A 72,089-nucleotide genomic window follows, 5' to 3' on the forward strand; every position below is an offset into this window, starting at 1 on the left:
GAAGCTGTGCCATTAAGAAATGTAAGTAACAGCACTGAGACAACCCCTCAGTTGTCTTGAGCATGGTGTTATTAACACCAAGGTTGTGGGTTCAATCCCTGTTATGGACTGTTTAATTAAGAGTTGGACTTGAGGATTTTTGTGGGTCATTTCCCACACAGAAAAATACTGTGAATCACAGTTTCAAAGATTCCAATGGTTCTCTCAGCCAAACTGTATCTCAAATCAGGAAAACAGGTTGAAATATTGTAAGGTTGTGTCAAAGCTCTTTAAGGGCTAAGTATTTTATGTGGTAACTATAGATTTCAGCTCTTGAAGCAAGTCCAAAGCATGCTTTACAGGGCTCTTTGACTCTCTTTAACCTATTTTAGATTTTTTCATTGAAGGAGAGGCCAGCAGCCAAAGTATAGGTTCCTTGCCTTTAACCCTCCTGAAGAATGTGTGAGAAGGAATACCCGTGGTATCTTATTTCTGGTTTACTTCAGCATGAAGGATATGGATAGATCTGGATCACATATTATTTTTATAGTCCTGACTAAACAACAAACCACTTTTCTGTGTAACTAACATGAAATTTGATCTCTTGCTTCTGTGTGGAGGGTTTAAGAATAAAATGGAGGTGAATTTGTTAATTCACTAATATGTAATTCTGTTAATACTTACTCAGAGAATTAAGGCTAAATATTGTTGTTATTCCGAACACATAAAAACCCATAAGTAATGGTACTAAATTTTCCAGATACTGGGAGATTCTTTCAAGTAAAGCTGTCTATATTGTGAGCAAAAACCACTGTCCATTTGTGCTTAGAGCAACTGATTCTTATTCGTGTTGATCACCAATCCTTCATTTTCACCCTGCTCAGCAGTTCAGCATGCATATTAATGCATAGTCTTAAAACTGAGCTGTAGGCAAAAGTAATGTTTTTCACGCACTCACTGTTTTAATGTCTAGCTTTCAGAAGACTAAGACATATTACTACATACAGATATTGGTAAAAGTCCCAATAAATTCTGTGGTATATAAATAGACTTCCAATTTAAAATTGTACTCAGATCTAATTTCATTTCTGAAAACTGTACATTATTATCTGAATTAATTTCCAAATGTGATTCTATCTTTCTGCATATCTCACATCCTTAGAGCAAATTGTGTCTCCTGCTGAAAAACAAAGAAGAGGAGCAGAAACCTAACATTTACGGCTGTAGTGCAGTAAATTTTTAAAACACTTAGGAAGAAAATGCTAAATTTCAGATTTCTTGTGCATGTTTATTTCAACCTGCACATGCCTGACTATTATAATGTGCTGTCCAATTATGTAACTCTACTGTATATTTTCCACCTGAGTACTATATCAGTCAGAATAAAATTCTCCTCCTTTTTTACTTTTTAGTAAAGCATTATTGTTGCATGTAGCCTCAAGTTTTTCTTACGTTTTTACCTCACCACTTGATAAATTCTGTCTGAGTACAGATTTTTTTTTTTCTTTTGTCACATAATCTGACACTAACTTCTTCACATTTACCATGTTTCTAAGATTCTATGATACTAATCAGTTCATTTTCACATCAGTCCACTAAAATGAGATATTTTTATTGCTTTCTTTCAGACGCAGGAATGAGGCATAGAAAGTTAAAGGCTGAAGTATCTGTTGGTTTTGGGTACCTAATATAAACCAGAAAGGATTCTGTAATATTTAATATCAAGTAGCTACTGGCCAGACCACTTTTAATATTTCCTGGAAGTACAGCTCTGAGTGCCTAACACTGCTGTAGGTCTTGACATTCCAGCTCAGATGTGCTGTGGTGGAACAAAGCATGGGCTAATGAAGCAGGTATTTTCTGTTAGCTTTTCTCCCCACATCTGAAGGGAATAACTGCAGGAGTTTGTATCCAGTAATGTAAGACATCAGTCCAATTGTTTTGAACATGCAGGCAATCAACTCCATATTAGTTGGTACGAAAGGCAGAGCTGATGTGGCAGCCTCATTTGCCAGCCAGTTTGGAGTTGGAAAGACTACCCTTAATGAACTCACCCACATAGGAGATGGAAACATAAAGGGTAACAAGCTGTTGGAGGCAAGTGACTGCAGCAGCTACATTTTGGAAGGCCCTAATGGCTTCTGGTCTACTCAAATGGGACTGAATTCTGCAAGTGGTCATGCACCTGACATGTAATTGGTATGTAACAAGCATGTTTTGTAACCACATTACTTAGCTGTCTAAGTGCTTGCTTCATACTTGGATATGGATAAAAATAAATACAGAGGTGAAATCAATGTGTGACATTTGAGACCAGAAAATTAAAATTATTATCACAGTATGTAAAGTGGCTTCAAAGACTAAAGAACTTGAAGTACTGAGGAAAAAAGTCACAATTCTACATAATCAGAGTGTATAACTGCAGCAGTAGAATAACTAAAACACACTTTTCCAGATTGCAGAATAGTTCGGTGTCTTTTTATGGTATCAACAGGATACATTTTTAACTCTGGGAACAATAGGAACAGGAAACTGTATTTGATTTCTCAAAATAGCAGAGGCCTCTTGCACTATTTAAGTACTTAAACTTAGGATGCTGGTTTCCTATGGTTCTAGACTAGACCTTAGATTACAGAATTACAAGTTGTTTGTATATTGGTCCCAAATCTCTATTGCCCTGCAGTCTGTGCATATTAGCCCTCCCACAATTATAGTTGATAGAACTCATTACTATTGTTTGCTCACTGATGGCTAACTGCTCTCTATGGCTTGCTATATAAAGGAAGAATAAAGCATGATTTGGCATCTGATTTGGCCCTGACTCTTGTTCCTGAGCAGAAAAGGGGCCTGCCTCCAAACTACACAGAATGAGGTGGGAGAACTAAATGAAAAACATCATTAAACAATATCAAAGTAGGGAGGAACTAGAAAGCATCCCTTCCTCCACTAGGTCATGTTCTTAATCCCAAAATGTTGTACATTAAAAAAAGGAAAAACCATTGCCAAAAAAAATCTAACATTGCACCAGTAGAAAAAAAATGCCATAGGCTGGGAACTACTGGTATGTGATTTAATAGTCTGTCATTGTTCTTAATCCTGTTATTGTTTTCTTTGCTATTTGTTTCCACTGCAAAATTCCAGCAGTGGTAGAAAATGAATAGTGGTGAGACAGCTTGGAGTCTATCTGAAACTGTCGAGTGGTTCTTTCTGTCCTGGATTTTTGCTAGAATAAGATTTAATCCTGCAGCCTTTACTTTGCTGATATCCTCAGTGACTGCTCTGGGAATGGCAATGAGAGTAGGGAGTTGACAAACTGGACAGATAACCACGAATTATTCAACATCCAGCTGCCTTTAGGTGCTATCACTCAGTACAGTTTGCTGAATGACAGCTCGCTTGTACACTAATAACCAAATTTCCTTGTGTTAAGAACATTTTGTCTTTCATTCTACTTCAACCTTCTTTATCCATCCATCAGTCATTCTCTTCGTAAAAGTGAGTATGTTTTGAATTGATAACAAAATGTCAACAATGCTAAGTCCTTTCACTGCATGTCGAAGCCCCCTCTGTGGTTTTGCTTATGATTAACTCTTCTGAATTATTTTCCTGTGGCTTTGTTCATCCCTGCACAAAGGGATGAACATTCCCTCTTCACTTTATCAACCACGGAGCCCCTAATCTGCTTTAACTGGCCCCAAAGAAAGCTACAACCTAGACGGAATAGCTAAGTAAACACTTATGCCCAGTAAATCCATGAATTATTTTTTTAAAACTTCTCTCCAAGAATAAGTAATCACATTCAAGTGCAGTTGTTCTAATTCCTAATTACTAATCTTTGACTACAGAACTGCCCCATTAGCCTACACAGACTTAATTTACCTCCTTGGTACAGCAAAGATTAATATGGAAGAAAGAGCTTTTACTGTGGAAATAAAATGGTTTCTATAATATCTGAGTTAAATCTGCCTTTATAAATATTATTGTTCTCTCATGATCTCACTACAAACATTTTATTTCTTGCAGAGCATGCTATGTAAACATAAACTTTAGCAAAATAAAGTTTAATGAAGGATCTTCTGACCTTCAGTAGAACAACAGACAAGCAACAGATTTTCACAGCAGTTCTGATCCGTGTTATAAAAATAGCTGTATTGACAAATATGTGTTGGGAGGAGAGTATTGTAGTAATGGGAAAAAAAGTGCTACCTTACTAACTAACCAGGTTTCTGGTCATGTTAAATAAATGTTTACATGTACAGAAATCTTTGCTTAGAGGGTATGGCAAAGACTGAGTGAGATTCTGACAGTATTTTATAGGATACAAAGGCTTTTTTAAGAAGAAAAACAAATCTCCATTTTTTTTCCAACATATGTGGCATGGGGTCTTTGCAAATAGACAAGTGTACATAGCAGGCCAGAAAACATTTTAGCTTTTTCAAATTCTAACAAAAGGTCAAATAAGAGAGAGGAGAAAAAAAAAAATCTAAATTTCAGATCTAAACACTCCTTTAAAGCATTCTTGACTCACATACATGGAATAATCTACCTATCTGTGTCCTGTAAATCAAGGTTCACAGTAAATTAATTGGTAATCTTAAAAAGAAGTCTGGCCAAGTTCTGTCTTCTGAGATTAAGGAAAGAAAATGTCATTTTGGAAATAGTGTGGATGATAGTGTTAAGATTAAGGATGTAAATTCTGCACTGATATACACTTAAGTGCAAGTCCAGTAAAGATAAGGGATCATGTAGTTTATATATCAGAATTTGTTCTTCATACTTGACTGAAAACTATCTACAGAAAAGGATTTCTACCAGCAGATTTTACCACATCTACAGCCTTCCTGGCATTGCCAAAGTCAGGAAATTAGGGCAATATGAGACTATTGTTCTAATTCCAACACTAAAGGAAATAACAGTTCTGACATAGGAGCCAGATTTTTGTTGGCTTTTACCATGTGGAGAGGCAAGGTGAGACAGTATTTTTGCCAATGAATTATTTGCTTTGCTTCTAAGACCAGAATTTCATATTATCCACTAAGTCACCATATCAAGACAATAGCATTGAGACACCATCAATTCCCTATCAATCACTCTAAATTTGAGATTTTGGAGTAAGCCTTCCACTCCCATTACTTACCAGGTCAGTCTCCATCTGCTCCTTGTCAGCTAAAGATGCTTGACACAGTAGTTAATTCCCAGGGTACATTGATACCAAACAGCATATTTATGTCATTCCAGAAAGGAATTGTTCACTAGCCACAGCAAATTCTTCCTGTAAACCCTTCACAAATCCCAGCAGTTTCTTTTTAAAGACTTTCTGGATCAGAAGCCAGTCACCTTCCAGACCAACATATCCTCAGCCGAGTTCAACTCAACTCTCAATGAGTTCTCAGCTGAGTTTACAGGGATTTTTTGAACACAGAACTTCTTAAATCCTAAAATTCATTTAGTAAGTCCAATTTTATTCTGGTACGCAATTACTTTGACAAATATATCCAGAGGATTAGTATACCACATATCTTCACTTTGTTCTTAGGAACAAACATAACAAACCAAACATAACAAACCAAAAGGAAATAAAGGGTGTTTTGTGCTAATTACATGTTTGATGTGTAATGTAGGACCTAGACAGTACATAATTTTAAAGAGCATAAATCTTATTATTTCCAGATCTTCATAGGTGAGATTTTCAGTACTTGTATTATTTTTACTGAAGTGGTCCACATGAAAACATGCACATCTAAAGATATCCCTGTGGATAGGGGTTTCACATCTTAAATGTGCATATCAGCACTAGCTATGAAATTTTAACAGGTCCAAAATAAATACACGAGTCTTACTGTGCATCATTGCCTTGAGTTATTCCAATCAGGTCTCAAGTAAAGCCCTCAGCTGAGGAAGAAGAGGAGAAAACATGAAAATTGGTATTCTTCTTGGAACACTAGTTGATTTTTAACTGGTGAAAACTAAGAATTTTTTTCTACAACAAGAGTGCTTTGGATCCTGACTTTCAATAGCAAAATAGAGCTTTTGACTCCCTAAGGCACATTATTCTCTTTTAATTGTTCATTTCCTCTCTACTGTTTTGTCTGCAAGAATTGAACAGATTACTATCAATCTAAACAGTTTGCTTTCTATAGGAATTTCTCAAGAATTTGTGAGGCAGAGATGCATTTGCCTCCAGCATACGAGTATTTAAAAACAAGCCATGTGAATAACAAAGCAAATTTGTGCAAAAAGTTGCATGACATCACTTTAAAGAAACTTTTATAGTAATGTGAAATTTTAAAATCATTGTTATACATGTTGTATTTCATTCCTTCACTGTTCTATAAACTTGTTGCTCCAACAGCAGCTGCTGTGGTCATGTCAACCTTCATCTGCTTCCTTCTCATCCTTCGTCTGCTTTTCTAGTATCTCAACATGTCAAGAAAAACAAATCTTGTAACAGGGGTTGCAATGTGTCAAAATGATAGTGTATTCCATGATTACTTTCTATTTCTTAGAATATTTCCTAACAAATGAGCAAACACTTGATTCTTAGTTCAAAAGCTGGGATTAGTTTTCCACTTCTTAAGAGGCCCATAAGATACAAGAGACCATCAGTGCCCTGGAGAGATTTTCCAAGAGGTTGAGCAGATCCAGCCTTTTCCAGGTTTTGAAGGACACGACCCACAAACAGAAGTCTCCCTTTAGTAAAGCTGGCTATGTAACAACACAGTCTTTACTACTTGCAAGAATTTTTATAACACAGCATGAAGTCTTGCTACAGAAAGAGTTATGTTGTGATTCACTGACCAATATAAACACCATGTGATTGGAATGAGACATTATTAAAAAAAAATCCCCTCAATATTTATTGAAAACAGAACACTCAGTATCTGCTGATTAGGCACTTGCAGGACTTGTGGTTACATTGCTGATTTCTTCAGCGTTTACACAGATCCAGATCTAACAATCACCTAAAAAGACAGCTCATAGCTTTAAGGAGCAATGGATTCAAAGCAATGGAAGTAAGAGATAGTAATTTTCTCACTCTAAACAAATATATTAAATACCATGTGGAAAATAGCTCTGAACCATGGAGTTTTCTTACGTATCACCCCATGTTACATTGTCACATACATTTTATTTTATTATCTAGCTCTTTGGTATCACCACAAAGCTTGTATTTCCCTAATGGGCATAACAGAGCACTGGTAAAACCCAGGGAGTCCTACTTTTTCTTTCATTTCATATGTATTGCAAAGTCTGAAGTGACAATATCTCTTTGGAATGACATGTGAAGTAGATCATGAGTGGCATCCCTGGGTGCTTTGGTAAAAGTAACTGCAGTGCTTCATCTAGATTCATTTGGATAATTACATGGCCCTGATGTGAATTTAGCCTCTTAGCTTCTTCTTTAAGAGTTCTTGTTCAATTCAGCCTGCCAGCCTTTTCACATATTTCCCCTTTCAGCAGTTAGTGAATTTCAGTGGTACCTGAAATACAGATTTCTCTTTGGGGAATCAAGCACACAGAGGATTGTGACAAGGCAATCTAACTTTAAAGTTGTGTCAAGCAGGATGAACCTGTATTTATTTAAGAAATGCATCAAAAATGTGTTACTCTCATAATTTTTTGCACCTTAGATTTTTGCAATTTAAAATACAGCTTTACTGGGATGCCTACTTTATGTATTTAATAGCATCACAGAAACATAGAAAGGTTTGGATTGAAAGAAACACTAAAAATCATCTAGTTCTAAGGTCCCTGCCATGGGCAGGGATTCCACCCACTAGATCAGATTGCTCAAACCCCCATTCAATCTGCCTTGAACGCTTCCAGGGATGAAGCATCCACAACTGCTCCAGACAACCTGTTCCAGCATTTCACAACCCGCACAGTGATGAATTTCTTTTGAATCTCTAATCAAAACTTACTCTCTCTCAGCTTAAAGCCATTCTCTCTTGTCCTACCACTACATGCCCTTGTCAAAAATCCCTCACCAGCTCTCTTGTAAGCCCTCTTTACATACTGGAAGGCCACAATAAGGTGTCCCTGGAGGCTTCTCCTCTCCAGGATGAAAAACTCCAACTCCCCAGCTGTCTCAGCCTACCTCTACAGGACAGGTTCTCTAGCCCTGTGATCATCTTGCTGTCTCTCCTCTGGACCCACTCCAACAGCTCTACACCCTGTTCATGCTGAGGACCTCAGAGCTGGATGCAGCACTGCAGGCAGAGGGGCACAATCCCCTCCCTCGACCTGCAGGCCACGCTGCTTTGGATGCAGCCCAGGACGAGAATCAAATACTTTTTCCGCCACCCCATTCCAAAATACTGAAAAAGTAGCTTAGATGAGCTTGAAAGAGTTTACTGCTTCTATCTGGCGTTCTCCGCCGCAGAGGTGCGGCCGAGCAGGTGGCGGTGCCGGTGCCAGCGCTGTCCCCGCAATGTCCCCGCGCTGTCGCCGCTGCCCGGGCTCGCCGGGAGAGGTCGCTGTGCCTCGCGGATCGGGCGCCGCGCGCTCCCGGCCCGCCGTGCCCGCGCATCCCGGCGCCGCGCTGGAAAACCGGGAGAGATGGACAGCAGGAAAACGGGCGGGCAGCGAGCGACGGCGTGGGCTGCCGAGCTGCTGCTTCGGAAGAACAGCTCTGCAGTGCATCCCCAGAGCAGCCGGCGGGCTCCTACCCGCTGGGCAGCACGGAGAGAGGCCCTCGCAGGCACAGTAAAATCGGGAAACAGAAACCTGAGGCACCGAGCTGATCATTTAGGACATCGTTCCTGCTCCTGTCGGATCAGATCTGAAGGTTTAAAAAGACCACGGTAATCAATTGTTATTATAACGTATTGCTAGAGTGAACGCTGCTATAGGTATTTGAAGAGTACGGTACCATAAGCACCAGAAGTGCCTCAGTGTTGCAACACTGCACCCATATTTAAATTTGAAAGCCGAAAATGAAGGGTGGTTGCGTGTTCCACTTGGCATGTTCCCCATGTTGGTAGCAAAGAGATAAGAAGCATTGCGCTCATTCATGAGCCCACAGGTGACAAACTGAGAAGGGACTGAACAGAGGAGAGGGCAAGATGGGAAAGCAGAAACAGGCTCCATGACTTCATTATCAAAATCTTTCTCATTTCTTGTCTGCAGAGTAGAAAGGGATCCTAAAACCTTCTGCAGCATTTTGCATACAACATGAATTTAAAGGGTATTCAAAGCATCTTTCGTGCTAATTAAACCAGACAGTTTCAAGTATGCTTAACACAGACATTTGAAAGACTAACACAGCTGTTTCTGGGAATAGATACATTTGTCCCACAGTGACTTGCAGTGACATGGTGATTTCTGTTTTCATTTGAAGTGTAACTATGGGTAAGTGTATCTTTTTCCAGAGACAATGGGAATAAAGAAAACGAAATTCAAAAGTGATATTCCTGTACAGTACATTTATTAATGAAATGCAAAATTGAAGTAAAATAAGTCAGGTTATCATCACAGAATTAATTAGGGACAGCAATAGCTTTCAGCAATCTGTAAAAGCATAATACCACAACTGGCCAGGCTACTGCTTCACCTCAGGGTTAAAGTTTCCACATCAAGTGAATGATTTGCTAGCAAAAGAGAAAACAGCTGCTGAACAGATAACAGGCAATGCTCCAGGTTGGGTTTATCACTATTTTAGTCAGTCATACATTCAGAATTACATTTTAAAATTATTTCTTGAGAACAGTTTAACAGGAGAAACACCGATAGTTAAAGAAGCCTAGCTCTCCTTACTCACAATACTCAATTAAACAGTTGGCCATTAATGTCAGTTATCTTGAACTTTTGAAAATTTCCTTACCTTCCAATGCAGCCTTTCTAAGTTTAAAATAAAAAGGCAGCCTTAAAGCTTTAATTACACATACATCTGGTAATCCTGCCCTGCTATTAGGCAATAAAGAAGTCAATATCTGGTGAGTATTGAAGTTTAAGTGCCTCTTTCTTCATTACTCCATTAGCAACCAAAGATCCCATATTAACTATGGTAATGGAGCATGTAAGGAGAAGAGAAAGACAGAACTCTGAACAATAGCCAAACAAGAAGGAGTTGAAGTATTTTACTTGATTATTTCTACCACTAGGGCAACTCTTACTGCACTAACAAATCAAATAAAAACATCTTCACCATCAGCTGCCATTACACATTCTGCTTTACATTACCAAGCTCAGCTAGAGTGATTTTCTAGCAAACGTACTAAAATTTAGAAATTATTTTCCCCTCTTTATTGCACTTTTCTCTTAGTTCTTGTTAAAGAAACTATTGACCTTTGTAGGCATTATCTGCCCTGCAATTATAAAGTAGGAAGAAAATTACAAGCCAGAGGTTGTAGAAGCTCCTTCTCTGGAGATATTTGAAACCCACCTGCATGTGATCCTGTGCAACCTGTTCTAGGTGGATCTGATTTAGCAGGGAGATTGGTCTGGATGATCTCCAGAGGTCATTTCCATTCCCAAACATTTTGTGATTCCATAATTACACCTCAGAGAGCCTTAGAGGCCATAGTCCTGCTTTGCAGACACATGCAATAAATGAAATCACAGGTTCAAGATGTTAAGCAACAGAGATGAAGATTACTGGGATGACGTGATAGCATTAAGGATTAAGAACTGTCTTTACTATGCTGCTGAGGGAAAATAACTCTACCCTCTTCTGCAAGCCCTGAAACATGAGCTTTCATTTTAGCTCTCCCTGCACTCTTGTGTCTGACTCCCTGACATGCTGGAGATGTCTCTGCTGTGTTTGCAGGTCACTAAGATTGCAGATTCAGCCCTTCAGGCTCCCTGTTTCTGAGCAGAGATGGTTCCCTCCTCCCACCAATAACATGGTGTCCCGGGGTGACCATGCCCAAATTTCACATATGCACAGCTTCTGCAAAAATGTCCAATGCACTTGCTAACTTTACAGTTTAATTAACCTGAAATCTGCTCCATTCCTGCTACCAAGGTAATTAAACCTCTTCCTTCACTAGCTCCATGTTTCAATTAGAAGAAATAGAGAGTTTGTACTTATTGCCACATATCCCTTGGAAAAACAAAAGTATTGAACTTCCATTTAAATAAAAAAATCTTTCATGGTATTTGTGTAATCACTGTTCATAATTATAAACAGCACAATATTGCAATAAGAAGAAGTGCATTAAAGTTTTGCTTTTATCACTCCTGCATGAAAGCCGTGCATGTGTTGAAGCCACTCAAGGCTGCAGCACTATAAATAGTGCTCTATTGTTAGTGGATAAAAGATGAAACAAGTCTCACAGCACTGGAACACAGGACACTATATTAAATGTTAAGCTCTGCCTGTTCTAAAAGTGAAAGACGACATCAACTGATAGACTGGTCTGTGGGTAAGACACACGGCTGGGAAGAGCTCAGTCTGACTCTGCAGCTTCCCGGCACAGCAGGAGCAGCAGCTGATCTTTCTGCCTCAGCAATGGCAGAAGCTGTCATAAGACACTGGGTGGAAACTCCTGTGCGCTACCAGGAGCAGTTTGTTGACCAAGAGCTGGAAGCACACAAACTGAACCACCTTTTATATGCTTTGCCGGGCCCTGCCACCACTGCACCAAGCAACCAAAGGTGTGCCACGGAGAGCACGGCTGGGGAGAGTGGCCAGGAGGAGGAAAACACACACTTTCGGGTCCTGCTGGATGTTGTGCAGTTCCGCCCCGAAGATGTCATTATCCAGACTTTCGAAGGATGGCTCCTGATTAAAGCTCAGCATGGACCCAGGATGGATGAACATGGTTTCATATCCAGGAGCTTCATCAGACAATACAAATTACCTGATGGAGTGGAGAACAAAGACTTGTCTGCACTTTTCTGCCACGATGGCATTTTGGCTGTTGAAATGAAGAACTCAGTGGAAAAGAACTAGAACCATGTCTGTAGTTATCGGTGAGATAAAATTATTCTTAATGTAACAAAATAATATCAGTCATACAATGCTGTTTGGTGTAGTAAGCATGTAGCTGTATTTATTAAAGGTAATTATTTGTATATATTTTTCTGTATGCTGAGTTTACTGTTTCATGTGAAATGTTATGCTGCTTGCCTCCAGCTACATGTAGGTTGAAAACCCAGGCTGTTTGAACAGTAGCAAACTTGGGCTAGTCTCAGCAGGAGAAAAAAAAAACACCTATTTGATTACATATTGAAAATAGAGTATAGTTTTGAGTTAAGTAGCAGGAACTGTATTTCTAAGGAATAAGCATTTGTCATACATAGTCATAAACACTGAAGAAGGAATGGATAAGTTGTGATATTATGGAAATTTATGTACCAAAAAATCTCTTTTCTAATTTTTGAGATTAAATTCTTCTCTCTGGAAAAGCACATGAAGTGAAAGAGAACATCAAGAAAAAAATCACTATTTCCACAGTTCAAGGTTTTATACCACAAACTCTCAAGAGATTACTTTTTAGAAGTGTGTTGCATGTTACAAACTACACGAAAAAAAGAATTTATTTGCTTGACTTTATTTGCTTGGAAACACAGGAAATAGAAATTACACTTCCTGACAAAGTAATTTGAAAGAAAACCTGGAAAGACACTTCAGTGAATTGTTTTTGTTTAACATAACAATGGAAGAAAAAAATTTTGCTTACAAAAGCACCAAATTCTTCTTTGTGAAACCTCATTTGTGCCCTTGCACAAATGCCTTTTTTTTCTTACACATTTTAGGTAGCCTTGTTATTTAATCAGATGAGTACTTAATTATCCATGTTGCTTGACAATTTAGGCTGAAATCCCACAACTCTGTCTTCAAGAGCCTGATTTTTCTGCCAATGTTAATCCCCCTCTCCCCATAGGAACACGGGCTCTACATGAATCTAATTTTAAAGGCAGGGGTTCCTTACTGCAGACACAGCTTTAGTTTCTGTCCCAGTGTCTCACATTTCATGAGAGTGATGAAGATGAAAAAATATCCACCTTCTATATCTAGTATGCAGTCTTCTCAGTATTAAGAAGAAATAATGCTATGGGTTTGAAAATACTCACACATTTGAGGGTAACTGCATCTGAAAGTCAAACTGCCCCCTTTTATGTGTACTGGAGACTGGTGTGCTATGAATAGAAAAGGAATGTGGAATGGAAAGTGCCAAGTTAAATACAGATGCTTTATCACAGCCATCTGCTGTTTGGACAAATCAAAAACATATTCAAATGAAACTGAATAAAAATACAATTTTAAGAATACAAGAAAACAAGAACAGAACCTGGGCTCTCACTGGCTGAAGTCAGAGAATTTATTTAGTTTCAAATGAAAATCCTAAGCTTGTATGTCTGGACACATCCATTTATGACAAAGACTTACATTAGTCTTGTTTTTTAGACTTCAAGATATTTGAAGCAACAGATTTTACAGAAGTGGGTAGTATAATCCTTGTATTTTACCTATTAATTGTGCTAAAACTCACAAGAAATTTGTAGAAGAAAGGCAGAATAAAGTCTTAATTGTAAATTTCCATCACATGCCATTATATTTTTAATATACCAGAAGACAAGAGTGTAATGTTTTCTAACAAACCCAACCAAATATAAAACACATGTCCCTGCATTTCTACTTAACTCCACACATTTCCCTCATAGTGCCTGTGTTCAATTTGCATATTTGTTTAAGATCAAATAGCAAATCAGATCTAGATTTCTACATCTAGGAGCTTCATCAGACAGCAATCTTGTAGAAGATGTAGCATGGATTTAAAAAACTGAATCCTAGATATAGGTCTGGATTTAAACTCTACAGGCCAGCTTTATAAAACCTTTACAAGCTTAAACCCATGGTTTCTACTCCACCTTATGGCACTATCCCAATATGGATATTGGGATAGTGTTCAGGATCAGAAGTAAGCCATCTGCTTTGGTAATTTTTGTTTAGAGAGAGTTTTGTAAATTTTATCACTTAAACTTGCAAGTTATTATGAAAACTATTCTAGTTATGATTGCAGTGATGATATTCATAGCCCTATAGACAAGGAAGATGTTCTAAAAAAAGCATAACTGATTTAATTATTTCAAATTAGATCATGGTTAAACTACTGGAAACTTGGCAAGGAATTAAACCATACAGCCAAAATCATATCATCTGTTCTATATATGTTAATACCATGGTTACACACAGGCCTGCTTATGTACACAGGCCTGCCTCACAAAACTAGATGGAAATTTTTTACATCTGACTGTTCTGTATTGCAGGTCTCTCTGCATCACTCTGTGCCCAAGTTTACACTTGCTCACAATGTCATCAGTCAGAAGTCACTGGAACACCTTGACCCAGACATGGCACGGTTGGACCCAGCCAAATTTTACCTCCTCTTGTAGACAGATCTTTACAAAAGCCTATATCCATGCTCCTTGGTAAATGGGAACTTCCCCTGACCTGTCACCTGAGTGTTCATGTAACAAGGACCACACTGGAGTATGGACCTGCCACTGAATCCCTGCATTTTAGCACCAAGAAGAGCATACAAAAATGTTTCCCTCCTTTTTTTTAGTGGTGATTTATCAAAAGATTTGGATGGATGATTTTTATGTGTTTACCAGAACAACCTCAAAGTGCTTGGCAGACAGTTTCTGAATAATCTGGAAAGACCTGTTCTCACATATTTTATATGATATTTTACTTTTATAATGTGATTAGAACTGAATGTGAATGTCACATAGAAAGGTGCTAATATTGCTCATGGGCAGCAGACTGATATATTAATCAAGAGGAAAGGATTTCAGAACAGCTACAGCTTAAGACAGGTTTAAGACAAGCTGATGTGGTTAACTTATGAACCGTGAAATTGGCTGTCCATAAAATTTTGGCACAGAATAAGTGATAAGCCTCTGCAAGCCTTGCAGACCAAGTGTTACCAAGCCTTCTCAGATTACCTTTGTAATTGATCAAACTGCTTCTCCAAATGGATAAAGATGATTTCATGCATGAATCTAAGCACTGTGAAAAATGCCTTCATAGAGAAGAACATGTATCAATATGGCATCAGTCTCCAAAAACAAGATATAAAAAAAAGAAAATTTCCTTAAGATTCTTGTAGGCAGAAAGCACAAAAATGCCTTTCGTTGCCTTGCTGCCTTTTTATAGCTTCTGCTGCATCAAATGAGCTCTCACCCATTTGAGAGCTCTCTACAGAGTCCAATACTGGTAATACATGTGAACCAAGGCTGACATTGTACCCACCAGTCACTCAAAAATGACTTAGCTGCAGCATTGGAAAAGAGAAAAGGAAATCTCTGGGGTATCATGGTGGCAACATTCCCGCCCAGAGGGGAAGGTCTCACATTCCTAACTTCATAGCAAGGAATCAAAATGTTCCTTTCTAATCTGAGTAACAGTACAAGACTGATTTTTAAAGTGAGTAGGAATATTTCTGAAAATATTAGGTACACCTTTTGTTGTTTGAAAGAGATGTAGGCCTCTATCTTGCCGACAATCAGAGACAGTGGCTGGCCCCTCTAATCCAGAGGACAGCAGCTCAATAGCCGTACACTGTGAACACAGAAATTAAGTCTAAAGAGTTACACCTGTACACTACATTGGAGTAGTGAGCTGGCCCCACTTGTGCTAACTCTGGAGCCAGAAGTATTGTCCCTTTGTGCCAGCTCAGGCCCAGGAAGCTCAGATATCTACTGCTGTCCTAGGCTGAAAACTCATCCCTTATTAAAATAAAACACTTGGACATAAAGAGAAACAGGAGAAACATGGCACTCCAGCTCAGGACTCCCCATTCAGGTTAGTGATAGAGGAAAGATTTCTGCTGTTTGTGCCATGGTGGGCTGCATTTTCACCACAGATCCCATCAATCTGCTTTAAAATTAACCCTCTTTAGCCACATGGTAATACCGCTGATGCCAGCCTTTTCAAGGGGAAGTATGTTTAGCAGCAGCTTGCACAAATAGAATTGATACAAATAGAGGATAATTTGCAGTTCCTCTCATGCTTCTTGGTGTGTTTACTGTGCTTTGGGCTGACCCTGACCCCAGTGAGTAATGGTGATGTAGCATGCCACTGCTGAGCTCTGATATGTGGCACAGAAGCAACAGCAGGCAGGTTTGTGCATGAAGAGGAGACAGAAAACTGTAGAACCAGGGTAGGTAGGCCTTGGCACACAGAGAGCAAGGAAGCCCACCAGAGGTGTCTCAGGAAAGGATGGGAGCAGGTAAAACACTCCAAGTGGTTCAGATTATATGCAATACAATACATACATGCATATATACACACAAACACACACACACACACATATATATAGGCATGGTTTAACCCCAGCAGGAAACTCAGCCCTGTTCAGTCCAGCCACCCACTCACTCCCCTGCCATGGGATGGGTGAGAGAGTTGGAGGAGTAAAAGTGAGTATACTCATGGGTTGTGATACAGACAGTTTAGTAGGAAAGGCAAAAGCTGCATGCACAAGCAAAGCAAAAGGGACTAATTGACCACTTTTCATGGGCAGGCAGGTGTTCAGCAGAGCTCCAACACATGTAATGGTGACCTGGGAACACAAATGCCATCATTGCAAATGTCCCTTCCTTGCTTCTTCTTCCCCTGCCTTTATCTGCTGACCTTGATGCCATGTAGGATGGAATATCTCTGTAATCACTTGGACTCCAATGCCTCTGCTGTGTCCCCTCCCAACTCCTTGTAACCCCTCTGAGACTCCTCGCTGGTGGGACACAGTGAGGAGCAGAAAAGGCCTTGATACAGTCTGAGCACTGCTCAGAGAGAGCTAAAACATCCCTGTGTTACCAACACTGTTTCTAGCAAATCCACATCACAGCCCTATAGCAGTTACTGTCAAGAAAATACACTCAATCCCAAGTCAAAACCAGTAGATACATATCAAGAGACTTGAAGACATAATGTTTAAACCTTCTATAACAAATATTTGACTTTTCTGTAAAATAAGCTTTTTTAGGGGCTGAGAAAGTCATTTCAAAATCACTTTAAAAAATTTGATTGTTAATAGAAACGTAACATGTACATGGGCTGAACCCTTGGTATGCTAGGCTGAAAGAGTATTTTCAGCTACTATTTTCAGCTATGTTTCTTTCCAGTTGCACATCTCTTCAATTCTCTTATCTATTAATTGTACATTCCATCATGTAAGCAGATAGCATGCCAGCATCTCCAGAAGTTTCATTTGTTCTTAGCAGAGTTGGATCACATGGGGATGAAAGTGGGAGTGCCCTACCTGAACTAGCCACCCCAAAATTTCTAGTCAAGTCCTCATCAGCTCAAACTGGTTTACTAAATCAGTATAAACTAGTGAACTCATGTAGTTGTCCCTCTCACTGGCTCTGCATGGAGTTGGTTTGATCCAGCAAGACTTCCTAACTCAGGTGCCAACGTGCAGCCTCCAGGGCTGGCTGGAACCTGTTGCTCTACCACCACAGTACCAGGAATAGAAGCTGGCTGCTCCTGCAGCTGATTCAGATGCCCAGAGGGACCACATGAGTAGTTTTCTCTGTGTGTCTGACTTCCCACAAGAGCTAAGATGGGATCTGAGAATGTTTAGGGTTCCAGTATCACTAACTTTTTTATTTTTAGTTCCACTCCTCATTTTCCAGGATATACCATTCTCCTCTTAGCCTGGACACAGGAGTCATCTGTTCCACAGACATCATAGTAGCACACTGGATAAGCACAAAGAGCAGGCATGGCTTGGGTCTGTGAACAAGCTAATTTGGAATTTGGATGTTTGGTTTAAATAAGTCCAACACTTAACTAAAAATTATTCCATTGATCATAGCTATAATGAAAAATTAATTAAGGGGAATGATTTTCAGAGCAGAGTGTGACTAATAAAAAACATAATTCTTGCACTCTGTCTTACAAGGCAGACAGAAGTTCACAAGCTACCTGTTCAGCAGGTAAATGCATACCTGGTGACAGGTGTATGCATTTTAATAACAGTTGAATTACATTTTGCAACTTTACCACAATTACCCAAGCACTGGTGGCATGATTAGTATGTACTGTACGAGACACACCATAAATACAGTCTCTGCCTTAATGTATATATGGAGCCTCAAGACTTGATCCCAGAATGAAACTGAGAGAGACTCAATACAGATTAAGAGACTACGAGACAACTAGGTGAAGAAATATGAACTCTAGACCCTATCATAATAACCATAGCAATATTTAACTTAAACCTTCTAGAAACTTCAGTCTGAAATGGCTACAGTATCAAGACAGATAAGGTTTCCAGATTTATTTCATTCCAGATTTAAAGGTCAGAAGGATCAGTAATGATCCCTAGTATGACCCCCTGAACAGAATGCACATTATCTCACTTGATAATTTCCTCATGAAGCCAGCCCATAATATGTTTGAAAAAAACCACATATTTAAGAGATTAAATCTTTATTTAAAGACTTCAGTTGATGGAAAACTCATCACATCCCTCCATCAGTTGTTCAAGTGTTAATAATCATCATGGTCTACAAAGAGCATGTGTTCCCTAGACCTCTGAGCTTTGCTCAGAGATAATTTTACCCTAAAACTAAATGTAATACTCTGGACAAGTCTTGGGACAGTCTTTCTACTATCCTGTTTTTATGAGTTACAAAGATATAAAAGCATAATGCTTTCTACTAAACACCTTTATTAGCTACTAATAGAACACAAAGAAATTCACCAACATGAAAAAACTAAGTATAATTTTTCCATATAGAGCATAAATATATATTGAATAACTTTGCATTTATTCAGTACCTTTGTATCTTAAGGATACCTGTATCATCACTGGTAATTTTGCCATCTTCATTTCCTACTCACTAAACTATTGATAGGATTCCATTTCTTGTTCAGTAAGTCCTGACCTTCCACGGACAACATAAATTTTAAGCTTGCTACCAACCTCTTTTTTTTCCATTTCTACTTTCACTTGCCCTTTTATAACACTGTGTTTTAAATTTGGATAATTCTATTTATATGAGCACAGTTCTGTGTTTATGGGTACCAACAGACATTCTAAATGCATACAGAACAGCCAGGTTCTCACACTGTTTCTCTCAGCAAACTATAATCTCTTAAAATCTTACTAATGGTATGGGATGCCTAATATGTCTCTGCACTGAACTCCCTCCTAAAACCAATGTTCAAAACAAGGAAGCACCAGGCTGCACCACCTGTGATAGGGAATTCAGGTCATTCACCTTCTCACAAATCCATGGCCCTAAGCAAGCACAGCAAGAGCCCTCTTCACACCTCAACAGTTGCAGGCCTCTATGTTCTCCAAAAGACCAGCAAAACAGGGAAGCTAAAACAGAGTAACACAGTGTCATTTTCAGCCACTCAGCTTCTCAGGACTCTCCATTACTTGAGCAGACACAGACAAATGAGTAACTCCTTGGCTATCCTGTGAGTACTCCATGTCCTCAAGTACCAACATGAACAAAATTTTCCTCCTTGAAGATAAAACAACAATCTCACCCATATAATGTAAATGCCACTCTCTCCTGACACAGAATGCACTGTATCATCTTAAACACAAGCTCTGAGAAAATAAAAGATATTTTGATGGTCAAAATGCCACCAATGCTGGTCTGTTGCCTAAGTTAGTGAGCATTTGTCCTGGTTTCCAGGCTGAGACTGAGAAGTCACTCTCATAAAATTCAACAATGGACAGCAAAAACTCATGAAGTAGTGTCAGGGCTCATCCATCCTGATCCATTGACAGGTATAACTGAGGAGCTGCCAGTGACTAGTCCTTCACTCTGCAACCAGACCTTGCCAGGCACCTTTCTGCACTGACCATAGCAACTTCAGGACTGAGGTGGGCAACTCCAGCCCAAGTCCCATGGATCTCTAGAACCCATCAGCATTTACTTTCCCATGATAAACCTCAGCACTAACACAAGCATAGAGCCTGCTAAGGAGGTCCTCTCTGCAATTTTTCTGTCCTGGATGAAGACAGGGACACTTGCATGCAGGAAATTAACGAATGCTCAATTCTTCATTCTCACTACACTATGACATATTCATACTATACAATAGGTTTATTGCTGGATAACTTTACTTTCATGCCACATCTATATGGCACATGGATATAATGTTGGCCTCAACATCAGCTGCTCACTTAGCTCTCAGTCCTGCTTTTTATCAAGTATTTGTTATCATTAAAGGTATTGGACTGATAAACAGAAGATTGAGATTACCCCTCAAGGACTTAATGTAGTTCAGGACAAAGTACAGCAGGCTCATTCATCCTCTTCTGCTGTCTCAGTCTTTATTCGGCAGGTAAATTTTGCCTATGTGCATGCCAAGGGACTGGCAGTTGGCATAGGCCCATTTGTCCATAACCAGGAAAGACCCAGCACCGTCAGAATGTCTACCTAGCACTTACTGCCCCACCACGGCACAAAAGTAACATTGTCCCTTCAGACAGGAAAAGGAGACAGACTCGCATTCCAAGTAATATTAAATGGAGAGTGGAGAATAACTGAGTAACAGCCACCTATTACACAGACTGAGGCTGAGATAGCCAATTGTAACGCCAAGCAAAAACCTCAGTGCTTCTGATCAATTTTCTCTAATTTAACACAACCTAGTTGAAAAAAGAAATGCAACTTCTGTTTAATTCATGCTTGTGATTGAAAAATAATTTGTTTTCTTCTATATCTCGCTGCATCTTTTCCTAAATTTCGGTGCATAGAACACTATAAAGTGTGTTCATTTCTCTCCACTTTATGTTTTCAAGTAAGATTTTAAAAAACATTTCAAATAAAATCATATTCCATTTTTCAGAAACTGAAAAAAATACTACCAGAACAACATTTTTGTCAAATTTATTGCTTTTTTTTACTGATTTGATAGTTCAAAGTCTTTAGTTGCCTTTAGCCTTTTACTTTGAGCAAGTGAAATGTTTAAACAATTTTGTGTTTGAAATCGTTTTGTGCCCTCTAGTGGCAGCCCTGTCAGACCCCCGAACTGTGACCTTCCTGTCAGAGACAACACAAAAACGGAACAGTTAATTCCCCTATTAAGTGAAATTTATTATCAATCTGTATGGTTGTAAAAACATTACACTCATCTGTATGAGTTATGATGAGGTAGTACCACCAGCTATACACCACAAATCACAAAATTCCCAAAAAATCACATACTGTGTAAGCATTTCGCCAAACTTGCTCTTAGAAATAATATTGATAAAAACTGACCTGTTCGTAGCCATTTCCTTGCACAAAGCACTATTCAGTTTATTTCCTATCAGAAATGTTCAATGTCCAGACACATGGTTTTTCCAGGGTCCACAAAGGAGTATCATCATAAAGAAAAGGCTTAGTGCCACCCAAGTTCAATCTTCCCTCATGAAAATTCACTTTGCTTTTCTTAATAAAACAGCAAAGTAATAGCATAGAGGAACAGTAAAAAAATAAAGATGGAAAGATTTGACACCTCCAACAAAAAGTTACACATGGAAAGAAAAGCTTTCATTACATTTGTGATCAGAGCCTCTATTCATTCACTTTTCCTTAATTCAAGATAGATTGAATCCATAAAATTTTTCAAAAACTTTTAAATGTTTCCAGATTTTTAATTCTAATTTTCTGCACCTGATAAAAAAATATGCTGCTTTCAGACATCTCTTTTAGCACATACTAATGGTGTCTTGAGACAACTAACTCACACACAATGAGACATCCCATATATCTTTGGTAGCCATTTGGTTTTAGTCTGGCTTTCAACTTTACTCCCTCAAATTACAGGTCCCTAGGAACACAGTAAATAATAGACATTTTCACTGAATATAGATTTTTAGTCTTTATAATAACATTCACTTTGCCTTTGAAAATTCAATTCCCAATGAAGATGGTAGAAAATCCTGCCCAAGCAAAGCATTTAGATAGAGGCTTTGTGCAGCTAAAATGCTTTAAGTGACTATGTGCCATTCTTTGAAACTGTTGTCCCTTCTAGTCCAAACAGCAAGAAATAAAGCTCAATAAATCCAGCTCTTGACACTGCAGATGCATATTGAGGACTTTGGAAGCTGTTTTTTCAAACATTTGAAAAATGTTTGTTAGAATGGCCTCTAATTTTGCAGGTTAGTTTTCTTGAAAAAATAACTGATAGTTTTAAAAAGTTATTTATAATATCCACAACAGAGTGCCTCAGCACTGTGGTAATCAGAGTTGGCTCACTGGTGGGAAAGGATGGAAAACATCATTTGCAACCTTTTTATTGTTCCAAATTCTCTTTGCAGTTTTGATCACTAGGAAAATAACATAGCACACAATTTCCTTTCATATTTTTGCCTTAATGAAACATTGGTGCTGGAAAAACCTTGACTCAGTGTCACATAACTTAATTTTTGTTAAAGTCTGCAGACAAAACTGAAAAATGTTAGAGAATAACTACTTTAAAAATTACACCTATGTAATTAAGGAATATTATTTTCATTAGCTTTGTAGATCTTACACCTTCAATATTTCCTGGTGGCAGTTTTTGTCCCTGTTGGACTTGACACCTTTGCTTCTGCTCATTTGAAATGCAAACATCAAGGCAATACTTACTGGAGAAAAATTGGGCAAAAAGCACTGAGGGGAGCAAGAGGAAGTAGGACAGCTGCCACCTCCACCAGACCCAAGACAGATGCCCAGCTCAAAGCTGTCCCTTTGTCCTGCCCTGGCTGTGACAACCACAGCCTGACAGGCACTGTCAGCATGACCACTTGGAGCAGGAAAATCCCATTCCTGAACCAGCTTTGCACCTGTGCAAGGCATCTGTTTGTCACTCCAGGTTGTCCAATGAGAGCAAATCTTAAACATCTATTTAAAACAAATCAAGTTGGTCAGCATCATGTCTAGAACCATTCACTCCATGTGACAAAAAAAGAATTTTGTCTACTCAGAGAAAACAACATTAATCATTAGGAAATTTGAAATTTACACGAATAGGAGTGAAAAGTTTAGGAAAGGAGTTGGATCAGGTGCAGTCAAATCTATATAATGCAATAAGAAGTATAGAGAAGGCAGATCAAGGGTTGTTCTCGTGTAGTTTCACCTGTGAGGATTTACATGACTGCACAAGATTTCCCAGATCAACATTAGCACTAACTTTGGAAGGAACACAAAATCCCAATCACGTTGGCCACGTGGGTGGAGAGCAGCATGGTGGGCTGTGGGCAGCTGCCAGGGCAATGCCTGTGTTTTGCAGAAAGAGAAACTCTTCTGTTCTGCAGAAGAGAAGCGGACCTCTGTGGTCTGCTGTCTGTGAAGGCAGACACTGACAGTGCACCAGCTGCAGGGGTAGAATGCTGACTGACAGAAAAAGAGCTTTGGTGGTTCTAGGAGCACTAATAGGTACTGATGCAGGGCTTGAAGATCTCCTCAGGGCCTGCTGGTCAGGGGTGAGTGATCATGACCAGGTGAGGTCAGGGTGTTTCTACCAGCTCCCAGCTCTCAGGGAGACAACTGACGCTTCTCACCTTAGCAGTGCTGAAGATACTCAGAATTGCTCTCTGTAAACTTGCTGCAACACGAATGTGTTCCACAGGGTTGGCCACTGAGGAGCTGGTTGCACAGTGAATTACATGTTTCTTTGGGCACTGTACTCACTAATTAAAACAGACTTCCAGATTTAAGCATTAAAGGAGTTTGGAGCTAACACGCCAGACTGGAGTGAGCTGACATTAAAAAAAACAAAAGTTGAGTGGACAAACTGAGCAGCAGTAACAGGAAAGTAGTGTGATGATATGTGCACTAATTTTGGAGAAAATGAAGGTCCAAAGAAAAAGTGTAAAAACTAAACCCTAGGTATCATCAAACACTAAAACCAGCGATGAAAGGAAACAGTGGGTCCTGTTGCATGCCAGTGAATCGCTCCCAGATGAAGACAAATTTTTTGACACAAAGATCCATGAAGTAAAATACTCCCTAAACTATGGCAGAAAAATAAACTAGATATCCAGATGCTAATGGGAAAACATGAAGAACTGGGGACTAGAAACTTGAACATCTCCTCTGAAAAACTTCTTTCAATTGCTTGTGAGCAGGTAGAAATTTTGAGAGAAACTCGTACCTAGAGATCCAAAGAGAGGTCAAAGATGATTAACGCGACGGGATCCATATGACTAGACAAGACCAGGAGGAACAGGTGGGGAAATAACCACACAGGGAAAAAAGCACCTCGACCGGACTGAGGCTGTTCCACAGAAAACCGACATCAGTGGCATGACTACATTTTTCGCGAAGGCTAAAATGCGCGTTGTCCACCCTGACATTCTTTTTCCCTGGAGGCAGCGGGCAGCCGGAGGAGCGCCAGCAGCACCCGCCTGGCGCAGCTCCCGCGGCGGCGGCACCGGAGCGCGGGGAGGAGACCTGAGGGCTCGGGAAACTTCCCGGCCGGACGCGGGGAAGCGCTGACGCGCCTTCGAGGGGTGGGAAGGCGATCGAGCGGCGGAGGCCCGGCAGGGCCGAGAGACACCGGGCCCGGGGACCGCGGGACGCGCTCGGCGAGCCCCCCTGGTCCTGCGGCCGGCAGGGGGCGTAGAGGGGGTGGGCCATCGATGGGGGCGGCCGCTCTGCGCTCGGCTGCTCCGCCCTGCCGCTCGGCTCTGGATTAGCGCAACTGGCGACGTGGGACGGCTCGGCCCGCCCGCTCCGGGAGCGGTACCGGGAGCGACACCGGGCAGGCCGCCGGCGGGACGACGAGCCCGAGGGCGGCGGCACTCCGCTGCTGCAGCCCCGTCAGCGCGACGCGGTGAGGGGCGGTGGCGCAGGGAGCGCCCCGGGGGGCGGCGATGGCGCTGCGGGCGCGGGCGCTGTACGACTTCAGGTCGGAGAACCCCGGCGAGATCTCGCTGCGGGAGCACGAGGTGCTGAGCCTGTGCAGCGAGCAGGACATCGAGGGGTGGCTGGAGGGCGTCAACAGCCGCGGGGACCGCGGGCTCTTCCCGGCTTCTTACGTGCAGGTGATACGCTCCCCCGCCGCCGAGCCGCCGCCGCCCGCCCGCTACGCAAACGTCCCCGTCGGCGGATTCGAGCCGCTGCCGCCCCCCGCCGCCTTCAAGCCGGCGGCGCAGCAGCCCCCGCCCGAGCCCTTCCAGCCGCCCCCCGCCGGGTATCCCTTCCCGCCCTACGGCGGCTCGTACCAGCCCAGCCAGGGCAGCGATGACGACTGGGACGACGACTGGGACGACAGCTCCACGGTGGCCGACGAGCCGGGCGCCCTGGGCAGCTCCTACCCCGACTACGAGGCGGCGGGCGGCAGCGCCTCGGGCCGGTACCGCCTGTCCACCCGCTCCGAGCCGTCCCTGGGTCCCCGCGGTGCGGGGCACCCACCGGGACACCCGCACCCGCCCGGCGGCGGCGCCGCCAAGAGCTCGGCCACGGTGAGCCGCAATCTCAATCGCTTCTCTACCTTCGTCAAGTCCGGTGGGGAGGCCTTCGTGCTGGGCGAGGCGTCGGGCTTCGTGAAGGACGGGGACAAGCTGTGCGTGGTGCTGGGCCCCAGGGGCCCCGAGTGGCAAGAGAATCCCTACCCCTTCCAGTGCTCCATCGAGGACCCCACCAAACAGACCAAATTCAAGGGCATGAAGAGCTACATCGCCTACAAGCTGGTGCCCAGCCACACCGGGCAGCAGGTGCACCGCCGCTACAAGCACTTTGACTGGCTCTACGGGCGCCTGGCTGAGAAGTTCCCTGTCATCTCCGTGCCCCACTTGCCAGAGAAGCAGGCCACTGGCCGCTTTGAAGAGGACTTCATCTCTAAACGTCGCAAAGGCTTGGCGTGGTGGATGGACCACATGTGCAGCCACCCCGTGCTGGCTCAGTGTGATGCCTTCCAGCACTTCCTCACCTGTCCCAGCACGGATGAGAAGGCCTGGAAACAGGGCAAGCGCAAGGCTGAGAAGGATGAGATGGTGGGTGCCAACTTTTTTCTGACCATCAGTGTCCCCACAGGCCCTGGGGCCAGCCTGGACTTGCAGGAGGTGGAAAGCCAGGTGGATGGCTTCAAAGCCTTCACCAAGAAGATGGATGAGAGTGCCCTACAACTTAATCACACAGCCAACGAGTTTGCTCGCAAACAAGTCACTGGTTTCAAGAAGGAATACCAGAAGGTGGGACACTCCTTCAAGTGCCTCAGTCAGGCATTTGAGCTGGACCAGCAGGCCTTTTCAGCTGGCCTCAACCAAGCCATAGCCTTCACTGCAGAAGCCTATGATGCCATTGGGGACCTCTTTGCAGATCAGCCCCGGCAGGACCTAGATCCTGTGATGGATTTGTTAGCGCTTTATCAGGGGCATTTGGCCAACTTCCCAGACATCATCCATGTGCAGAAAGGTAAGACCCTTATGTGTTTTTGAAATAATTTAGGTTTTAGGAATCAGTGGTATGCAAGCGATATAGGAACCAGGGACTGAATTTGCCCTGTGTCTGGCTTGCTGGCCTTGTGTTCAATCTTCCTGTGTTTACTCAGGTAAACTCTCAGTAAACTCTCACTAGAAATACAAAAACCACATCAGTGACAATTTTTGTTTAGTGGCAAAGGCCTAAACATAGTTGGGAGTTTCGGTGATCAGGGGTGGCTGTGTTTGGCTGCATATTTGTGAAAGCAACCACATCTAAGTGGTTACTAAACTGCCTTTACATTAAAGATTATTTGACTTGTTTATAAACCCTGGAAATCAAGTGGTGTGGAAACATCTGTTAATCTGAGGTGTGTGAGATGTTTTAAATCTCTTGTCTGTTAGGTAATGAATGTGAAGTAGTATGAGGATGCAGGTACTCCTCTGATCGATCACCGTGTTCAAGGTGCACGTGGAGGTGTGTGTCTTACGGCATCAGTCTGATGAGATGTTTAAGGCTGCTGGGGTATCTTTGTTCAGCCAAGCATCTTGTGGTGTCTTTGAAAGAGTGATGGTCAGCTACAGTGTTCTTAGTTGGAGTTGTTCAGCCTTTTCTTTTATTGTCATGAACAGATGCTGTTATCCTTTCAGCATCTTTCTAGCTGAAACACGCTTTCCAGATTCAGACTGCTGGTTATAAGGTACTTTGTGATCTATCAGAAAGAAAAAAACTCAAAAATTTTTAAAAAAAGCCTGCTATATAACTACTGACACTTGTTCAGATAAATAGAAGTTTTTAGTGCTGTATATGTGGAGATGCTGCTGTTAAATTATTGATAGTCATACATTCTTTACCATTGCAAGCAGATAAGTCCCTCATTAATTCTTTTTTCTATTATCTTTCTTAACTCAAAGTTCAGGAGGGTGTGGGGATTTGAGCTGGAAAAGAGACCAAGAAAACATCACATATGCTCTGCAGAAATGGGTATCTAGAAGTTACCCGAGAAAATGCGTGAGCTTTGTAGAAAATTATTCTGGGCATTAAAAAATAGTGTTCTGCATCCCAAATGAATTGTCACTTAGGACAAATCAGTCTTTTTGTCCTTACATGACATTTCCAGGGGTTTTGCATCTGGAAAAGTACATTAAGTTTGGTAAAAAAAAGAGCTGGAAAAGTTTTTTCAGGAGAGCAAAAAGGCGGGTGTACAGAGGTATGCATTGCTGGGAACATCTGAGGAAGGAGAGTTGCTACAAAGTGCACTATTTGCTGTTATTTGGGAAAATCAGCTTTTCATAAAGGTTGCATGCATCAAAGTCAGATTTCCGTACTGCTGTCAAATATCAAAAATTGTGAGTGAAAACTTAAACAACTTTAATTTATGTTGAAGAAGAAAGGGAAGTGTGAAGGTTAACATTGGCAGAGTTGCTTTGGTATCTGCTGTGGTATTGTGTTTTGAGAACAACTTTCAAATATTTTAGATTTGGAGAGATGAGTGACCTTGGCAATGCCTCACATTTGGGAGCAGAGCATGTTTAAGTGAGTTGTCATCTAATAGGATTATCTGTAAGCTTCTGGAAAAAAAATAAAGGGACGGATATTTTTTATTAGAGGGAAATATCCAGCACACTGTGTGTGCTATTTAAATAATACATACTTAAGCTTTAATGTTATATGGAGGTCTTCACTGAAGTACTTTTGGAGACAAGCCTTTGAAGAGAGGATTTGGAATAATAAGACATGTGCTGAAACCATCCTTATTTCTTTTGTGATTCTATTTGAATTTACACTTACTGGTTAAGTTTACCTTGCTGAACTGCTGAAGGTACTTGTAAATAGCTAGAGCAGTGCATGAGCATGAAGTATGTAGAGTTGATTTTGGGCTAGAGCACTGTCCTGGCGCAGATTGGAGAAATGTCCAACACTCCTGCATGCAGCTATTAATCCTCTGGCACCTCTGAGCTGGCACTGTGTTCACAGTATCCTCCATGGTACATGCTAGTCACAGGAATATGTCAGGGACTTGGAGGTTGGTCACTTGAGTGTCCATGGTCATGACAGGAGTTGAGCTGTGTGGATTGTGTGTTTGTTGTTGTTTCTGTTACCAGACAGCAAACTGGAGGAAAACTGAGAGTCATGTTTTGCACTCCGTATGTTGCTGGTTTATTACTGTTCAGAATTACTTTTAAAAAGGTACAAGTTTTCAATTCCGATCTGTAAACTTCAGATGAAAATATGAACTGTTTGGTGTTCTTGCAACATAAAGGCTTTGTTTTAAATTTACTGTCTGGGATGGTTGCCAGTTTTGAGAAATAGTATTGTTGCTGTAGACTATACAAATATCTGTTTGTATAGTCAACAGCTATAAAACCGTGTTTTTGATTAGAAATCATCTGAAAAAATACAGCTGATATGTCTTTCTTCAAGGGCTTTTTTTTCTAGTGTACAGCCTCTTTAAGCAGTAAAATGACACCAAAGTGCCCTTATAAATGGCAGAAGCCAGCAGCCTGACTGATACATTGATTAAACGGCCATGCCTTTAAAATGATAAACCCTGAAATTAGGAGTAGTGTTCTTTTTTTTTTGCTACATATTTGCTACAATGAAATATATTGTTTACTTCGGATAAAACCGAAGATCATATTCCCTTGGATATGAGAAGGATGGAAGAACAAAGGCTGCTGTACCAAAACATGCCTGTGTCTGTGCATAGAGCTGGAGGACTATGAGTGTGAGAATGATCAAATCCTAGTCAACCCTCCCAGCTCAAGCTGGATCCCTGCAAATCTATGGGGCCTGTTAGGATTCATCCAAGAATCTTCAAAGAGCTGGGTGATGTCATTACAGAGCTCCTCTCAATGATTTTTGAGCAATCTTGGAAATCCTGAGAGGTCCCAGCTGACTGGAAGCTGGCAAACATTGTCCCAGTTCTCAAGAAGGGCAAGAAGGAGGACTTCTTCCACAGGCCTGTCAGTTTCACTTCAGTGCCTGGTAAAGTTATGGAGAAGATTATTGTGAGAGGTGTTGGAAAACACCTGAAAGACAATTAAGTCCTTGGTCACATCCAGCACAGCTTCATGAGAGGAAAGTCCTTATTGAGTCTTCCTTTTATGACAGGGTGATCCCCGCAGCTGATCAAAGAAGCCGGCTGAAGTGATCTTTTTGTATTTCAGTAAAGCTTTCATTGCTGTCTCTCACTGGACAAAATGTCCAGCTCACAGCTGGACCAACACATCATGGGATGGGTGAGAACTGGCTCATGGGTTGGGCACAAAGGGCTACAGTAAATGGGGTGACGTCAGACTGGGGACCTGTCACTAGGGGGTTCCACAGGGCTCCATCCTCAGCCCCGTGCTCTTTGACATCTTCACACATGACCTGGACTCAGGTCTGGAAGGGACACTAAGCATGTTCCCAGGTGATACAAGTCTGGGAGGAGCTGTTGACTCCCTGAAAGGCAGGGAGGCTCTGCAGAGAGACCCTGACAAAGCCGAGGGCCAGGCAATCATCAACCATATGAAGCTCAACAGGGGAAAGTGCCAGATCCTGCACCTGGGCTGGGGCAGCCCTGGATGCACAGTCAGACTGGGCAATGAGAGGCTGGAGAGCAGTGCCATGGAAAGGGCCCTAGGGTCCTGGGCCAGGGCAAGTTGAACATGAGTCAGGAGGGCCAAGCGTGTCCTGGGGGCATCAGGGACAGCACGGCCAACCAGGCAAGGGAGGGGATTGTCCCCTCTGGGCTGGGCTGGGGTGGCCTCACCTCCAGGGCTGGGGGCAGGTTTGGGCACTGCAATATTAGACATTAAACTACGAGAGAACATCCAGAGGAGGGCCATGAGGATGTTGGAGGTTCTGGAGGGGAAGGCTGATGAGGAACAGCTGAGATCACTTGGTCTGTCCAGTGTGGAGGAGAGGAGACTGAGGTTTCCACCTCATTGCAGCCTGCAACTTCCTTGTGAGGGGAAGAGGAGGGGCAGGCACTGATCTCATCTCTGTGTAACTGGTGACAGAAGCCAGGGGAATGGCCTGTAGTTGTGTCAGGGGAGGTTTGGGTTGGATATTAGAATAGGTTCTTCACCCAGAGGGTTTTTGGGCACTGGAACAGGCTCCTGAGGAAAGTGGTCCAAGCACCAAGCTGGATAGATTTCAAGAAGTGTTTGAACAACACCGTCAGGCACCTGGTGTGACTCTTGGGATGTCCAGTGTAGGTTGAACTGGTGATACCTGTGGGTCTCTTCCAACTTGGCATGTTCTGTGATTCTGTAATTTTAACTGTCTTGTCCCTTTATGTTTTTGGTGTACTGCAGTTAGATGGAGAGGTGCTGGATGGTATTTCTAGGTGTGTTTTGTGCTATCAACTGAGAATTCTGCATGTCTGAGGTTTTGTTAAAAGACTTTCTGCAACTTATGCAACAAGAGCCACAGAATTAAAAGTTTCCCTCTTTGTGGGCTTTGTCTTTTTCTTTAGAATTAGGGACCAAAGCCATGCAAGCCTTGCTGTTGCTTTGTGTGCATCTTACAAGGAAAATGTTGTGCTTTTCATTGTTTTGGAATTCAGGTCTTTCTGCCTTCTGTGCTGAGGACAACCTGTGTGATCTGATTTGTGTAATTTGTGTAAAACACGTGTATCAACAGACTGTGAAAATATTTTCAAACTGTTGTCTTAATTATATTGTTAATTGATACTTTATGAAATGGCAATAGCTTCAATAGGAGATTTTTACAAGATTCCTTTTATTTCATCTAGAATTCCTAATGTTTAAGGAATTTTCTGCAGGGAAGGAAGAGTTGAAGTTCCTGCTACAGGAGAGACAGAGGAAGTAGTTGAACATTTCTATACTGCATGCCAGTCAAGGATCAACAGGTCAATGCTTTGAGACCTTTCTTGATTTCATATGCACCCTAGTCCAGGTCTGATGATTCATTTGATTGAGCCCTACAGCAAAGAATGTGCCCAGTTGGAAACCCCACATTTCCATCTGGTAATATGTAGTTTGAGATTCCCAATGAGGCTGGCATAGAACTTATCAACCAAGGCATATGTCCCTTACAACAGCTTGTTGTTCTATGGGTTTTGTTTGGAGAACTAAGTAATTAAGGAAATTTGGTGCTTGGATACAGTAGATGATGGCAGAGCGGTATCTCAAGCCTATAAACACACCAATACTTTCATAAATTTAGCCCTCAATCTAGGTAAATGCTTCTAATGTGCTAACATGAAAATATTCTTGGGGATATATGTGGGGTTTTGGAATGGAAGGTACATATTAGACAGATATACTTGTACAGAGTTTTCTTTAGCCTCCGGCAAAACATTTGCAGAAGAGAGATATTAAGTTCCAGAGGCTCAAAAAACTAAGTTGTATTTTGTAATTTTCTATTGCAGAACCGGTGTATCTTCAAAGAAATACTGGTTCAGTTTTTTTTAATTTTGAGAAGCAAAGCAGCATCCCATTTGTAATGGTTAATACCTTCTCCTTTATGTATTTAAGGTCTACTTGGGGAAATTCCCTGGGCATTCTTGGTGAAATAATTTCTACATATTAATTGCTACAGCTTCACTCAACTTGATGCAATCTTCCTACTTTTGTAATCTTCAACACAAATGCTCACTGCAGGCCCATGCAAGTTCAGGTTCAGAAAATTCACGCATTTGTGGGAATTGGAGACAGCATATGCTGGTATCCGAGCTCATTCGTGTCTGACTCTCTTGTCTTCATATTTGTTTAGAGAGAGTAGAGAAGTTGGGGGAATTTTGGATTTCTTCCTTTCAAGTTTTGTTTTAGGAATTACTATAAGTGGCCTCTTGTGATTCATGACAGTGGAAGAAATACTGACTAACATGCTGTTTCATCCCTGCTGTCCACATTTCTTCTCTCAACGTTATGATGTTAATGTTTGGCAAACTTCTGGTTATGGATTTTACAAAAAAGAACTTAAAAAGTGGTCTAAATGTTTTCCAAGATACAGGCAATTCCATTTTCCTTGGGTGCCAGGATTTAAGAGAATTATTTTAAAAAATACCTGAATGGCTTACTGTTTCTTGGTCACTGTTTGTGAAAAGTAAAATAAGGCAAATGGTCTTATTTACCCGAAGCAAACTTAATTCTAGACATAGGCTTTAAAGAGTGTGCTTGCTGTGTTTTTAGAATATCTTACAAAACTGGGGGTGAAAAATCTATCCAGTCAGAAATACATCAAAATTTAAAGCACCAAACAGCACTGAAACCTGGAACATTCTAACATTTTCAGCTTCCTTCTCCCTCCTCCCCACAGGGGGAAGAAGTGGTATTTTGAATTAGTGAATAAATCAGACTGGTTAATATTGGCACCTAAAACTTTATATCACAGTATAAAAGCAGGACTTTTCTCTCATGCTTACTTCCTAAGCTCTTCAATTCGTTGGGCAGACATGGTTTTTCTCATCGCTGTTTTTCCTTTTTTCCACCTTTTAGGGTTTTTTTTCTCCTCTGTCCCTCAGATGGATACACTTTGCATGGGCTTCAGCTCAGGTAGCTGCTGGGTAAGTGCTAGGCATGTAATCCTAGCCAGATGACCCTTGCAGCAGTAAAAAGAAATGGGCACTTCATTTGTGTACGAACTTTGGTGAGAAAGGATGTACTGCTCCAGGGTGACTTCTCTTTTTTGCTGTGTCAGCCTCCCCGTAGCTGTTACAGTGATGATGTAACACTGTCTGCTTGCCGCTGCATTACCCAATATTGTCTCGCAATATTTGAAGGTAACCTTAAGGAAATGTAGCTAAAATGTGAAAGAATCTTCACATTTAGAAACTGTATAAAATTACAGCTGCCTTAGTTTGTGTGAAGTCAGGAAGACAGGAGTAAACAACTAAAATTGAGCAATGGCTTTACTTGAAGAATATTAAACAGAAAGACGAAAAAAAGGACTTTTATACCATGACTGTCTGAAAGGTGCATGGGTCTTCTAAATGTATGATTCTTTTTTCTTTTCCACTCCCCCACAATGTCTGTGGCTTTCTAGGGGAGCGAGATTCATGCTGTTGTGATGGGTCTTTTTCCCATTACCTTTCAAAATTAGTCTGGTATCATACACCTTCAGTGACAGAGAGACATTTTATAGCTAGTAAAACACCAGTGGGTTGGTTTTTTTCAAAACCTGCTGGTGTCAGAGGAAGACTATAGCTGTTCCTTCCATGGGAGAGACTACATGCGTTACCTCACACCAGAAAGTCTTAGTCCTAAGAGGAGAAGTTTTGATTTGAGCTCACACCTCTAGGTTTGACTACAGGCAGTGCATATGTGAATAAATACAAAATTTCATCAGATTTTTAGTCTGATCACAAAAAAATTCTTCATACCATATGTTCACCACAAGCAGTAAGGCCTTGTCTACTGGGAAGGCCCTGTGAGCAGCTGGGGAGTAGCCGAACAATGTAGACATTGAAGAATTAAAACTTATGTTGTAGAAAGAGGAAGCAATTCTATTTCAAAAACAAAGCAATGCCTTTTGAGAGACATATGAAGAATCTATCTGTTAGGGTGGTTTTCCTGAAGCTCTGGGTGCTCCTAGTCTGGCTGATAGGGCTTCCATCCAAACACGGAAGACAAGAATTGGTAGACTGAAAATGGAAGGAAGCTCCCTGAGCTCTTCCAATTCTTTGTTAGCACATTATCAAAAGCAAACAAGCTGACTGACTTCTAATTTGGAAGTCACCTTTGAAACAAGGACATGTTTCAGCCTTTGCAGCATCTTTCCATTACTTCATTGTTAGACTTCGTTTGAACAGTACAAATGCCAAGTCAGTGAGTGCAGACTGTATAAACTTACCCAGTTGGCACCTTATGTATTTCAAATTGCCTGGTTCAAATAGCACAGAATCTGAAAACTTTAATGGAAAAAGTTGGAAATTACATTTGGCTGAGTACCCAAACATGAACATTATCAGCAGACCAGAGTAAACAAATGGCACATGCTTTCTTATGCACTTTTGTTTGTATCTTTCATGAAAGCCATGAGGACTTTAAAAAAATGGAAAAAAAAACCAAAACAACCACCAGCATTTAAACAATCTATTCACTTCTTGCCAGTGACTTAGGGTTGTTATTGTAGCAGAACAGGAAGAAGTGTGATGTTTTCAGCCTTTGTTTTAAGTAGGTACACATCATGTGTGGACAACTTTTGTAGTAATGAACTAAGCTATCTTTTTTATGCCTACATGCAGTTTGTTCATTAACAATGTGAGGAGGAGGTTCAGGCTGTGATTCAGAGTTTACATTGCCCGGTTGTCCCATGGTTAAAGGCAACTTACTATTCTAATATTTTTTAGAATTTTTGTGATTTTAAATCTTTATATGTATGAATAGCTATGCTGCCTGACTAGCAGTATATTAAAGAAGCTTTTCTTTTAAATAATGTGAATATAGTGTTATATTTAGTTTTCACATATTCTGCTTTTGTATTATATAACATATATTAATTTGTTGCATTAATGATGACTTACCTTGAATATTTTTCTCTGCAACAGGAATTCTACTTCTTTTTGTTCTTACAGAGAAACAGCAGCGTTCAGAAATCTAAGAGAGGGCAATTAAAGGGTACTAGGATAAAGTAAACCAGTATCTGCATTTCATTTGCATCTTGACACTTTTCATATGAATTTATGTTAAACTGTCTATACATGTTTTATTTACTCATCTTAGGACAGCAGTGGAGCTAAGCAGGTGGTAATAGACAAGCAAACCATAAGTGTTTTTTGTTCTTTGCTTCCCTTTTAGCCTGAATAGAAAACAACATCCAAAAGCAGGTGTTTCATTGTGCCCCAATAAAGCAGTGATGCAAGAGTCAGTGGAACTTGCATTTTTACTTAGTTCTTTCAGTAACAGTGTATGGATATTGATCACAGTGTTACCTGTCTTGCCCTGTCCGTACACATGCCATGAGGTGGATGGACATGAATCTTACAAAAATGAATCTCATGAATCTTACAAAATTTTTGAAAGAAGTCAGCGTTTAATGTAATAGTGCTTACATCCATTTTGAAGGGGAGGAGTAGGAGGCATTTCTGCTCTTTTGTTGTTAAACATTTCTACTGAGAATTAATTTATTTTATCCATGGACAGCATAATTTCTGTTGTCTTGAAGTCAGCAGTATGCATAGGGCATTTACAAAAGCTGTTAAAAGTCTGTAGCATCTTTCTAACATAAAATGCTTGTTCCTAGCATCCTAATTGGGAAAAATTACTGCTCAAAACCTGTGACAACCAGACTGTCATAGGCCAACTCCAACTCTGGAAAAGCAGAGTTCTGTATTAAAGAGCTTGTTTGGTGCCCCAGTTAGATGCAAACTAATGAGAAGTACTAAAAATGACTGAAAGGTTTCATCTTGGAACTTCTGCAAATTCCAGTTGCTTAAATTTTCAAGTGTGGTCCTGAAAAATATGACTGACTTTCTAATGGGAAAATGTACTGTGTTTCTGGTGACCAGCCTAGTTTGTGTTTCACTGTTTTCTGTCCCCCTAGTCTGCTCTGCCAGCTGAAACCACACTAAAGAAATACTCTTTTAAATGGCACATGTGAGTGCCAAAAAGTACAGAGTGCCTTAGAACTGGACAAACCTGGCATTAGTTAGCATTTGCCTCTCAGGCTGTGGTGCAAAATATTGTATTTGTGATAACAGACTAGTACTTTTTCCCTACTTTTTTTCTTTCTCTACTGAAAAAGTCTTCTGGTTTTAATTTCAGGCAAATTCCTATTATGCTGCTTTCCGTTATAAATCTTGGCCAGAAAATGTAAAGAATTTGCAGAATCTCAGTGTAGGCTTCTTTTGTTAATCAGTGCTCAGAGCATTCTTGAGAAAATAATCTGTCAGTGTAACAAAACCTCTGTTCTGTTACAAACTATTTCACTTTCAATGGAGAGGGAGAAGTTTGGGGATTTTTTCAGAGTTGAATTTCACACTGTGTTATCTCATTGTCATGGTTTGAGCATAGCTGGAAATTAGGCACCACACAACTGCTCATTCAGCCCCTTCCTCCCTCTACTCCCACCCCAACACCAGTGGAATGGGGAGGAGACCAGAAGTAAAACTTGTATGTTAAGATCAGTTTAATAATTGATACTAATGTAGAATTCAGTAATAATGGTAAATAATAATGATAATGATAATAAGAAGGAAACAAACAAGTGATGCACAATGCAATTGCTCACCACCCACTGACCGATGCCAGACCCCCATTCCTGAGACCAGATGTGCAGTGTTTCTTGGTAACTCCCCGCAGTTTATATCCTGGGCATGACTTCTGTGGTGTGGAATATCCATTTGGTCAATTCCAACCACCTGCCCAGCTGTCCTCTCTTCCAGTTTTATTTTGTGCACCTCCTCACTGGCAGAACATGACACTAGGAGGGGGGAAAAAAGAGTCCTTGACATGGAATAAACAAACCTTAGAAAAAACCCAAACATCAGCGTGTTATCAACATCATTCTCATTCTGAATCCAAAACAGCATTTTAACACCTACTGAGAAGAAATTAACTCTACCCTAGCTGAAACCAGGACACCCATGAAATGCTTCTGCGATTTCCCTTGTGTTGGAGGTAATGATTGTGTAACTCAGGGTTTACCTGGATCACACAGCTAAGCCATTGATAAAGCTAAAGCATCATCTCTCTGCTCAGGCCACTTGCATTCATTTATTGGATTAGTCATTTGAGACATCTTGTAACAGCATCTTTGCTAGATCTGGAGTAAGAGGGACAACCATGTAGACCAGCTTGCTCTGGCAGCATTCTGCTGGATTAGAAATAAAGTTTCCATGCACCGCAACTACCCGGGGTTTGCTTTTTCAAGTCTTCAAGCACAGATCTGTAGTTAAATAGTCTTATCATTAAGTAAGGAAAAAGAAAATATTTCTGGTTTCATTATTTGCTTTTATGTATTTTTATGAAAGCAGCATCATGAATATGTTTTTTTCCTTTTTATTAGAGATGGCTTCTTGGATTTCTTGTAAGAAAAGTAAAGCAAAGGAAGTTGGTGACAAATTCAAAGCTCTCTTTTCATTAAGATGCTTTGAAGGACATCATGCATCTTATTAGAATATTTAATATGCTGGACAGATGGATGGTGTGGAAATCTATGTTGTTTTACCTTCTAGTAAGTAGTGCACTAAATGTTATTTTGTAGCTTGCTGATAGTAGAAAGATGAAATATTTATTGCATACATAATTTTATTGGCACAAAATTTCTGAGGTACAGCTGCTGAGAGATGGTAAAAAGAAGTGTTTGCTCTGTTTTAGTATAATTCATCACTGAAGTGAAAAAGATACTTTAATAGCTGCAATGATAAAGGTATTACAATCATAGGATATAAAAAATTAACCTGCTGGCTCTTACAACCCGGGTGAGTTTTCAAGTTGAGTATTTTGAACTGAGATACTGACGACTTCAATACATCAGTGACTTAATGGGTTCTTGAGACTGACTGAATTTCAGATCTCAGTGACTTCAACAGGTGTTTACCACTGCTTCAGGTGCTGTATTCAGCAGTGTTGAACTGATGCTTCTTTGTGTTTCATCCATATGTAGCATTACTGTACACAGATAAATTGCTGCTGCTACAGCAATGTACTGTTTGTGTTTTTTAAGAATGGAGGCTTTTTAAGAAAGCCTTGCTATGAAACAGATGTCATTGTAGTAAACACTGTTAGAATAGAGTGCAAAAAAAGGGCTTCTGCCCTGAAGAATTCTTTATGTGGGTTAGTAGCTTCAGACACAGCTGATGTTTCACTCCTGTCTATTGCATGCAGCACTCCAGAGCTAATGTTTGGGTGTGTTGAGAAGAGGTGGAAAGGGGAAGATGGTGCATCCTTAGCTTGTATCACTGCTCTTTGGCTTCTGATTGCATGTGCTGGCAGGCACAGGGCAGGCCTGCCTTCCTAGAAAGACTAAGGAGTTGAGTGAAAAGCAGTCTGGATTGCAGTCTGCAAAAGAGGAACCCCAAAACTTCTGCCTTCTTGCCACATTGCAGGCTGCAGCATGGACTTGGAGACACATACATCAGCATGGGATCATAGGAGTACATGTGTACTTTCTGTGTGGAGGGTGATTGAGTGTATGGATCCAAACCCACCCTTAGCTGATGCTTCACACAATCTCAAAACATTCGTTACTGGAATAAAACTGCAGATGATGTGAAAATAGATTGTTTGACCCAAACCTAAGTGCTTTTGGGTTCAAGATTGTTTTAGTTTTTTTTCTCCTGAATGTATGTAACTCTTCCTACATCATTGCAATCTCATGTTGCGTGAGTAACCTTACTGTCTCAATACACTTCTTTTTTTCCTCATAACTTCTCAGCACCGATTTAATTTGTACACTGTGTTTTATGGCTTGAAATTATTCATTTCTATTGAGAACTCTACATTGTCTCTATTTTCTTGGCTTCTAGCACAACACACAAGCGCAAATTTTGCTGGCACAAATGTCCCTTGTTAAATGTGTTTATATCATCTTGTGTTGTCTAATCTCATATTTCAAAACAAGGGCTGAAATCGGGGTGAACACCGGAGTCTGTTTACTGTAAGGCCTTGGGCAATGACAAACAGCATTCATACAAGCTTTTCCCCACCTTTAAGAACAGACGTGTTGCAAAGTTTTGCACTATTTTTAATGATTTTGCCCTCTTCATTTGCTTGAAAGCTAGTCCTGATCACTGGAAAGTGATTCCTGACAGAAGGTTTTTAAATGCACGAGCAAGATTGCACAGAATCTGTACATCTGGATCTAAAAAAAAGCCTAAGAATTTATTTTTGTGTATTCCATCCCTCTGGGAACAGTGCACTGGTGTATATTTATCCCAGGCATGTGCTCTGCAGTAGGCTTCCTTGAGCTAATATGCATTAGGAGGTGGCTCCTTCTGTTTCTTTTTCCTAGAAGAAGTGCTTTAGCCTTTTCTTGGACTGCTGTGATTCAGCCTTCTCTCTTTTTTTTTTTTTTTTTTTTTTAATACATCTTGCTTTTTCTGATTGTCCGAACCAATATTAGATATTCACATAATTAAAATCAGAAACCAGGAGAAATTTCTGCAGGTATACTTCTAGACTGGTGGGCTTTGCTCACCCCAGCATCCCACAAGGTTGGCAGAGGAGCTGTGAGGTGCTGGATTAGGTGCTAAGTGTCATGGATCCATTAGTGAGGATGGAGTTGCAGGAGTTCATGGTGTACAGCCTGGGGTGCAGCAGGTCCAGAGCTGTGAGTCATTAGGGGTTACCATCATCTAATGAGGCATCTCTGCACAAGATCCTTCTCTTCAAGAGGGATGTACACAAGGGGCTGCTCTCCAGTCCCCAGTTCCCTGTCCTTCTCCTGTTCATTATAGGATGAATCACTGAACTTTCCACATCAGTAAATCTCTGTCCCAGCTCAGGGTTTTGCTCACATAGATTAAAATTTTAGAAGTATAGATTGTGGAAAGGTGTTTGGAGAAAATTTGGGAGTTTTTTGTGACTTAAACTGCTTTCAAAGCCATGAAAACTAGTAACTTTTTTCTCGGATTTGCAAAACTAAGTCTTGCAAACTTCAGTAGATGTTGAACAGCTTAAAAATAACATTTTAAAACAAATAATTAATTTCTTCTTAGAGTAAAGCAGATGGGTTTGGAGGGTTTTTTCTCTGTGTTTAGGGAGAATTCTTTGTCCTAAAATAAGATAAAGTTTCCCTTCTAGGTAGTTATTGTAAGATTAATTATATTACTAGTAATTTAAAGGCATTAAAAAAACCCCAAACAATATAAAAGTATAGCTTTATACTTAAGGATATGTATGAGTTTTGTCATATATTGCTGACATCTGGTTATAGTCTGTCCAGATTTTAAAGGAAATTCCACTACAAGACCAGTATGATCCATATGCATTAATAGAGCAGTGTTAATGATTGTACCATACTTTTCCCACTGGATTCCTTCACTAATTTTAAATCTTCTTTTCTCTTTCCTTTCCTTCCCTTTCCTTTCCCTTTCCCTTTCCCTTTTCTTTTCCATAATATATCTAGTTTGGAGGACAGTCGTGTTTGGTAATGTACGTTTTTTATTGATGTAAAATAGTGTGAAGATTATACATGCTCCAGAGCTTAATTATGCTTTCAGCTGGTGATGCTGTGAATTTCAGTATTTCTTTTCCAGTTTGGTCATTTTAGAAATAACATCTAAGGCTGTTTCCCACATCACGACTGAAGAGTTGTCATGTTTATTTAACCAGCTACATCTGGCTTCCAGTAAGTCCCAAATTTCAGTTTTTCACAGCTGTTCATGGATTCCTGTCATGCCCACAGAGTGCAGAACAATTTTTGCTAAACCTAAATTTATCAAAAGAAGTGTTCTTTTTGTAGTAAAAGTGATAAAGTGTTTTTCAGATCATACCCTGCCTCACAAATTCCTTACTCCTTAGAGGAAAATATACAGATCTGCTGGCACAGTGTCACTGCTGGCACCGCTGCATGTGGAAAAGTTTTTTCAGTGGTATTTTTGGGGCCTGGCTGAAGATGATGAGGTCAGTCAGCAGAAGCAGCCAGTGCCAAGCCCTTAGCCATCCCACTGTCATGCCATGAGAGCCAAGAAGGTGTGCTGGAACACTCCCTCTGCCTCGCAGCCACCAGAGACAGGCACTGCCCTTGGTCTTCAAGCAGCATCCTGTAGTCACGTGTAAGAAGTGTAATCTGAAAGGAGAGTCACAACGCTGCAAATATGTAAAGGAACAAGAATCTAGTGAGATGATAAAAGCTGTACCAGTCTGATTTGGTTTAGTTATATGAATTAAATAAGTATGTAATATTCAAGGCAGAGACATTGTTCTGTAGGAAATTGAGTCCAGCAATATGAATGTCTTAAGATGTGTCTTGGTATTCTGTGACTTTTTGGGTCTGCTTTGGGTAGGTCTGTTTTGGGTGATACTTTGCTTTTGTAGGATGTGTGTCTTAATTAGCTATTTGGAGAGGAAGGATTGTCAGTTCTGTAACTCTGCTTTTCTACTACCTTTTAGAACACTGCATAAGTGTAAGGTATACCTGAGCATCTGTGACTTTGAGATCAACCTTTTGATTTTCTAGTAATTCTCTAAAAAATTAGTTTTGTAGTATCTCTGGTATAAAAGCAAAAATATGCATTGACAAGATTTTGTGTACTAAGATAAGCTTTTGATATTTCACATAGTCCAGTTCTTAACAAGGTTATTTTTTCTGTTATTTAGGTAGTCTTAAATTGATCTGACTAATTTTCTCATGCTTTCACTTACTCTTCTACTGGTATAATGATTACTTATTCTCTGAAGGACACCATCTGATTTTTAAGGTTGTGAAATAGAATGTTTTAGTAACTTTTGCATGCTCAAGCCTTTAAAAAGTATAGAGTTTCATTTTTACACAGGACCCACTGGTCTGTGATTTTTCTTACATTTAAAAGCTTATGTTTTATCCCTTTCATTCACACGTATGTATACGGACACCTATAAATACCGTGGGAATAAGCCCTATACAAATCCCTTGTTGTTATTAAATCACTTGTTAAAAGTTCAATAGTTGAGTCTACATGTTCCTCACAGTTCAATTCTTTCATTTTGTTCTTTACACAGGAGCCCTTACCAAAGTAAAGGAGAGTAAGCGGCACGTGGAAGAGGGGAAGATGGAGCTCCAAAAAGCTGAGGGCATTCAAGAACGTTGTAACATTATTTCTTTTGCAACCCTTGCAGAAATTAATCATTTCCACAAAATTCGTGTGAGGGACTTTAAATCACAGATGCAGCATTTCTTGCAACAGCAAATACTCTTTTTTCAAAAAGTGACACAAAAGCTAGAAGAAGCTCTTCACAAGTATGACAGTGTTTAGTCTCTGATCTGTGGACTTTGCTCAGCAAGAACAGAACGTGACCCAGGTGGCAGAGCAAATGCTGCTGAAGAGCTGTTGCCAGTGGTAGATGGCGGTACAAGGATGGGTTTGTGTTCACCTGCCACCCAGGTTTAATCTCTGATTATGTAGAAAGAAAACAGTTATAGGGCTATGTAGTAGAAACAGTACCATGAATTGTAACTAAGTTATACTGTGTATGCCTACACCATTGTAACTTTTTTGAAATAATGAGTATACTTGCCTTATTGCTTTTTGAAATATGGTATCTTAGTACATACTTCGTAGACCTCAAGGCCCTTTGGGTATTTAAGGAAGTTGGCTAGATAAAAGCCTGCTTCAGATGCCTTTTTATTTTCCTAGATTTGGATTTCCTAAATTCAAACAATTCTCTGTTTACAGACTCCTACTAGAGCAGCTATGTGATTCTGTGCCTTTAGACTCTATTTTTCCTTTTCTAGTAAGTCACATTTTTATGATTAAATGATGGGAACTGATGATGAAACCTCACATCGACTGGAAAAACTCGGCTGCCATCCAGGTTGCATAGCAAGTACTTTCTTATGACAAATGTTGGCTCAAAAGGGAAAAGTTAAATTTATTTACACTTTCCCTGGAAATGGAGACTTACTTGTTACATGTACTAGGATGTTAAGCACGTGTACAAAAATACACCACTTAATTCCCTTTCTGAAATAAATAATATAGTGAGGGGTGGGGTTTTTTGTTTGTTTTTGTTTTTGGTTTGTTTTTTTGTTGTTGTTGTTGGTTTGGTTTTTTTTGTATACAGCATTACTGTAAGTAGAAGTTTGAAGAGTTAGCCTAATAAAAATTACATATATCAAGGGGATATTAATGCAAGCTATGTGGCTGCAACAATTTTTTTAAGTTTCAAATTATTTGCTCTTTGTTCAGTTGCTGATTCTGTTTAACTTCAGACTTGTATCTGCATTGCCAGTTGTCTGAGTTGAAACTCCACTGTGATTCATTAGTTTACTAAGTTAAAAGTTTTCGGGGATTTTCAGTAATATAAATGATCTGAAGTCTTGGCTGAACTGACTTGGAAAACAGGTGGCATTTTTATGTTTGTAACACTCAAGAATTAACAACTATCTGAAGTTTTGTATAAATATTTTTGACAAGCAGGGTGCATTTATATATATGTAAACACTATCTTTTAAAGAGGTTTATGGGTTATTTCCCTTGAATTAAGTCTGAAGTCTGTATTTCTTACCTGTTGGTTTTCTTCTTATAGGTCAGTGTGAAAGAGGGTTTCTGTTTATCCTATCTTTTTTCTCCTAAAAAAAAATAACAAAACTTTGTGAGGAAGCAAAATGTTTATTTTTTGTTTAATTCAATTAATCAAAAATGGCTTAAACAAATGAAAGCCTGGAAAAGGAGTTGAGCAACAATTACAGTTAAGTACAAATCATTCCTCACCTATGCAGCAGAAATGTGCAGTTCTTTCACACGATCATATGAATTTTTGTAGTTTAACCCCATGCCTCTGTTTCAGAGGAATAACATGTAAGAATGTAGTTTTGGTTCTCAGATTCATCCCCAAATGTTTGGAGATGGCTGTTTTGCACAAGCTGTGTTTGGCAATGCTTCTGGTACATACATAAAGCAGTAAAATACAGAATAATGAAGAGGGGAAAACATGTATTTGTAAAAAAAAAGGACAATCAGTGAGGAAAGACTCCATTTCCAGCCTGTTGAAACAGGCTGCAAACAAGATTGACCGTAAAATATGGACCACAGTCATAGGGCTGACTTGCGCTTTACCTTCCTCATGGTGTCTCATTCAACATTCAAAACTCACCACTTCCCCTGACAGCTCTTCCCAGCAATACTCTTGCTTTCTCATATGTCATTTAATTATGTGACAGAGTGATGAGCTAGGTTTGAGCTGAGTTCCATGGCTAATGTTTGCTTAAGCCAGATACTGTTTTAGTAAATGACTTTATGGTAATTAGATCATACTGCAATCAAACTGATTCTACATGGAGGTATCAAGACCTGTTCAGAAATTGCTCTTGGTTCAGTTGAAGTATTTTAGGAGGTTAGTATTAATGACATGTTCATGTCTGGGAGGAAATTGGGCTGTGATATGTATTCATATGACATTTTCTGACAGGTACAGTTTTCCCTAATAAACTGTCATGACCTTCAACATACTTTCTCATTCGTGAATTTATTTGGACACAGGAAAAGTGGGTGTAGTAATTGGTTACATTTGATGCACCAGAAGATCTTGACTGGAATCCTGGTTTAAATTGTTGCAGAGTAGAGAAAGATTCAAGTCTACATATGTATTAGCATTTTCCTCTTTTCCTCAGTCATTATAGGGTTGAAGTTGAACTGGCTGATTGGTGGAGCACAAGGAGTTACAGTAAAGGGTGTTGCATCAAGCTGGTGACTGGTCACCAGTGAGGTTCCACACAGCTTGATCTTAGGCCTTTGTGCTCTTCACTGTCTTCATGAATTACTTAGACACAGAACTCAAAGGGGTTGAGTTTGATGATGATAAGTTGGGACTGACTGTGGACTCCCTTAAAACAGAGAAGCCCCACAGAGAGACATGAACAAAGTAGAGGGCCAGGCAGTCATCAACCATTTGAAGTTCAACAGGGAAAAGTGCCAGATCCTGCACCTGGGCAGGGGCAGCCCTGGATGTACAGACTGGGCAATGTGAGGCTGGAGAGCAGTGCCATGGAAAGGGCCCTGGGGTCCTGGGCCATGGCAAGCTGAACATGAGCCAGCAGTGCCCTGGCAGCCAGGAGGGCCAAGCGTGTCCTGGGGGCATCAGGGACAGCACGGCCAGCCAGGCAAGGGAGGGGATTGTCCCCTCTGGGCTGGGGCTGGGGCAGCCTCATCTCCAGGGCTGGGGGCAGGTTTGGATGCCAGAATGCAAGACATTAAACTACGAGAGAACATCCAGAGGAGGGCCATGAGGATGTTGGAGGTTCTGGAGGGGAAGGCTGATGAGGAACAGCTGAGATCACTTGGTCTGTTTAGCCTGGAGAAGAGGAGACTGAGGGGAGACTTTGCTGTGCTTTTCGATATCCTCATGAGGGGAAGAGGAGGGGCAGGCACTGATCTCATCTCTGTGTGACTGGTGACAGAAGCCAGGGGAATGGCCTGAAGTTGTGTCAGGAGAGGTTTGAGTTGGATATTAGGAAGAGATGCTTCATGCAGAGGTTTTTTGGGCACTGGAACAGGCTTCTGAGGAAAGTGGTCCAAGCACTAAGCCTGACCGAGTTCAAGGTGCTTTTGGACAATTCTCTCGGTCATATGGTGTGACTTGGGGATTTCTGTCAGGAGTCAGTTTCCTCAGGGTCAGGCATTGGACTTGATGATCCTGATGAGTGTCTTCCAGCTCAGCATATTCTATGAGTTTAGGATGTAGGGAGCCTGATCTCCATAGATGCTTGCTGCACTATACGAGAACTACAGTATTAATTGTATTTGGACCAAGTATGACATTGACCACTTACAACTGACTGACTGCTGAGTGGCGTGGTCTGGGATCCAAGTGTACTCTACAGTAATATGAATGTATATTATGTGGGACTATGGAAGCACCAAAGGAAATCTAACAATTTAAATAAAGAAATGTGAAACAAAGCAAATTTGCTCTGTATCATAAACACTTTTGTTTCATGTGATTCATGTAATTTATTTTCGATTCATCACAGTTTTTGTGTTGATAAGTATTAAGAATCTACTGTGCTTGTTGGGGCTTGATGTCTGCAAGAGGTATTGGGTTTTTTTAAAGTGCTGAGTCCTGTGAAAACTGGAGTAAACCCATCAGGGTAATATATCTACATAGAATCACCAGCAAAGGGAGTGTGAATAATGTTTCTGTTCATATTGTAGGGTTTATAGAAATTAGCAACATATTAAAATTAGTAGGTGTTTGATTTGTATCCCTCTTCTTTTGTGACACTTGCAGAAGAGAGTTACCCCTATGATTTGTGCATGTTTTCTGCATTCTCACTACCTTCTTTCAGGGTCCAATTGCATGGTACATTTCATATATATGTGTTGTAAGACCCAGCTTAGAGGTGTCAATAGAAGAACTTTGTGATGATGAAATATGCAAGACAAGCACCAACAGAACCTGGAGAAAAAAAAAAAAAAAAGAAAAAAGTGTTGCAAATAAATTGGCTTGATTTTAAAAAACTTTAATCAGCTGCCTGCACTGAAAATACCTACATTACTTGGTGAGGCACAGGTATCTTTCTGGTGAGTTACAAGATCTTGTTGGCAGTACCTGATTGTTTTGTCAATCGTTCACCATTCCAACTAGCATCTTCCATGCTGGTTATTTGCTACAACCTAAATTCTTCTGGAAAGCTTAAATGAGACTTGTTCAGCTATTTCTAAAAAGGAGTACATAAAAAATTTAAAAGGGGAGTTATCTTTTTAAATTCTGTAAACAATTGGCTGGAAATCTTTAGTTCTTTCAAACTTCTGAGGAAGGACTTGATATTGGGCAGACTCTATCTTTTACAACCTTAGATGTGCTTTCTGCACAGCCTGTGAAAATTTGTCCATTTCCAAATTACACTAAAGTTTCTCTGGGCCCTGCTGTGCTCAATTTTGACAGATATATTTTCTGCAGCTCCCCTTTGCTCCAGGCAGTCTTGATTCTAACCTTTGTCAGCATCGGCTAAGTGAGGCTTTGTCTGTAATTCTTGCTCCCCTTTATTCAGATGGGGCTGGACCTCTTGGACCAGAAGCTGAGCCAAGGAGCTGTGGATAGGTGCTGCCAGCTCTTTAGGCCTGGCCATGGGAGAAGAGGAGCAGCAGCCTGGAACACAGGTTTGATGTCATGCCTGTCAGCTACAAGGTGGATGTCAGAGACAGTTGAAGAGGAACTGGAAGATAAGAAAATGGTGAGGAGAGAAAGCCCTGTGACTACAAAAGCCTGTTCCACTAGTGCCTAATTAATACCTTGGGCTTCCAAAGCATCCGAGGCCTTTTGCTGTTGTAAATAGCCATGATGAGCAGGCAGAAAATGGGTAACTTTAGTTCTGCTGGTGGTGAGCACAGCAACATTTTTTTTTCCATCTTTAGAAGTTACTTTCTTTGCTCCCTGGTCTCATGGGCAGTTGAAAACTGTTGAAGAACTAGATTTTGGAGCTGAATGAGGTGCCATAACTCAGGCAGCACAGTGGGTGTCGATGTGGCCTTCTGTGTTCTGTCATATACTTTTTTCTTGGGAAGAGGAGGTCAGTAAAGGAAATTGTGCACATAAAAAAACCCTATTATGGGGGTTAATTAATTCCTATTAAGGAATACTAAGATTCAGTAAAAAACTAATAATTGAAAAATATTTCAGAATTAAAGTTGCCTGTGGTAACTAGTGTAGGAGTGCATTTCCCACGTCTCTAGCAGGTGTTTCCAAGTAGGGAAAGAGTTTCAGTTTACCTTTAGACATTTTAGGAAGTTTACCTAGATTTTTCCATACCCTCCTGGCAGTGATTGGCTCAGTACCAGCACAAAAACATGGATTGGGCTCTGAGAGTGTAACTCAAAGCCTGTTGTTAATTTCATTGGCAGCAGGCCAGATTGTCCCTCCTAAAACATTCAGTATTTAGGAAAAGCAGAAAGGAAGTAAAAGGGATTTTTGGAGTGTTTTAGCAAGGTGTCAGAGATTTTCTCTGACACCTGTGCACAGCTTATAATTTGTTTTCTGTAACGTTTGTTATTTTGAAATTTTTCTTTATTAAACCTTTTGCTTTACAAAACACCTCTGAAGAGCAGTCTCACTAATTAATTTAAACCACTTGCCTGCGAAGGCTGGACCCTCAGAGATTGATACATTTACACATGGGTCATTACACACTGACCACGTGCTAACCTGTATCAAACTAATATATCAAGACGCCTCAATGACACGTTGTGAAAGAAATTTTTGCACTGTTTCCCTGCCTGATTTAGTGCACATGATATAAAGCACTGTCCTAATCAGCCTAATGTCTTTCGGGGAGGTTGTTGTCTGGCTAATCCTTACTTCTTTTGCAGCATCAGTTGTACTCTGCACAGTGAGAAAGACCAGCAGAGTGAAGATCAGGTACAGGTGTCAGCCTGCAGAATGGTTTTCAGAGAACTCAGCTCTGTCCCTGTCTCTGCCCAGGCTCTATGCAATATAAGCCGTGTGAGATAAATCATTTATGTGCTCTCCATTTTGTGTAGGCTTGAGTTTAAAGCCAGGATTTACACTGAATAAAGTGCTGGGAATTCACAACTTTCACCAAAGGTTATGCATATTCTGCTTTGAATAAAAGAAATGCTTCAAAATGCAAAGCTGTCTGGAAAAAAAAAATCAGGTATTAATTTCTTTAGGTAGACCAGCACAAATTGGAGAACGTTTGTAATCCATTAGTGCAAAAGAGGAATAGTAAACCCAGATTGTATTCTTCGAATGTTGCAAATGTCAGTATAAACTACTTGAAATTAGGTTTTAGATATTGATTTATTTAGAAAAAATCCCTCCTGAGAAAATTAATATTTAGCCTTCAGAATGAGGTGTGAGTATTATTTAGGAAATAAGGAATGGGGCCACATGTAGAGTAGCGAGGATTCTCAGTGAGGTACTGTTCATTCCATGAATGGAATAATAAAAGCCTTTTCAGATGAATCCTAGAATGATCATGTCACTGGAGCATATTTTGGATGTATATTCACAGGAAAGCTGAATTAGGCACATGGGCTGACTTATTTCTGGCATTTCCTAAGGCTTGAGGTGCTGCTTTGTAATTCAGTAATTTCTCAGTGTAACACAGTGCAGTATAGTATGTGTTATACGTAGAAAAGTAAATTGTGTAGTATATGTAAGTAATGTAATTTTGGTATACTTCAGACTCATGCAGTTGGCAGCAAGGCTCAGGCATGCCCTGAGTTAATTTAAATACTAATTACTTTTAGATAAAGTAAAACTCTTATTTTCTAAAGTTAAAAGGCATCTCCTGGACTGACTGACTGATAGACTTGCCACTTGGCAACTCCTTTTAAAACTAAGCACTTAATTTGTTCCCACTTAGAAATCCATGGGATCTTTCTTTCTTTCTTTCTTTCTTTCTTTCTTTCTTTCTTTCTTTCTTTCTTTCTTTTTTTTTTTTTTTTTTTTTTTTTTTTTTTTTTTTTTTTTTGACTCCACTGGGAAGAATATCAGGCCCAGGGAGTTGAAATTACATCCCTCCATCAGCCCAAAAGTGTTCAGCCCAGCATATTCCTCTCCTCTGCTCATTTACAACTGAATCTAACATACAGAATTTTGAAGTTGCCTGTCAAAAAGCTATCCTGCAATTTTAATCAAAACCATCCCCTGTTCTGGGGAATATAACATTATCATTTGAAATGAAGAATGGTACTGCTTTTGGTATTAAAAGACATTTCCAAGGAGCATGAAAACCTTCTGTGAGAAGATAAAATCAGGCATTTTGAATTTCATCTTTTCTCTCTTGAGCATTTTAACTGGCATTAGCAACTATTTTTTTTTAATGGGGAAAATAATGCTGCACCAGAAGAACATCACATAAATATATAAAAAGTTTTAGAGCTAGGTGAGGCAGTACAAAGTTTTATTTGTAATGAGTTAAGGCAATTATATTTCTGTTGGTACACCCCATGCTATTTTTTAAGACAATCTCTTTGGAAAAAAAAAAATAAAACAAAAACGAGTCAGTTCTTTAATTAAAAATGAAGATGGTGAAATAATGGTGTAAGAGTATCCTCCCTTTAGTTTTTAGTCACTAGCCCTCAGGTGAGAGTTGCAGGAGACATTTAATTCCTTTGCTGTCCTTGAGGGGCACTTGGCTGGATTCCTGCCCTGCAGGAGGCTGCCATACCCATCACCTCCACCCCAGGTGCCTGGGGAAAGGGTCACAAACAGCAGCTCAGTTTCTCAGGCAATTTCTGGTTGCAAACATGTGAACAATGTTGCAAAACAGCACTTAGACAATGATAATTGTCAGAGTTCCCAGTGCCATCGTGGCAGGGTGCTGCCACATTCAGTATTTTTCATTTTGCTTTGCTGAGATAAATGTTGCAGGCAAGATGACTACCCCAATTTTTAAATCAAAAGAATTTAAGACCATGCTGCTAATTCAATTGTTGTGTCAAATCTGTGCCAGTGCTTACCGATCAAAGGGTAGATTTTATTTCATTTAATTGTAAGAAATATAGAATGTTTTACAGAACTTTAGTAAGTGTTGGGAAAACCTTGTTTGCTTACATCATGGTTCAGGATCTGTGGAGCAAGCTCATCAGAGGGAAGGTCCCTTCTGTCAGTGTGGTAACAGGTCTGCTTTGTGCCCGTGGATAGCTGCTGTGCAGAACCAGTCTATCCAAAAGAATAATGCAAACCACACTGAATGTGCTAATGAAGAATTGCTAGTTGGTAAGAAAAGCATGCCTTCTCAAGCTCAATTAACCTTATCTGGCAGAGTCTTTAATTTCAAACACATAGCGTATGCAGTTTCTTTTCTTTTCCTTGCTGCTGTCTCTGTGGGAGTCACTTGTGAATAAGCATAGGCAGTTGCTCTCAGACAGCTTGGACTGTTCCATAAGCAACATCCATTCAGAAGCTGTAGCTGAAAGGCAGCTGTATCTCTGCTTCAGGGTAAATAGTGTGGCAAGGTGCCTTTAAGCTCTGTTTTGAGTGACATGAAAGTCAGATGTAAAAATGAAGCTTTCATGATACATGTTAAACCCTGCACAAGAATATGGCCAGTGCATCATCCTGAAGTGGTGAGCAGCTCAATGGTGAGCTTGTACTATTCTACCAGTCTTTTTTCCCAAGTGGTTGTCAGCAACAGCACTTCAGTCTCTCAGTGTCTCAAATACATAAGTTTCTGGACTCTGCTGTCCATACTCCCCCAGCACATGCAGTGGCAAGGAAATGTGTCTCAGTTCAAAAACTGGTTGCTCACACTTTGAACCACAGTTAAGGAGCATATTTGGTTGAAGGAGTTGAGCAATATGAATCCCTGTGCCTGGGAGGGGGGAGGAAAGAATTTTAACTGCTCACAGTAGTAACCGAATAAAGGGCAGACTCTGCACCTTGTAACATTGCTCAGTGTATCAGTGTGGTAAGTAAAGCTTGTCTGGAACCTGTTAGGGCAGGAAGATGAGAAAGAAGGGGGAAGTAATCGCCTCTTTCCTCCTAGTCCAAGTCCAGACTGTGGAGCTGTTTGTTGACAAACAGAGAGAAGCTGAAAGATGCTGCAAGTTTCCCTTTGGATCATTCTGAATTGTGAATGCCCAATGGGTGAAGTATCCTGCAGAAGGCAGTTGTGACTATTTTCTCTTTAGAATCATTATTGCTTGGTCCAAAATACAGGAGCAGCCCCACCAGGAGGAACCTCGGGGAGTAAATGCTCAAAGGGTTTCAAGGTCATCTCACAACCTCCCTTGCATTCTTCTGCACTTGGAGACAACAAGGAAAGGACAAGACTTAGCTCACATTTATCAAAGATGCTTGTTCCTGAGACATATGTTCATAAATCTCTGAGGCCAAAGGAGCTGGGAATCCCTTACATATGGGTGAAACTATTTCACTGCTATCCAGGACGTTGTGCAGGCGGCAGTGATATTCACACTGGCATCAGTGAGGGCTCAGCATTACCTTGTTCCTTAGCAGGACACACTGTAGGTTCCCACCTCCCAAAGAGTACTCTGGGACATTAGACCCCAGGCTATAAAAATTTCCATTTGAAGCTGTACAGGAAGGACATAAGCTCTCAAGGGGCTGTGTGCTCATGACCCTAGTGCTCATTCCATCCACTTTATTCCATTTCTATATGTTCTTTTACTTCTTCCCCGGGGAGATGTGTACGCAAATTGTTCGGGGAGTCAAGTCACCTGATACTGAGATCCTGTCCATGAGCCCGGCACCTTTAGCTAGGTTTACTGGATCTGCATTCCTTATGGGCCATAAAACAGTTATCTGCTTGGATAGTCAGGGAATTTAATTCAAAATCGACTTAAAATAGACTAGCTAAACCACGTTAAAACCTTATGTTCATGTGCTCATTCAGGATTCATGCTATTTCCATTTAGCCTTATTTACTCACGTACTAAAAAAAGTAAATCAAATTAGGCTTAATACTGAACAAGAATGTCCAGTGTTTGCATAGGGGGTTATGCAGCTCTAATACCTAAATTCCCATATGTAGCTGACACATGCAAACTAGTCTGAAATTTCTTGCACAGAAAGATGCCAAATAATTTCCTGTATATTCTAAAATTTATACAAAATCTGAACAACTTTTCTCATTCCTAGCATCTTTTCTAAACTGGGATTAGAGGCTAACACTGCTCTACTACAGGTCAGATTCCCAGTAGGAGCTACAGCTGCCTATCCACAGGAATCCCAAACCCAGAAAAGGCAGGATGAGAAAAGGCTTTTCAAGCCTACATGGTTCTCAGTGTTGCTGCAATTCACCCCCTCATGTGCAAGGAGCAACTTGCCTTCTGCCCTTCACACCATACCATGCCATCCTTCTGCTAACTACCCTCTGCTGGGCCATACTCCCACAGATCAGTCACTGTCCTGCTCGAGGGAGGAACAAGCATAACAAAGCAAAACAGGCAAAAACGGGTTGATAAAATTAAACTGTCGAGCGGAGTCTGTGATCTGTAGCAATTGGCAATATTATCTACAGATTTACGTGTAGAGGTGACTCAAAGTTTTTCTTATTATTGGTGCATCAGGCATGTTCCATCTGAAACAACTCTAATTTTGTATAAACTTACTATACATGTAGTCTTTCTACATTGAGTCTTTACTCCAGTTGGGCTGGCTGCATTCTTAGAACTTGTATTAAAAATTTATGAAAACTTTTGACAAAATTTTACCTGTCAGATACTTTTTTCTCTTGTGAACAGCTGTCACTGAAATATTCTTTCAGTGGTTAATTTAAACTGTTTCTGGCTCATTTTAAATTCTTGCTCAAATGTTTGTAATTTCATAGTCTGACAGTGAGCAGAAACTAATCTCTATCAGGGGGGAGATAATGTAATTGAGCTTTTCCTATCTCAGAGTCGTGATGAACAACACTAAGGAGCCCAAAGCAGAGGTATGTCCCAGAGTGTAGAGAAGCCAACATATGAGCTGCTGTCATGAGCTGCAGAACAAGAATGTTTGGAGCTACATTCAAGGAGGCATCTAATTCTCACATTATATATTTAAAATACTTTCATCAGCCACCACTCAATCCTGAAAGTGCCTAATTCCATAACTACTTATATGTTTATGTTTTGGAACTGATGCAATGCAGGTGGACTTTGCATCTCCCTCAAGGTTGCTCAGGTCTTTGTGAGGTCAAATACCTCATTGCTTAAGGTGCATGTAAAATCCATCAGCACGGATTTACTGGACCTTGCTCTACCTGAGTTTCTTAGAGTTGTCATGGTATTGCTAGAGGTCACCTGAAGGAGAGCAAGGTCTAGATTATGCATCTTCCCCCTAAGTGCAGTGTCCAGAAACTGAAACCCCAAACTGTGTTCATTTTCTTGTGATTGATCCTGCAGGCTTTTCTCTGGTAGGAGAGGTCATGGTTCCAGAGGGCTGAATCCCAACACGTACATGGCGAGGGTGAGACCCAACCCTTACCAGCTAAGCTGAGAGCCTCTCTCTGGGAATTCAGAGTGCAAAGTGCATTTGAACTTACACTTATCTGGAAATGCTGGCTATTTGTTTTGCTTTAAATAATCTTTCACAGAATTACAGATTTATTAGGGTTGGAAGGGACATCAGGAGATCATCCTGTTCAACCCCCTGCCGAGGCAGCGTCACCAAGAGAAGTGACACAAGAACACATCCAGTTAGGTTTTAAATGTCTCCAGCCAGGGACACTCCATTAGTTCCCTGGGCAGCCTGCTCCAGTGTCACTCTCAATGTAGAGAAGCTTTCTTCATATTGAGGTGGAACTTCTGGTGTTTTAGTTCTTGGCCATTGCTCCATGTCCTGTCACTGAGCACCACCAAAAAGAATCTGGCACCATACTCTCAGTGCTTGCATTTGAGATGTTTATGTGCATTTATAGTCTTAGATAAATTTATGTGCATCTCAGTCTTCTCTTTTCCAAATAGTCCCAGCTCCCCCAGTCTCATAACCAGATGCTCCAGACTCCTCATCATCTTTGTGGTCCTTTGCTGGACCCTCTCCATTAGCTCCTTGTCAGCTACTGAGAAGCCCAGAACTGGACTCTGCAGATGGGGCCTCACCGGGGCCAAGGAGAGGGGCAGCATCATCTCCCATAACCTGCTGGCCACACACATCCAGATGTACCCCAGGATCCCACAGGGCTTCCTGGCCACGAGGACACACAGCCTTGACACAGCTGGATCATTGTCAACCTGTCACCCACCAGGACTCCCAGGTCCTTCTCCACAGAGCTGCCCTTTAGTAGGGCCACCCCAGACTGAGCTGATTTTTGGGGTTTTTCCTCCCCAGGTACAGGACCCTGCACTTGCCCTTACTGAATCTCCTTAGGGTTCTCTCCACCCAGCTCTCCAGCCTATTTGGTCCCACTGAATGGTCCTGTGTAATAAAATAGCCCATATTTCATGTATGAATTCTGGTGATCCTGCATGGTGCTAGCTCAGGCAGTAAGCACTTCTGAAACCAGTGACAAGGTTTTGAGTGTCACAATTACTATGAAATGAGGCTGAATTAGGGTCAACCACAAACTGCAACACAGTTTTTCTCACCTTCTTCAAGATATGTATTTTTAACCTGGTAGAAGGTTAATTATCAGCATATTTTGAAGTGGACTCTATGCCTGTGTCAGTGCTTGCTGATATGGGTGTCACTGAACAGTAGCAGGTATCTACTTTGGGTTTGGAAGAAAATAAATTATAACAAACACACTTGCTCAGTTCTTGCACATTTATTTATCAACATATATAAGGAAACTGGCATTCTTTAATAAAATGAAAATATTCAAATCCTGGGAATCCTGTTGACAGCAGTATCTTCCAGCTATGATTTGTTGGATAATTATTGCCCACACTGATTGTAGGCAGCAGATGCCTACTTTTTCATTACTGACACACCCCTGGGGAAAAAAAAAAAAAGCAAACCACAAACCCCCCCCGCCCCAAAAAAAAAACCAAACCAACAAACCCCAAAAACCTGCAAAACACACAAAGAAACAAGCAGACATTTAAATAAGTCTGTAACACGCTGATGCATCTCTCCACTCAGGTTATAATTTCATGAGTTAACTAGAATGATATATATGTCAATATATCTATACCCGCTGTTCAGTGCTGAGTATTTAGGTTGTTTTGTCATTCTCTTCTGCTAATTGTTTTGTGATTCACAGGCTTTGAAGTAGTGCATTTTCTCTGTTATTGTACAAGCTGGAAGAGTGCCAAAAGCATATTAGCTCATCAGCCAGCCATTTGTACCTGCTGCTCACTGTCTGCTATTGCTAAATATATGCTAATGATGCTACCTGAGCCTAGGGATGAATTTGTAAATTGTGCTCATGGCAGCGAAATGAATGCTACTTAGAAAGGTGACAAAAAAAGCAGCTGCTTTTCGTTGAGATGAATCACCGCACTATATATTACTCTAGGGTAATAAATTATATTTTCAGTCTTGAATTATTTTTTTGGAAATGTGATTATAGGGCAACTGTAGCATGTGAGAAACCTTTTAAAGTCTCGGAAGGTGGAATAAAGAGACAAAAATAGATTATTTTTTTTAGTGAACTGATGTTTAAATACAAACGAATATGTTACAATGTGAGTTTTTTAGAGGTCTTTTCACATATTGTGTTGTGATTAAAAAACTGCAGCCTTTTAACATTTTATAAGGGTTTTTTTTTCCTTTATGTTACTTTTCAACAACAGTGTGCAATGTTCGGCATGTCTGAACTACTTATATATAAAATATATCAAAAGCAATGGAATAATATGAGAGCAAATCAAGCTAATTTGAAATTCCGATGTACTGTAAAATAATGCAGCCTTTGTTAACTATGTTTGGTATGAAAGAAAAATTTAGGCCAGCTGTAAGTACAGCTGGAGTTGGAATTGTTTTAACATTTTTGAAAGATTATTAAGACATGTAAACGACTCTCTGAAAACTTGGGTTCCACATTTGACAAAGATGCAGAGAGATAGAGGTGGGGATAATTTTGGAAAGCACTGCAGTTCCTCTTTCTTTACTGTTTTTCTAGTGCTAGGACAGGACATGCCAGTGCCTCCCCAAGTGCCTTTTCATGCCCTATCCTATCCTCTCAAAGTAAAACAGGAACAGAAGAGGTGAAGAGAATCAGCCAGACACACAGCTCTAGTTCTTAAACCCTGTTCACATGAAGTGTCCTAAACATGCTGGATCAGTCAAACTGATGAGACAATCTGGGAAAAAAACAAAGTCTTAATAATTTCCAAATAAGTCATAGAATTTTCTTTCATATCCTAAACCACTGGAAATAGAAACTTTTGAATTTGTCCTTGCTAAGGATGAAACAACATGAAAGAACTTATTTCTAATAATATTTATATTTTATATTTAATCTTTAAAAATATTTCTATTTAGCCACAATGAAATATTTATCAAAAACCAATGGCCAAAAATATGCAGGAAATGTGATTGAGAAATACAAAAAAAATCTAAAGCAGTAAACTCAGGACACCAGGTATTTCATACCCACAAACATCCCAGACCATGACAGCAGCACAGTGGCAGGAATCATCTTAACCCACAGCCATTCTGGCAATAGGAACTCTGCTTAACCTCTTATAGACAGCACTGAAATTCACCACATGGGTTTTCACAGAATCACAGAGTATCTTGAGTTGGAAGGAACCCACAAGATCATCAAGTCCAACTCCTGGCCCTGCACAGCACCATCCCCAAGAGTCAGACCCTGTGCCCAAGAGCATTGTCCAAATATTGCATGAGCTCCGTCAAGTTTGGTACTGTGACCATTCTCTGGGGAGCCTGTGCCAGTGCCCAGCCACCCTCTGCTCTGGGGGAAGAACCTTTTCCTAATAACCAACCTAAACCTCCCCAGACACAGCTTCAGGCCATTCCCTCAGGTCCTGTCACTGGTCGCCACAGAGCAGAGATCAGTGCCTGCCCCTGCTCTTCCCCTCACAAGGAAGTTGTGACTGCACTGAGGTGTCCCTTCAGACTCCTCCGGGCTGAACAGACCAAGTGTCTTCAGCTACTCTTACACCTTAGCAGCTTTAAAAGAAAACCCAAGCTTTCCCAGTCCCCGTACGTACATCATGGCTGGACAATGACTGTGAAATGTTTTGACTTTTTCGAGTGTGTTGCTTTTAGAGTGAATATGGAAACCTAAATATCTCCAGAGACGCCACCTCTCTGCTGTGTAACCCTGTGGCCCTGCAGTGAAGTACTGCCTTCCAGCAAGAACCCATGAGCTCTGCAGGGGCTTTCCAAGGCCTCAGGACTGAGACTCCTCAGGTTTGCTGCCTGAATACCTCCTGACTTGCCTGCAGCTCTGTTTAGCTTTGTTTAGCCTCCAGTTACCCAGGTGCCTATGGCTAATTCCCTCTATTTCTGTTTATCCTTGGATGTTACAATCATGGTTTTATATAGCTGGCAGTAGCAAGTGGTGGTGCTGCATTAAATGAGATGTTTAAGACTCTGACACACCATATAGAACAAAGAAATAGAGGTGTGCTATGACAGCAGAGCATTTGAGAAGTGGAGATACAGAGTGCATCACAGAGGCTTAGGGAGATGGAACAGTAAGGGATGGGCCACAGGCTTGGCACTGGAGACTCATCAGCTGTCAATTTTAGAAATATGGATCCCAATCTGGACTAATCTAATTTTACAGCTAACAAATGGAACAAGGAATTAATACCTAACACACATAAATAATACTATATGTAGTAAATACATTTGTAAAATGAAGCCATAGACCAGGAAAGCAAAAGAAAGGTATAAAACTTCTTTGGAAAACATTTTTTAAAAACCCTTATCCCAAGGGCCTATTGGGAAGGAAGAAGAATGCAATGCACATTCGTCACAGTGAGTGACTTCAGGAGCTCTGGTTGATGCTGTTATCCTCTTCAGTTGGTCCAGACTTCCTGAAGGTCAAGAGGAAAGTGGAAGGGTGGGCATATATCCAAGAAAAGGTGTAGAAAATATTAAATATATGCATGACAATTTTATAATTGCTATGGTTGATACTTTTACTGTACAGAAGTGCTCTAACTGCATTCCTGATCTCTCTTCTCCTGCAATAACAACATCTACATTCTTGAATTTTAGATTAATTAATGAGCCTTGAAGTAGACCATTACAATTTTTGTTGCAGTAACAATAAATTCTTGGCTTTATATATGTGTCATGCTTTCTCTTAGTCCGCAAAGAAGATTTTGAGCATAATGGTGGATTCTTTCCTGGACAGAAGGTGAAGAAATGTTTATTGGTGACTTGGGAGTGCCTAAGACAAGGTAGGCCAGTGCTCTGAGCCCATTGCCCAGTACTGACACTGACTACATGGCTACACTGGAGCTAATACCCTTTAAAAGTGATTTGCCAGGTCATGTTTTCAGTTTGTAAATTCTTTTGCAGACACTGTTTCCTGAAGAAACAACATGTTTCCAGTCAAGAGCCCCTCTGGAAAGTCACAGTTGTTGCCCAGTTTGGGTGAGCCCCCCACTCTTGCTGAGTTCTTCCTGTCCCATTTCTGGCCCAAGTCTGTGCCCTGGTCCATCTGCGTCATCCCTAACACTGACCATCAACCCTGGCCCATATCAGAGTAAAAGTCATAGGAGAAAAGGACAAATTTAACTTCAATCATTTTGGGAGAAAAGCAGGCATGATAATAACCATGTCAATCCCTGTCTGTGGGAATGGGAGGGCAGAGATTTAACAGCCATGGGAGACACCTGTCCTTGATCTCAGAGAGCAACGTGTTTTGTCTTTTCCCTGCCTCAAGAGCTGTTACCCACAACAGTAACTCAAGATAAAAATACAACTTCCTTACCAGTAAAGGGACCATGCTGAAGTCATGTTAGGGTCACCAAAAGGAAATTGTGACTATGTCTAAAAGACTTGCACCTCCATTTCTGGAAATGATGTGTTTGTATATTAAACTGAGATTAACTGTGAAAAACACTACTGTGGAGCCATAAGCATCAGAGGACCAGGGAACAGCTTGAAATGTCAGGGAACAGTGGAAAAATCCTTACAGTTTTGGCTGAAGGAGATGGATGTGGGAAGAGTGGTTGTAATTACAGATACCATCTGATGGTAGTTTTACCAGGAAATAACTGTATATTTATATTTTTAAAGGCAGGCTTCCAGCCTAATAATACTATTCTTGCTTTCTGCTGAGAGTTGCTGTGCCTGTGAGAGACCCACACACTGAGCAGCCTACCATAAAGGAGGAACTGTGCTACCGTGCAGAACTGAGAGCTTTACTAAAATGGATAAACTCAGATTGCTGTAGGCACGGGGAAACAAGCACGCACAGATGTTAGCAGGCACAGAATAAGGTTGCAATGGAATAAGCCTTCATTTTATACTGCTTTTTCTATTGTCTGAAATATCAGGACCATGATTTCAATTTATGAATGCCTGTGTAGTTACACACACATCCATACATTCACATTCATTCTCTGTACTTTGAAAATACCTACTTATGCAAAATAAACTCTTGTGCATAATAATTATCACCAGAAGATGCACTATTCTGATAACTGACTGCTCACAATGAAATGTCCTGCAGCATATCCACTGCATAAATTTTCTATTTGTTTCCCTTCAAGTACACACAGTTTAAATCCTGTACTGATTTACAGTTTCCTAGATTCAGAAGTTAATTACACCAACATATATGTTGCCATATCTTTGAGAAAGTATCAGAATTAACAGCAGTGTCTTCAGAGTCTGCTCTGAGTGTAGTGGGTTTTGATGTATTTCTTCAAAAATTTCCATTTGCCTTGGGATTTGATGCAAAGGGCTAGAATACACACTGTTTAGCCTGAAACTTGTAATCTGCATCTATATTGACTTTAGAAAGGTTTTCTCTCTGGATTTCAGGTGCCACATCCAGGCACCTCTTGAACACTTCCAGAGCTGGTGACCCCCCCTGGATTGGAGGGCAGTGAAGGACTGGAGGCTGGAGCCTGTGAAGGACTGCTGCTCACAGTTTACAGAATATGTTCTTTGTTAATATAACAGAAAATTTCCACATGTTAAAGTTTTTGGTGATAGTAGATAGTAGATAGATTGATGGTGATAGTATCTGGCTGCAAAAATATACTCAAACAGAGGCAAGTCCTAATCACCAATAAAAGGTCCTGATAATTCAGCAAGCGTGAATTGCAGTTCTTACCCAATAGGCATCCCTATAGGGAAGAAGACAGGTTCACCCTGTTGACTGATCCCAGAAGTTATAATGGAGTTTTCTTTTACTTCTTCCCATTTTTAACTTACTTTTATACTGGTTTTGCATTTAAGGAGAGCTTGAGTGACTCGTCATGCATCATGTTCATTGTGAAGTAGTTGCACTTGGGAACTGGGTAATCCCATTAAGGGAATAGCATCTGCATTTCACCCTCTAATTTCTGTACTAACTTCTGCTAGAATGTAAATATTACTTCCATGTTTTCTCTAATTTTAGCCCCAGTCATTTTCCCACACCTCCTCTGATGCAATTTCAAAACATTTACTCTTATCTTTTCACTTGAGATTTGGCAGAGGAGACTGACTCCCACGTGGCTATAGCCTCCTTTCAGGCAGTTGTAGAGAGTGAAAAGGTCTCCTCCGAGCCTCCTTTTCTCCACACTAAAGAACCCAAACTACCTCTGCAGCTCTTTGTAAGACCTATTTTCTAGACCATTCCCCAGCTCTGTTGTCCTTTGCTGGTCTCTTTCCCTCACTCCAGCACCTCAATGTCCTTCCTAAACTGAGGGGCCCAAAACTAAACACAGGATCTGGATTGTGGCTTCACCAGTGCCCAGCACAGGGGGACAATCCCTGCCCTGCTCCTGCTGGCCACACCATTGCTGATCCAGGCCAGGATGCCATTGGCCTTCTTGGCCACCTGGGCACACCCTGGCTCATGTTCAGCTGCTGTCACCAGCACCCCCAGGTCCTTTCCAGCCCCTCTGTCCCAGCCTGTGGCCCTGCCTGGGGCTGTTGTGACCCAAGGGCAGGACCCAGCACTGGGCCTTGTTGAACCTCACATCATTGGCCTCAGCCCATGATCCAGCCTGTCCAGATCCCTCTGCAGCACCTTCCTGCCCTCCAGCAGATCAGCATTGCCACCCAGCTTGGTGTCATCTGCAAAGTGACTGAGGGTGCACTCAATCCCCTTGTCCGGATTGTTGATGGCAGTAATAAACAGGGCTGGTCCCAGTACTAAACCCCTCTAGTGTCTGGCTTCCAACTGGATTTATTTCCGTTGACCACCATAAAATCTTTTCTGTTATGGCTGATGTGAGTGTATTTTTTATTCCTTATTGAAACAACAACCCTCCAAATTTACCTTTATTTAGGGCTTACTAGTGATTTCTCTATCTGGACATGTAAGTAATCACAGAATTAAAATTGTTTTTTTAAACAAGAGACACAAAAATGAGATTAAAATGTCTTCTGTCCTTTTTGCAAATCTAATTCAAGACAGCTGGGATGAATGGATGTATTCCATGGATTTCATTATATTTCCACATGAAAGACCCATCCCGTATCCTAGATTTTGAGTCCCTAGTGCAGTTATTGTTGTAATGGTCTAAAATGATAAGAGAGTCAGTGTTCATAAATGTTGCAACTAACATTTGGAAGAAAGGAAACGGAAAAACAACTCTTAAGGTTTGGGATATGAAAAATCTTTTTCAGCTTCTTCTTCAGGACATAATGGGGGCACTTTTGTACCCAGAAGTGTATGAGTTTTTCTCTAGTTGCATTACTTTAATAAAATTTTGCACCTCTTCCCCGCTTTGTATCTTAAAGTGGTTTTACACCTTGTTAATTTTTTGAAAGATTATTACCCAAAAGCTCTGTATCAGTAAGAAAACTTTGTGTTTTTGTTAGGTGTAAAAGTATTTGAATCTCAGCTAAAACAGAACAGAATTTGAACAGAATTTGTTCTGAAGCACAAGACAGGGAGCTGTCACCACATGATAATACCAAATAAATCACAAAATCAAAAAACAGCCTGAACTGGAAGGTCCCAACATAGATCACTGAAGTCAAACACCTGGCCTTGCACAGGACAACTCCATGTGCTGTCAGGCACATCACACCATGTGCCTGACAGCATTGTCCAAATCTTATGTGGGATAGAGTGCTGGACTGAAAAGCTGATATGCTATTCCATAAAGATACAGCTGAGATGTATGGGAATATGAAGAATGTAATGTTGAAAACAGATTACGTCTTACCATTCCACTTGATTGCATTGCTGAGCTAGCCTGTCTTTAAATTCATAGAGGTTTGTACTAGCTGTGTGTCTCAGTGGATATCAAGGAGATGAAGGTTAGTGACTTGTTGCACATATGCACAAGCAGGGCCTCTTTGAAAACAGCAGCTTTCCAAGGCCAAATACACATATGAAGTATGTGTTCTTGGGCTGAAGGCAATCCCAAGGATTGGAATGTTTCTTCAACAGTGCAGAAAACTCAGGGTCTTCTCAAGGAGCCTGATTTTGCACTCCTGCAAGTCCATATAAGTAGGGGGGCAAATCTGCTCCTGGGGAGGGAATTGAGCTTGAGGTTTATATAAGCTGACTCCAGTTCCAGCAGAGTAGCTGTGAATGAGAATTATAACTAAATGACAATTTGCAGCTGTAATGGGTCATCCCACGTGCTTTGCATTGCACAGACCCTGCTACTCACATCACTGGTAAGACTGTAATAGGAAGGCCCAGTGCCAGGTCCTTCCTAATACATAAAGTAGAGGTTGCTGTTTGGAGCAAAAGAGGTAGGTCACGTTGCAGGCTGAACCCCAGTGTCTACCTTCTTACCAGTGTATGAAACACGTTTAATTGCTGATTTACTGAGTGAAATGTAAAAATCTTTGATACTTCCACCAAGAATATATACTTGCAGTATTTTTCCTGTCAATATAAGTGTTTCTTGGAAATATCTGTGGTTGCTGTAAATAGAACAAATACACCAAGACAACCAGACATAGCAGACTAAGGCAGGGCCTAAGTATGTGATGCTTTTACTGTAAACTTTGCTGACAACTAAAATGTGTACTTTTTGTGACTAAATGAAAAAGGAAAATGTGAGGTCTTCACTAGTATTGCGATCAATGTACTGGAAACGTTTGAGTGGAACTTGAATCTTGGAGGGGCTAGCAAATATTCTATACAAGCTGAAAAGTTTCCTGCATGAATAGACTGGCTGCTGTCCAAACTGAGGCTCCTCTGTGAAAATAGACACTGTTTTAAAGCAATTACTCAGCAAATTCTTAATTTTTAATGATTAAATCAACAGTGTAGTCATAAACACCTTCCCAAATCTTTGCAATGTTCATGTTACAATAGCAGAAGAGTGTATGAGGGAAAAATTACATTCACAGACACCAGCGATAACTAAACCAGCTTCCTGAATGTACAGTTATTTCAGCAGGAATTTTTATTTTGTGTGTTGGCAATTAAGGGGCCTCTAACTTTTTTCCCTAATGAAGGGAAAATCTTGAAGAGTTGTGTTGTTTATGAAGCATGGATTTGACTTTGTATCCTGGACTGAGAATTTATGCAGGATTTGGAAATGGACTGCACAGGGGTGGAGGAGGAAAGCAAGAAAAGAAAAAGGACAAAAAGTGATTCAGAGGCAGACATTATTCAAAACCACAGTCAAGGACACAGTGATAGTAGGTTAGATATTAATAGGCTGCTGGATAACTTTATTGCCCCAAAATGCCTGTTAAGAAATCACATTTTATACTTGCCAGAAGTTACTTACTTCCCACAAAGAATGTTTTCCTGAAACTTTTTCATTACTTTATAATCACTGAAATAAGAAGAAATTAAAATAAAGAAGTAGAAACCTTCCCTTGTTGAGGAAGCTGGCAATATATCCAAAACCAAAAAGTTCAATGCTCAGGAACTGAGAATCTGAACCTGAATTTTTCAGATGAAAGTTACCTTGCCAAAACTCCAATCTGAATGCATCTTGAATTTTTCACACTTTAAATCTCTAATAATGTGCTAAAGAATCCCTTCAAATTAGATGTGCAGAAAGATCATAATGCTCAGCAATATTGTGAGTTTATTAGAGGGAATAATTTTCTATAAAAAGAGATACATTTCTGTACATCTTACATTAGACAATTGCTTGTTTTCTCCCTCATTAGCAAAGCCCTATTTTGCTGCATAGATCAAATTATTGCCTGTCCAACACATAGCGGTGTCATTTTAAGTAAATTCTCCTCTTAAATCTGAAAGATAAAGTGAACTAATTGCAAACACATTCATGATAGATTTAAGAACCTATTTGTTCTAAAAGTCATATTTCCAGGGCTAAAGTTATTACTAGAAAACTAGGTATTTTGGCATGTATTTGTAGAAGACATTACTAAATCAAAACAGCTCTGGCCAAACTTGAACACTTCATTAAATGACTTCTTGATGTACTCAAGCTGGCATAAAAAGGAATTCTTTTGGCTGGTTCCTGCATTAGCTGGGGGAAATGAAAACTGTATGCAAAAGGCAATAATATCTGCCCTTGCAGTCAGAGATGCTCTGTTAACTCTCCTTTCCTTGCTCCTTTCCCCAGGTAAAGCTGCCAAATATCACAGGGAGCACATCAGGTTACAGTGATCTTTTCACAGAGGGAATGAGCTGATTATCACTATGATTCATAACTCTTATGAACTGAATGTGTTATTTTGGGGCAAGGTGTGTTACCACGCAGATGGAAAGGCAGCTGTGGGGTGCCAGGGCAGGCAGCAGTGAAGAAAGCAGCCAAGCTGGGCCACAGACAGGAAAGTAGTAGGTCAGTGTCAATCTGATTCCAAAACAGGTGAGTTGGAGTTAAGCAGATCTGCAGGTCAGAATGGAGCCTGCCCAGCTTACAGGAACTGCTGGTCAAAACAGTGCCAGAAAGGCAATTTTTCCCTGCTGATATCAGCATTCTTCTCTCCATGAGGAGCTGGAATGAGACACAGGATGGGACAGCCAGGTTTAGGGGCAGCACAGTCCTGCAGAGGTGGCTGATGGGTGCCTTTCTGCTCACACAACCAAATTTCCAGGAGTGCTTCCAAATCATTCACAGAGTTGGTCTGAGCTGTTTAAAGAGAAACACGAGGAGACTGCATGGCCTGCACAAACAAGTGCTAGCACAGTTGCTTGTATCTTTAGCATAAAATTATGAATAGGAAGAACAAATAATTTATTTCCCCAGTTTCTTACTTTCAGCAATCAATAAGGGAAATGGTCCTGCAGTATAAGACAAGCCACAGATTTCTATCTCTGAAATATGCTCCAACAAACCACAAAAGCCTGATACACAGGGATGGATTTGGATTCCAGCTTATGTCCCAAAGAAATAAAAGCTAAATACAATTTTTTCTATGTCTGTATGTTATCCCCAATGCCTTGTCCAAAAGCTCTAGAAAACTATGACATGCTAAAAGTGCCAAACCTGGCCAATCAATAAGTTTACTTCAAGTGACATGAATATAAATGAGGTACAGACAGGACTTAACCCAGTCTATCCTACCTGAATGCCAAGAACAAAATACCCTTGCCTAAATGGGGCACGTGCAGAATTCCTTTAAAAGAATAGAAGGCCCCAGTCATTCAGAAACATTCAATTTCTTGAAAATATTGGCGTAGAACAGAGAGTACACTGGAAATCAATACTCTCACAAATGTATATTGGAAGGACAGAACTTTCAGTCCAGGCACGTGGTTTACTGATGCACTTGGTAGTTCTGCATTAGTGGTTGGACTCAGTGATCTTAAAGGTGCTTCCCAAAGTAAATTATTCTATTCTGTTCTAATTATTATCACCACAACTCTCTCAAAAGAGTTCTAATGTGCTGAGAACATCTGTGGCCAGAGACATGGAAAATGTCAGTGGAGTCTTGACACTAACACTTCTGCCAAAGATGAATGATGGAAGAAGTGAGGAAGCCCAGTAAATTGGAAGGAGTTCATTTATTTCCAGGCTTGGAATAAACTGGAACTTTTCATCTTTATGAGTAACTGGCTGTTGGCAACCAGTTTAAAGCTGATGGGTCAGGAGTGCCCTAGAATCAAATCTCACATGCGAGTGCAATCTCATTAAAAGAGCTCAGCAGACCCAATGTGTATCAGATTACTCCTACTGAGCAAGAATAAAGGTAGTATTTCCTTGGCTCTTCTTCATTGTCTTCAAAACTAATCAAATCTTGCTTATGGTAGGCGAACGCACTCAGATGAGCAAAGAACTCTCCCTGTCCCTCTGAAACCACTAAAATCTTTCTGGCTGGCAAGCCTAGCTAACATAACATTTGGTATGAAAAAGAATCCATCACATAAGCAAAGATGAGGCGTGTCACTGCCCAGAGACAGATGGGATCTATTTCCCCACAGACTGTGAAAGACCTTTTTCAACAACATTTGACTGAGATCATTTAACTGACAGTGCATCACACAAGATAAATGATCGAGCAGCAGTCTCTCAGTCCATCCCTAGCGCCAGCTCAGTGGGTGAAGTTGCAGCAGGACCACTCTAGGGAGAAAGGGCACATGTGGATCCATGTGTCCACCTTGCAGAGCTGTGGAGCAATGTGTTACTAGACTGCAGGGCTGCTCTCTCCTCCTACGTCCAGACACAGGGAAGGATGCTGCTGACTCAGGGATCCACAAGCAGCTTTGGATGGCTTAGCTGGTGTTTGTATTCTAAATCTCTCTGCATCTGTTTTGCCCACACAGCGAGGCAGGGATAAATAACAATAGTAGAAATGATGAGCCATTAATCCATCCCATTCCTGGGTTCCACAGTGTGGAACAGGAGAAAGAACCTGGGAGAGCATGGTCACAGATGTGCAATTGGCTTGGCAAGGGCACCAGTGTGCACTGAGGCTATCCCAGTGATGGGGAGGGTCAGTGAGTAATGACACTGCTCCCATAGTATACCAAATTAGTCAAAGACCAAACAAAGCCCTGATGTTCCGTCTAATTCATACTCATTTGAAGAATGTTTCTGTGTGGTTTTGGAAATTAATGCAATGAGCTGGGTTTTGAGGAAGGACGTAAAATGGCTCTTTTAAAGGACTTTATTGGTCAGGTTTTTATAATAGCACCCAGAAGAGTTATTAAATACAGAACTAAATACAGATGATTCAAAAAGAAATTGGCCAGTAATCAATAAAGACTATCAGTTAGCATTAAACAAAGGCTGATTTATTGTAATTGTTAGCATGGCTTGTGCAATGCTCCAAACAAATGAATAGAAATCAGAATACAGCTGCCTTTTAAATCCATGCCCCAGATAGGAGACAGACACAGGGGATTTTGTGATTTGATCATGCAGAATAATAGTCGGCTTTTGGCAATTGGATGATATGTTGTTGATTATTGGTACTATTTGTTGAATATTTGAGGTGTCCAGGGAGGGAAGAGTTTCCATGTAATTTATAATATGTATTGAATTGGTATTGGAGAAAATACTTAAGAGAAACAAGACCAGCAAAGAGCACAAATAGAAAATCATCCTGATGAGGAATCTGGACTTTCCATTTCAGAGCAAATTAAAAGTGTTTCTGCTCCATCAATTGAGACTCTACAGAAGGAGATTTTGAAAGATGTGGGACACAGATTTTTTTTTCCCTGGAGCCACCCTTATCATACAAAAGGTCTGCAAGCACATTTAGTGTAACTTCAGAAACAATACCCCATTACATAAACCCAGATGTGCAGTGCAGTGATACCTTTTCCAAGGCAGCACTGTTCATCTTGGATAATCCACTGCTACACACAAGTGTCTCTCAAGATTTGATTGCTCTTTGTGACTACTCCAAGGTAGAGCAGCTGCCAAAAGCACCCAGGAAGGCTGCTGTGCAGAGGCCCCTGTAGAATCTACACGCTCAGGCATCCTCCACTCTGGAGAAGGATGCTGTGCGAGGAGGGGCAGTGGGACAAGGGAGGGCTCTTGTGTGTCTTACACCACTGCCACTGCAACATCTCCATAGCAGCAGTGGGGTGGTGCATGACTGCCTGAAACCAAAGTTGGACACTGGACAGAAAAAGGTGGGACAATGCTTGAACACTAAATGAAAGAAGGAACTGGGGCATCTCCAAGGGGTTTGTCTCAATTAATGTAAAGAATTAGGATATTGCATATCTTCACTTTGAATTATGTGTTAATTCCAATGACCAATGTCCATAGCAATAGTCTGCCATGTGAAGTAATACAGATGCAAGAATAAGTGTGCTTTGAATCACACCTCTTAAGTACAATCTGATAAGAGAGTCAGAGAAATCTGTTTCAGATTACTTTTGGTTACGGGGATGGAGTTTGTTCTCTTCCCAGTAGCTTGTATGGGGCTGTGCTTTGGATTTGTGCTGAACAGAGTGATGATAACATAGAGATGTTTTAGTTATTGCTAAGCAATGCTCACACAGTGTCAAGGCCTTTTTTGCCCCTCACCCCATCCCACCAGCCAAGAGGGTCAGGGTGGGGGGGGTCACAAGAAGTTGAGAGGGGACACAGCCAGGGCAGCTGCCCACAAATGACTACAGGGGTTTCCCATTCCATGTGGTGACATGCTCAGCATACAAATCTGGAGGAAGAAGGAGGAAAGGGGTGACAAGTTCAGAGTAGTGGGGTTTGTTTTCCCAAGTCACCACTGTGTATGTTGGAGCCTTGCTGTCCTGAGGGTGACTGGACACATTCCTGCCCATGGGAAACAGTGAATTATTTGAGCAGCTTTTGCTTTCCCTGTTAAACTGTCTGTATCTTAACCCATGAGTTTATTCACTTTTACTCTTCCTGTCCTCTCACTTGTGGGGGGAGTGAGCAAGTGGCTGGGTGGGGCTGAGTTACCATCTGGGGTTCAACCATGGCATCCTTCGCAAGGACTATTTCAGAAGGGGAGAAAATAAGGTAAGGCTTTATGACACTTCTTTTCCTGTCAAAATGTAATTGAGATTGTATCACAAGGCTGAAATTCTACAGTGGATGAATCCAAAGGATTTCATGCAGAAGAAAGATAAGTCACACTGTGTTGAAGCCCCACACAGAAACTCACGTTATTTTGGAAGAATGGAGCTTGATGCTGTGTCTCCAATTAAGCAGCTGCTTATGAAGAACTGTACTCCTTCCCTGCCACATGTATAATACTGACAAGATACCTATTCTTTAATCTGGCATTGGCTTCCCATTCTGACTTCTCTTCTTTCCACATTTAAGTGGAATTTCCCTTCCAACAGGAAATCAGCAGAAAACCTCAGCAGCTGGAAAAAATAATAAAAGAAGCAGACTAGAAAATTTGAATGTGTGGAAGAATAAACTCTCCTTGTACCTGTTAGTAAAACTAACCTTGCAATGGTCTTCACATCCTGTTTCTGCAACTTAAGTAGGACATGAACAATACAACAACAGCAATATAAAGTATGTGAATTCTAGTTCAGAATCATGTCTCATATTTTGTAATATGACCTTATTTTGAGCTGAATAAAAGTCAAAAAATTCAGTTTTCTTGCGAATAAAATTCCAAAGCATTTTCCAGGCTGTTTGGTTCCAATATGATATACTTCTTTGAAAGCTATTCCAAAACACAATGAAAACATTGCATTTTTACCATTTTTAAACAGTTCCTGTGTAGTTTGTTCTCTTTATAGACCATGGTGTTGCAATTTTACATTTCAGAGTGATGTTATTCCATGAAGTTGGTCCAGCAAGCTATAAGCAGATCTTTTACCTCTCTTTTCATTTCTCCAGATTACCCCAAAATGTAGTTCTCTGCATTTAAAGGAGGTGGAGGGTGGGGTGGGAGTATTAATTCTTAAAATTATTTTAATATTTTAGAAGTGTCTTTTCTTAGTAAATCTCAGCATAGTGTATTTCAATATTCTGGATGGCTGAAATAGAAACACATCATTTGTATTTCTGCCACACAAAGAAGCTGCTGCTTTGACAGTCCTGGAGGCAGGAAGATGGAAACTGCCATTGAATGCTCCCAGTTGGGCTCAGCACATCCAGTCTCCAACCAGAAATAAAGGAGCAAATCCCCACTGCAGCTTCAAGAGCCACATGTGGTGTAGAGGCTTTCAGACCCTCTCCATGCCACAGCAGACAGCAGTTCCACAGACACTGAGGTATGATGCTGAGCAGTGTGCAGCTGGTAGGAGTGATTTAAGGGCAATTTAGTACAATAGGCTAATGATTCACATGAATTCACTCACTGTGGTTGGTGTAGCTGGAGGGTCAGAACAGGGTTTTCCCCAATGTAGTGTAAATCCCAGACCAGCAACCAGCTAAAATGGGATAGTCTAATACAAAGAGTTCATAGGGGTAAGCAGAGATACTTGAACAGGCGGGTTTGGCAGGACTGGCACCTATGATGATAATACCTATTGCTAGTACAATGTTAACAGATTTCCTCCACTTGCCAATGTGGTTAGATCTGTGGGTGTTTCATCATTCACACCTTTGACATTTGGCTTGTGTTGATGGACGAACAGAGAATAACTTCATCCCTGAAAGTATTCCAAAACAATAAAACAGCTGTCCATAAAACCAAGGTAGGTGTATCCTATTCCTAATCAAAATGTGCCATGCCTTTAGAGAGGGAATGCTCTAAATGACTAAATAGCATGAGTCCATACCACCCCCTGTTCCTGGCAGCATGGCTAGCTGAGGCCAGAGTGGCTGATTGCTGGATGCAAAAGTTTTGTTACCAGAACATCTCCCCACATTAGAATGGTAAGCATGTAATCTACTTAGAGATTTCAGTGATCTCATACAGGATTTTAGATGGGCTGGGCTGTAGGGAGACTATGGCTCAGCAAAGTGTTTTCTTTAGCCTGTCTGATGGATTGCATGTTCCTGTGAGGTAATCCAGTTACAGTAAAATCCAGCTGGCTCAACTCTTTCCCTACTAATTAATTCAGTTAATATGTAAACGAGTAAGGTGAGATGGAGTAATGCTAGAAAAAAAAAGGGGTTCCACACCAATGATAACAGAACTAGCTAAATAATACTCGCCCGGTGACAGGTTTTATTCTGTTTGTAGAACTCACTTGCTTTTACAAAATTGCCTAAGCTGTAAATAAATGTTTTTTCCTGAGAACTTGGACTTTGACAGGAAAGGGCACCATTTTGTGAATGGAACAAAATCAATCAGTTTTTAGCGTTTGCTCCCAGAGAGCGGCCAGGCTGCGCTGGCTGGCAGGAAGCCCAGGGGCCAGTTGCATTTTCGCTCTGTGCAGTCGGGTTTGCCCACCCCTAACAGGTCACTAAGAAATGTTGCACTGTGGCACATACCTTCATGCTGTTGTTTGACCCTGAATGATTTCCCATTTCCCCCATTAGGCTCCAAATCAAAGGTAAGAATCATTTCACATTATTATTTGTCCTGAAGAAAGAGCTATGCTGAGAAGAAACAAATTTTCAAAAAATATAAGGTCTCAAGCTTTGGTTTGCAAGCCCGCCCCTTTTCGAATCTAGGTTCACTATGTCAAACAAACAATTCCAAAATACATCATGCTGAGCTGAAAGCTGCCTGAAACTACTGCACTGAAATCACACCGTATGTGAAATTCCAGCACTCCTCCAGGGCTTAGGTGTTTGCTCCAAGATTCATTTGCAATGCTGCAGTTGCCAAAGAAATAAGAACTCTTCTGAGGTAAAGAATTTAATGCAGAACTAATTTTTTTATGTGGAGAGATTTGCTCCTAAGCAGCATATGGATTGACAACCAGACCTTGCCTTAGAATAGCTTGCCCCTCTAACGTAGAATTCAGTA

General features: G+C 40.7%; 2 protein-coding genes across 2 annotated transcripts; both read left to right on the plus strand.

Moving 5' to 3' along the window:
• Positions 1 to 11,250: 11,250 nt before the first annotated feature.
• HSPB3 (heat shock protein family B (small) member 3) lies at positions 11,251 to 12,112 on the plus strand. Its single transcript, XM_066182350.1, has one exon. It carries the CDS (start codon positions 11,285 to 11,287, stop codon positions 11,873 to 11,875), a length of 591 nt encoding a protein of 196 aa, XP_066038447.1. The 5' UTR covers positions 11,251 to 11,284; the 3' UTR covers positions 11,876 to 12,112.
• Positions 12,113 to 24,634: 12,522 nt separating this feature from the next.
• SNX18 (sorting nexin 18) lies at positions 24,635 to 44,545 on the plus strand. Its single transcript, XM_066181146.1, has 2 exons — positions 24,635 to 26,289; positions 41,895 to 44,545. The coding sequence occupies exons 1-2, from the start codon at positions 24,747 to 24,749 to the stop codon at positions 42,146 to 42,148; spliced, it is 1,797 nt and encodes a 598-aa protein (XP_066037243.1). The 5' UTR covers positions 24,635 to 24,746; the 3' UTR covers positions 42,149 to 44,545.
• Positions 44,546 to 72,089: the final 27,544 nt, after the last annotated feature.

Source organism: Chamaea fasciata, unplaced genomic scaffold (genome assembly GCF_029207755.1).
Source record: "Chamaea fasciata isolate MVZ Bird 193981 ecotype frontalis unplaced genomic scaffold, bChaFas1.0.hap1 SCAF_4, whole genome shotgun sequence".
Taxonomy (NCBI): Eukaryota; Metazoa; Chordata; class Aves; order Passeriformes; family Sylviidae; genus Chamaea; species Chamaea fasciata.

Bases quoted from the DNA above. Each gene is read 5' to 3' on its own strand.
- HSPB3 (XM_066182350.1), top strand. From the start codon at position 11,285: ATGTTAAGCTCTGCCTGTTCTAAAAGTGAAAGACGACATCAACTGATA.
- SNX18 (XM_066181146.1), top strand. From the start codon at position 24,747: ATGGCGCTGCGGGCGCGGGCGCTGTACGACTTCAGGTCGGAGAACCCC. The intron at 26,290-41,894 runs GTAAGACCCTTA...TTCTTTACACAG, and splicing joins CATCATCCATGTGCAGAAAG to GAGCCCTTACCAAAGTAAAG.